This window comes from Elaeis guineensis, unplaced genomic scaffold (genome assembly GCF_000442705.2).
Source record: "Elaeis guineensis isolate ETL-2024a unplaced genomic scaffold, EG11 Super_Scaffold_32645, whole genome shotgun sequence".
NCBI classification, from domain to species: Eukaryota; Viridiplantae; Streptophyta; class Magnoliopsida; order Arecales; family Arecaceae; genus Elaeis; species Elaeis guineensis.
The window spans coordinates 1,244,870-1,316,958 of NW_027332421.1; the positions used below are offsets into that span (position 1 = coordinate 1,244,870).

The window sequence follows — 72,089 nt, forward strand, 5'->3', positions numbered from 1 at the left end:
CAGTGTGAAATAATAGAAAAAGAGTTTTTCATTAGGGTTTCACATCGAACTCAGATCGATCGATTGATTCATATGACTGATGTTGGATTTGACGAGTTCACCTTAACCCTAATTCAGTCGGGACTCATGATAGAGGAACTCAATCATATAGGTAGCTACACCGATAGGTTCTTCTTCAGTTCTGATGGATTGCCACCGTATACTGCTAGGTGTCACTGATGGATTTTGGGAGCAATTAGAATGATCTTGATGATCGATCATTCTAATTGTCTGAATTAGAAGAGTTCTGATCCATCGAAAGAAGTTTCGATGATGTCGATAGTGAGATCACGACATGTCTCATTACCATACAGAATTGAACCTAACTAGGTCACACAAATAAGGGTTAGGGTCTGGATGTCATCAATTGGGCTAATCCAATTGATTTGGATAAGATCCAATTAGATTCAAGGAAATCGTGCTAGCACACGATTGAGCCTAACTTTCTCCTCGTATAATTTTTTCTGTCTTTATTGAGCCAAATATGATTTTACTCATTCAGAGAACCTTGAAAAGGTTTCTCTCAGTCTAAATGAAGCTTGTCTAGCTCAGAAAAGGCTTATCTTAATTCATGAGATGAATTTAAGACAAGCACCTGCTAATTCCTGTCACCTGCCAATTTCATTTTAGGACATCTGTCAAATGTTGACATATGGATCTTAAACTGAAGAGAGCTCATTGAAGGATTTTTGTGAAATGTCCACATGCCAAAACCACATTGAATTGGATACCATAATCAGATTATGGCGTGAGCCCAATTGGATTAAAGTGGGCACCCCAAATGGATAAGGATGAAGAGTCCTGATTAACATGGACTCTTTGGTGCCAACCCTTTCTTGTGTTTATCCAAAGTTGGTGCCAACATACGAGAGAGGGTAGGGATTCTTATCTGATGTGATCAGATGAGATCACTCCATCAATCAAAATTTTTTCAAAATTAATTAAAATTTTTTGATTGGTCGAATGATGTGGCACTGTGCAGCGCAGCAGGGTCTATATAAACCCTGCCTGCGCTTAGCATTTTAAGTTTTTATGAAAAACTATCAAAGCTGCCACCCCCTCCCTTCTTCTCCATATCCTTCCTACTCTCCTATCTCCCCTCTTCACGTCCAAGGAGTTGAACATTCATCTGGTGCAAGGAAAAGGCATGGTGACGCCTGGAACAGAAGGCTGTAGGACATCTTTGATAGGCTGCTGCTCCAACTTCAGAAGGAGTTCTGAAGCACTTCCAAATTAGATAGAGATCTGATTTTTGAAGCATAGATTCACAAGGAGAAGATGTTCTAGGTCCTATCTGAGTGAATATCGATAGAGGCCAGATGCTTGCGTGGCTACATCAGAACCTTGGGCTGTGCAGAGATCATCCACAGGGTAATCAGATTACCCTTGAGGTATGTCTATACTTCTCATACTTTTAGATTTAATTTTAGTTTTTAAATATTAGATAATAAAATTAGATCTAACATACATTAGATCTAAAATAGTGTAGGATAAAAATTTTTAAATTATTCTACCCCAGATTTGATGAAATCTGAAAGATCCTACAAAGAAAAAAAGCGGTTTTTCCTTCAACTAGTATCAGAGTCAGGTTTTTGGCTCTATTTCAGATCTAATTTAGATCTAATTTTTATATTTATTTATTAATATTTAAAAGATTTTAGATATCATATCAGATATGATAAGATCTAAAATTAAAATATTTAAAATTAAATCTAAGAAGATCTAACATGCATGGGATGCATGACTTGACTAGGATTAGTTGAATCCATGAACAGTCTTAAGTTTTATGTTTTAATAAGATTAAAATATAAATTATATCTAATTTATTTTTTAATTTTTTGATGTTATAAGTATTATAATTAGATCAAAAAATAGAAAATAAAATTTTAATTTTTTTATAAAATTGATCTGTTGCGTGTCTAGACTAGTTATAGAATTATTCTAGTAACTTATCTTGAATTGATTTAATTTTGAATAGTTCAATTTAAATCTTATTTTTTAGATATTATATGTGATGTATCAGATCTGAAAGTATGTTAATTAGATCAATTTTTGATACATGAGATGTATGCAAAGCATGTATTAGTTAGATCTTAAATTGTATATGAGATATGTAAATTTAGATCTAACTAGTTTTGTAGTTAAATTTATATTTCTGATTAAGGTGTTCCTCATGGCCGTTCGATCATAAGAATAAAGTAGGGTTTAAAGACCCTCTCTTCCCATTCAATGGGGTGTTCTTATGATGTGTAGGGGTACCACGCATTCATCCTTAATCAAAAATCAAAACTTATTTTTCTGCAAAATTCTAGATCCTGAAACTTTAGAATTTATTTTACATATTTTATTTATGAATCCAAACTTAATTAATAAATTAAGTTTATGAAATCAATTTGGTCTAAAATTGAGAATTTCAGATCTAAGATATTTTCATAAAATTGGGTTCGGGCTTGGGTAGCTCAATTAGGTCTAGCGGTTGATCAAACCGAATCAAGAGTTGGCTAGATGGGATCATGAAAGCTAATAATTGACCAGCCTAATAGGATTAAGTCTGGGTCAAGGTCAAATCATATTTAGATGTGACTTGATCAAGTTAAGACCTAATTTGACTCAGAGGTTAGGGTCTGAATTGTAGGCTAACCCAATTGGTTCTGGTTCGACAATTTGGTGTCTAAGGTAAGTTGGGCAGATGCGATCGATTGATTTTTAATTGGAAGCTACTCGACTCGAATGCGTTCTTGTCGAGTTAATGGCATATCCCTTCCACCGATCTCACTTACCTGGCCATATGCGTCGATCCATTTCTGATTTGAGGTGGCTAACAATTCGAGCTGACCCATGCCACTAGGTTAGTCATAATTGTTATGACTATGTCATGTCAAGTTTAATGAGACCTAAATCAAATCTCCCTAAGAAAATATTAAGTCTAGGTCTTCCATCATTATGGATGTGCGGGCCCTTCCCGGGTTGATTATTCTCGGCTGATTATAGTGGCTCAGTTGTACCAGAAAGATACAACCATGTCCATTAGGCATTGGATGCTACGAATTAGAGGATGGGTTGGGCTCAATATTTCAGATACGGTGAGGAATCCAATCAGGAATCTAGTTCGTGCAAATGGTGGGTCTAACTTAACTAAGGATTGGAGCAATATTTCGGACATGGTGAACTTCATGAATGAGAGAACAAGTTTTGAGTGCATCATGATTAGAGAATCATTGGACAAGAGTTGTCCACTCATCGATTGACCCATCACCAATAACTGTTTGGTGAGGTGATGAGCCAGTTGGTGAGACCGCACCATCCACTAGAAATCACTGATCACAAAGATTTTCATATCTCTACCAAGGGAGTGTAGGGATCTGAAAAAATAGTGAGAGCCTAATTTGTTAAAAAATAAAATCTCTAAATAAATTGGTTAAGTCTGATTACAAAATCTAACTAGAAACTTTTGACTCTCTATAGAAAACATGTCTGCCTCAAACCCTCTGACCAAAATACTAGACACCCACAGATTGATTGGACCCAATCTCAAGGACTGGTTGAGGAACTACAGAATTATTCTAGATTCTGAAAAATTGACTTATGTCTTAGACCAGGACCCACCTGCCATGTCAGCACGTCCGACTGCTGAACAAAGAGCATCTCTAGAAAAGTGGATGGATGATGATAACAAAGTAAGGTACTACATGTTGGGTACAATGTCTGATGACTTACAGCACCAACATGAGAATATTTTGACTACCCGCCAAATATTGGCTCACCTACAAGAGTTGTTTAGTGAACAGAGTCGCGCGGCCAAGTATCAAGTCTGTCAAAGACTTTTTAAAGCTAAAATGCATGATGGGTAGTCAGTCCAAGATCATTGTTTGACAATGATCAAAGATCTTGAGGAGCTTGAGAAGCTCGATATCATCTTAGACAAAGATTTTCAGATTGATGTGATCCTTCAGTCCTTGTCCGATGCATATGGTCAGTTCATCATGAACTTTCATATGCATAAGATGCAGTATACCTTGGTCGAGTTAATGAACATGCTGGTTACGGCTGAGCTTTCTATGAAGGGTTCAAAAGGCTCAGTTCTTACTGTGGAGCAGACTTCTTCCAAGAGAAAGTCTTTTGGAAAGAAAAAGAAGTCTGCGAAGAAGCAGAAGATGGATGGTAAGAAGAAGAAGACAGAACCGAAGAAGAAGGCTGCTGATAAGAGAAAATGTTTCCACTGCCAATCAGACGGCCATTGGAAGTGGAACTGTCCTCAGTACCTAGCCACCCTGAAGAACAAGAAGGATGGTCCTTTTGGAGGTATGCTCATTTTAGAATCTAACCTTACGGTTTCTTCTACATCCAGTTGGATGCTTGACTCTGGTTCTAGTGCTCATTTGTGCACTTCTATGCAGGGTCTTGAGGAGAGCAGGAGGCTGAGGGATGGAGAGATGATCCTATGCATAGAGAACGGAGCAAGAGTTGCTGCTATGGTTATGAAAACCTATCCTCTGTGATTACCGTTAGGATTAGATTTATTTCTTAGAGATTGTTATTATGTGCCTGCAGCAAGCAGGAATTTGATTTCTGTTTCATGTTTAGCATAAAAAGGCTACGTGATTAGCTTTCATAAGGACCATTGTAACATATTTTATGAAAATAATAAAGTTGCAGATGGTTTTCTTATTAACGGTCTCTATTAGCTATATATTGAAGTATCTGTATTTAATATCGAGCAAAATATGAATACCATTAGAATTAAAAGGCCTAGAGATAGTCTAAATAATAGGTATCTGTGGTACCTAAGGCTAGATCATATAGCGGAAGACAAAGTTAATAAATTGGAGAAATTCAGACTATTGAGTCCGTTGACTTTTGAGTCATATCCAGTTTGTGAATCATGCCTTCAAGGCAAAATGACCAAGCTCCCTTTTGTGGGACATGGGGAAAGGGCCACAGATCTACTTGCCCTAGCACGTATGGATGTGTATGGTCCATTTGATGTGCCGGCTAGAGGCAACTACGTCTACTTCATTACCTTTATCGATGATATGTCTAGGTACGGATATGTGTTTCTAATGAAACACAAGTTTGAAGCTTTTGAAAAGTTCAAAAAATTCAGACATGAGGTAGAAAAACAAACAGTAAAGCCCATTAAGGTTCTTCAATCAGATCGAGGAGGTGAATACCTTAGTCGGGAGTTCCTAGACTATCTTAAGGATAATGATATAGTCTCTCAATGGACTCCACCTGGAATGCCTCAACTCAACGAGATTTCAGAATGGAGAAATCGTACCCTATTAGATATGGTCCGTTCCATGATGAGCTTCATGGACCTCCCTGAATTTCTTTAGGGACATTGTCCTATGACAGTAATTTATGTATTGAATAGAGTTTCATATAAAATTATTTCTACCACACCGTATGAGATATGGCATGGTAAGAAGCCAAGTCTGAATCATCTCAGAATTTGGGGTTGTCCGGTTCATGTCAAAAGACAGCAGGCGGACAAGTTAGAGTTCAGGTCTTTTAGAGCTCGATTTAAAGGATATCTTAAAGAGTCATTAGGATACTATTTTTATATTCCAGAAGGCCACAATGTGATTGTGAGTTGAAATACTATTTTTCTTAAAAAATGGTTTATTCAAGATGGTGGCATCGGAAAAATAATTAAGCTCAAGGAAAATATCTCCCAAGAGCAACGAGCTAAAGAATCTGAGGAACCAAAATAATCAGAACTAGTCCTAACACAACCTCTTCCACCTCATAGATCGACTAGGATTTTTCGTCCTCCTAAAAGGTACTTAGATACTATACAAGAGGATGTAGAGGAAATGTTCCTCACGAGAAATGAAATTCATGGTGATGATCCCAAGACCTATGACGAGGCGATATTAGATATCGACTTCGAGAAATGGTTAGAGGCAATGAGATCAAAAATTGACTCGATGCACTCAAATCAAGTCTGGACCTTGGTAGATCCACCTAAAGGTATTGTACCTATTGGGTGTAAATGGATCTTCAAGAGAAAGATAGGTGCACATGGGAATGTGGAGATATTCAAAGCTAGGCTCGTAGCGAAAGGTTATAGTCAGCGCGAAGGCATTGACTATCAGGATACCTTCTTGCCCAAAGCCATGCTAAAATCCATCCATACATTGCTTGCTGTTGCATCGACAGGCTACTACTCCAACTTCAGAAGGAGTTCTGAGGTACTTCCAAATCAGATAGAGATTTAATTTTTGGAGCATAGATTTATGAGGAGAAGATGTTCCAGGTCATGTCTGAGTGGATACAGGTAGAGGCCAGGCGCTTGCATGGCTACATCAGAACCTCGGACTGTGCAGAGATCATCTACAGGGTAATCAGATTACCTTTGAGGTATGTCTATACTTCTCATACTTTTAGATTTAATTTTAGTTTTTAAATATCAGATAATAAAATTAGATCTAACATACATTAGATCTGAAATAGCGTAGGATAAAAATTTTTAAATTATTCTGCCCCAGATTTGATGAAATCTAGACGATCCTACAAAGAAAAAAGACGGTTTTTCCTTCACATAGGACTACTCCTCTCATCTACCGAGGTTGATAGATCACTTCTTGGTGTGATCTGATTCCTACAATGAATATGCTATAGCCAATATACACCTCAGGGTTTCGAATGGCTAGGAGACCGAGTTATGGTGTAGTCAAACTATAACACACTCAAGGTGAATTATCGATGTACCTCAGGTCAAAGAGCTAGACACACAGTTGCAGCATCGAGCTAGTCATCGACGAGAAAGTAGACTTCTTTATGACTGCTCGAGGCGGTCACGCTTAGTACTCTTATTCTTAACGAATACCTATACTCTCACTCTGATGTCTCCACACTGTAGACTCAAGACACATCTATCCTAAGAAAGCAATCGTATACCAACCTTCCGGATCGATCACCATCCTCGTGATGATCCTATGGTCAGGAGCTGTTTATGAGTTAGTTATGTAAATTCATGCCTTAAATTTTCAACTCTTGAAAATATGAATTAACATTCCTACTAACTCAAAGGATGTATCACAGACATAATGTACACAATGTGATAGTAGAATAATCTTTTTATTCATTTATAGTCAAAATTATAAATTTGCTCTTATATTTGTACAGGAATGTGTCAGCCAATCTGGCATCTAAGGCACACATCTAACAAACTCTCACTTGACCTAATGCCAATTGGCTACATATCTAAGTCCCATCTTCTCAAGGTGGGCTTCAATCTTCTGCTGGCCTAATGACTTTATCAGTGGGTCTGCCACATTATCTGTTGAGTCGACTCTCTTACTCTCGACATAACCCTTTTCGAGATAATCACGGATCAGATGGAATCGCTGCTCGATATGCTTGGACTTTTGGTGAGATCTTGGCTCCTTAGCTAGAGCTATGGCACCGTTATTATCACAGTAAAGAGGGATGGCATCCGATGACATCACTCCAAGCTCTGTGGCAAACTTCTTATACCAGAATACCTCCTTCGCAGCTTCCGATACAGCAATATACTCTGCCTCCATGGTGAAATTAGCAATTACCGTCTGCTTGGAATTCTTCCAGCTGACTGCACCACCATTGCAAATGAACAGACTCCCAGATGTTGACTTTCGATCATCTATATCAGACATAAAGTCTGGTCTGTAAATTTTTGAACCTGGAGTTCTCCATTTCCAAAGACTAGAAATATATCCTTAGTCCTTCTCAAGTACTTAAGGATATATTTCACAGAAGTCCAGTACTCTTCGCTTGGATTTGACTGATATCTGCTTATGACACTCACAGCATGGGCTATATCAAGTCGTGTACATAGCATGGCATACATGAGGCTCCCTATTGTCAAAGCATAAGGAATCTTGCTCATGCGTTCAATCTCCTCAGGTATACTAGGGCACATCTTCTTGGAGAGATGAATGCCATGTCTAAAAGGTACTGTTGGTGCAGAATTTCATCGATGTCAGAGAAGCTGGAGTTGAGATGACCGCGACCGTCACTGGGACCTGCAAGGAAAGTCTAAACTGGAGTTGGGGGTGCTCCGACAAGATCCTCCGATGCTCAAGTCAGTACTCTGCTTCAACAGAAATGGAGCACTCAAATGAGATTTTGGCAGAGTTTCGAGATAGAGTTTTTGAGCTTAGAGAAGAACGTATCTGGGGTCCTTTTTTATAGACAGAGAGCGTAACTGATTGATAGCGACATCTGTAACCGTCTGGTAGTGGGTTATTCAGGGCCATGCGAAGTTTGTTACAGAGAGTAGTGGCGTCAGGGGGCCGTTCAGGGCCACGTGGAGTTTGTTATGGAGAGTGGAGTGGTGTCCATTGTCGTGACTTGCCAGAGAGAGGTGGAGCCACGTGAAATCCGTTACAGAGAGTGGAGTAGGGTAGTGGCCATTATCGTGACTTGCCAGAGAGTTCGGACCTGACGGCTGAAGCTCGGTTGGGACGACTAAAGGAGCGAAACGGCTCTCTGTCTCTGCAATCTAAGAGAGGCTCGGATATTTTCAAGGTTGCTAATGAGTCCACTGTTGTCGGGTGCCAAGAGTGTTGATACTGCAGGCGGGAGTCATCTACTGTAGAAGCTCAGACGGAGACTTTCTATTGGGAAAGTCCGATTTCATGAGGAATCCGGTAGAGGGTCAACCGATAGTAGACTTCGGATGATGTTGTAAAGGTTCGTCCACTAGAGGAGTCTGGAGGATCTTGTGGGAGTCCGGTTGGCATTGTTGAAGTCCGACTGACGCTATTGAAGGTTGATAGAAGGGGAGGTACGACAGACACCAGAGACGATCGGTCGTTGTAGAAATCCAGTTGCTGGAGGCCGTCTGTTGTAGAAGTTCGTCCGAAATCCACTATGGAGGTTCAGACGGAGTCTGATTCTTGTAGAAGTTCGGATGGAGATCATTTATTGAAGAAGCTCAGCTGAAGTCCGTCTGTAATAGAAGTTCGAAAGGAATTCATTTACAGTAGAAGCTCGGATGGAATTCACTTACAGTAGGGATCCGGAGTAGACCGCTTGCAGTAGAAGTTCGGAGTAGACCGCTTGCAGTAGAAGTTCGGAGTAGACTGCTTGCGATAGAAGTTCAGAGTAGACTGCTTGTGGTAGAAGCTCGGAGTAGAGACCCGACTGGTGGAGGCTGTCCCGTTGTAGAAGTTTGTCTGTGATCCATCCACTGTAGGAATTCGGCTGGGATCCGGCTCTTATAAGAGCTCAGATGAAATTCGGAGGACGGTCGACCGTCGTAGAAACTTGGATGGAGTTTGATTACTGTAGAAATCCTATTGTCGGAGAAGCTCGGACATTGACAAAGTTCGAAAGAACTTCAGAGTAGAGTCGTCCGTGACCGAAAGAAGTTTGGAAGGGATTCGAAGAATAGTCGATCATTGTAGAAAATCGACTGATAGCGGAGTTCAGAGAGCGTTTGGAGCAGTCTGATAGATGAACGGAGAAGCTCATGATTGGAGAAGTCTGGATGGCATTATGGAAGCTCGGACGGTCGAGGGAGTTCAGAAAGATGCCACATAAGGTCAGAAGCCGGAAAAGCCTTAGAAGGGTCGGCCTTTTACAAACTTTGGTTGGGGGTATTTTATACCCAACACCAGTCCCCCTACTTTCGAGTTCGGATTTCGAATGAAGGAAGTACAAAGAAATTTTCACAGTCGAAGTTGCCTCCCTTAATTTTCGCACTCGGTGGTTTTCAGATATTTTGGCATTTGGCGCGCTAGTGCCGGAGCCTTTTCAAATCGAGGCAATCCAAAAAAGTTTTTTTTCAAAATTTTCACTGGAGCGTTGCTCTAAGTACGGTGCAATAATGGCTCTATCAGCTGTCAGCCACTTTCAGCCGCCTGCCATGGTGAGTAGGACACGTGACGAGTGTAGGTCGGCCAGAGGAGATCTGCAATCATTACTGCGCCAGACCCTGTTGCCTATTTAAACCTGCTCCCCTCCTTCAGAGATTTCACTTTGCCTAAGAGTCCTGTTGGTGCCCTTCTTCTTTCTGAGAGCTCCATCCTTCCTCAGCATCCTTTTCGGCCTTAGGTGTTCTTCGAGTCCTCCCCATCTGTGCATCTCTGCATCCTTCGGACCAGCCTAGGTTAGTTTCAGAACTCTCCTCTTTGTTTTTTCTCTTGTTGTTCTTCTTCTGTTTTTCTTCTATTACATTCCACCTATTCGGTTTTCCATGAACTCCCCATTTCTTATTTTTCCCAATTTTTCCAAATTTTTAGGATTTTTGCTCGATTCAAAATATCCTCCAGCACTTCTTCCTCTAGCAGTTCTAGGAGTTCGTCCGTCCCAGCTCCCCAAAACCTTAGTTTTGTAGATGAACCTCATTCGATCTTTGTACCAGATATCATCTCCAGCTCTCTGACTTCGGAGGAACTCTCACTGATTAGGATTCAGTATGGAGTTCCTCCGGAGTACGAGCTGGAGCTTTCCAGGCCGACTGGCCAGGCTAGCGCTCTTCCCCCTGGCTGCTTCTGTTTATACCAAGAGACTTTTCACGCTGGGCTTCGACTTCCGCTCCCATCTTTTGTCATCGCTCTCTTCCACTTTTTAAACATTTTTTTAGTTTCTGTAGCGCCGAACTCCTTTAGATTTCTGATAGGGTTTCTTTTCCTCTATCGCCTAGTTGAAGTCTAGCCAACTCTTTTTCTGTTTAGGAATTTCTATACTTTCAAGCATCACCCTTCGACAAAAGACTGGTGGTACTTCTCCCCCCAGTTCGATAGAAAAGTGTTGTTGAAAGGCGCCCCCTCTTCTATCCATAACTGGAAGGAGAGGTACTTCTACGTCCGATGCCCGACCTTAGAGCTGGGATTACCCCCTGGGGCTCTTTGAGGGATTCCGTCCATCGGGCTTCTAGTCTGGAAAGGGATGACCTCGAAGCCTCCAATAAGCTTGAGACCTATCCAACCCCCCTTCTCTCTGACCTTCTGAAGGAACAACTCTTATTCAACGTCAGTTTGAGCCCTCTTAACCCTGTCGGTACTATCATTATTATTATATTATTATTTTGCTGCTTCCCCTTTCTCTTATTCTATTTTTGAGCCATGTCGATCTTCTTTTATTGCAGACATAGACACAAGCGTGGCTCGGAGGTTAGCCTAGGGTTTCAAGACCCACAAGAGGTACCGCAACTTCGGGGTCGGCAAAGAGAGCTAGGACAAAAGAGACAAGCTCGGCCGTGCCTGCTCAGGTGGTCGTTGCCGTCGATGCCCCCTCTGACATCGAGCCCGAAGTCCCCCGAGCCTCTTCACGGAGCCCCCCGACCGAGGTTCTCGCTCCAGAGGCTCGTCCCGAAGGGGCATCGGGGGTCGAAAGGAGGAGAAGGAAGAAGAACCTGGCCCGCAAGAGCCACAGCCGCAAGGCTGCCATCGAGGGGGCCAATGGCTCCGAGGAAGATCTGGGAGAAAATCCCTTTAACAATAGAGATTTAATAAAGAGGCTGGTCGAAGGGTGCATTCTGCTCGAGATCGTCCACAGGATCGTCTATGTTGATCCTGAGCAGTGGGTCTGGGACTCTCTGAGATCGTTTCTTGAGGTAGGTCAATTCACTTTTTTCTTCTTCTTGCTTTTTTACTTGTTTACTCCTTAACTTTTATATTGACTCTCCGGCCGCTCTTGCAGATTGGACACCAGCTCATCGCCAACGTTGAGGCGATGAAGAACGCCAAGAGGGAGGCAGCCCAGGCGAAGGAAGGTCGTCTGGCTGAGGTCGCCCGCCTCAAGGAAAAGATCGTCGAGGTCTCAAGTCTCCAGGAGGTGCTGCAGAAGGAGGGACAAATCTCGTCCGATCTGAGGGCCGCCTTGGAGGAGGAAAGAAAGAAGGCAAAGGCCAAAGTCTCTGAACTGAAGGTGCAGGTCTCTGAGCTGAAGGCACAGATCCCGTCCCTAGTCTCGAAGGTAGGGGCTCAAGCAATGGAGGAGTTCAAGACTTCCTCCGAGATGGAAGATCTGCAGGTCTAGTTCGGCTAGGATGCCTTCATCAAGGGCTTCGAGCTCTGTCAAGAGAAAGTGGTCGGAAAGTTTTTGGAACTGGACCTTAGCTTCCTGGATGAGACGTCCAACGATGAAGCTGGACCTTCCGAAGCCGCTATCGGTCCTCCTCCGATTGGGACCTCCTCGACCGCTGCGGCTGCCGCGACTGACCTTCCGGGGGCGTCGAGCTCCTCCACTTCTGTCCCAGAGGTCCAAAACCTCTAATTTTGTATTTTTTCTTTGTGGTGACTTTTCTTCATTCTCTTGTACTTAAAAACTATTTTATCAATAAAATCGTATTCTTCTTTACAGAGAATTTCTTTTTTTTCTTCTATTTTATTTTCTTGCACTGATTTATGCTGTGACACTCTTGTTTCCCAACAACAGTGTCCTGCCGAAGCTCTTCCCCTGCCGCAGGGGTTTCCTTTGAAGTCCATGATCCGAGATCTCAAAAGAAAAGTTCGTCACTTGATGAAGAGATCAAAGAAGCTGGATGACGAATTTCATCGACTGAGGAAGAGCCATTCGAAAGTCACTGCGGAGGCTACTCTCTTTCAGAACCTCCATAAAAAGGGTCTCATGGACTACACCTGGAGGAAGACTGACTTCGTGATGGAGCTTGAGGAACTCCGAAAATGTGCCAGCGATCGATCTTAGACCCAGGCTTCCAAGATCAGTTCTCTTGAAGTCGAGCAGGTGACCGCACGGGAGAAGATTGGCTAGTTGGAAGGGAGCTCATCCTGGCTCGCAACCCAGGCCGATCGCGATCGAGACTGGTCGAAAAGACTCTCCGACCTTCAGAAGCAGCCGCAGGATGCCGAGGTGAACTATAACGCCTACCGAGTCAGCTGGTGTGGATAAATAGACGACTACCGAAGGAAGCTTAAGACGGCGACTGACGAAGTTGCCCGCCTTCAGAGGTAGTTATCTGAGAGAGTCTAGTCTGCCTCTGCACAAGGCTCCGACGAGCTCCGCTCCTTGAGGGGGACCATGGAAGAACTGTCTGTGGCCCTTGGACAAGAGAAGGCCGAACTACAGCGGCTGAAGATTCAACTGGCCTACGAGTAGCAGTCGGTCAAGGATGCTGAGGCGGAGTCCAAAATTCTGAGGAAGACGCTTCGGGAGTCAGAGGGCGAGAGTCGGCGATTCCACCAGATGTATTTGGAGATGCTGTTAAGAAAGAAAGAACAGGAAAAAGAAGTCGAAAACTTAAAGCACTCCTCGATGATGGCTGGAATTAAGAGCTCGAAGTCTGAAGAAGCCGAGCTTCCTTAGAGCTTCTTTACCTTTTATTCTATGTATTCTTTCCTTTTCTTGTCGTTTTTCTTTTTTGGCCTTCAAAGGCTTTGTAATGTACACTTCACTAATGAAATGAAAAGAAATTTTTCTCATTACCTCATCTATTCTTGCTTTGAGTTATTGTTTATCGAGCTTCTTTTGTCTATTATCTTGTTCGATGTCGACGTTGTTTAAAGGTACCTAGTCGTCGCTGTGTTGATTCGCCCTTAGGAATTAGGGATTGTCGATAAGGGTTTTCTTCCTCGTTGAGATGAGGTCTCTTGAGTCTTTGATGTAGTTTGCTTTTTCCTTATCACCAGTGTAGTTCATCGCTTTTTCTTTTTCTCTTCCCTCTTTTTTCTGTGTTCGAGTGAGGGTTTTTCCTCTGCTCTTAACGAAGTCGTGGGAGTGTAGAGGAGCCGTTGAGGAGGCTTTTCTCCTCATCCGATCTTGATCGATCGGATCTTCGTTTGTGTCAGTATGAGGTTCTCCTCCTGTTCCCGACATGATCAATTTCAGCTCATGTTAGGATGAGGTTCTCCTCCTGTTTCTAATAGGGCTGTAGGGGTACGTAAGGGCCATTGCAAGGGCCTCTCCCCTCATCCGATCTTTAGATAACCAGGCCTTCGATTTTGCTCATGTTAGGACGAGGTTCTCTTCCTGTTCCGAACATGGCTGTGGGGGCACATAAGGGCCATTGTAAGGACCTCTCCCCCCATCCGATCTTTAAATAACCAGACCTTCGACTTTGCTCATATTAGGACAAAGTTCTCCTCCTATTCCTAACATGACTGTGGGGGCACATAAAGGCCATTGTAAGGGCCTCTCTCTCCATCCGATCTTTAAATAACCTAGCCTTCGACTTTGCTCATGTTAGGATGAGGTTCTCCTCCTATTCCTAACATAGCTGTGGGGGCACATAAGGGCCGTTGTAAGGGCCTCTCTCCCCATCTGGTCTTTAAATAATTGGGCCTTCAACTTTGCTCATATTAGGATGAGGTTCTTTTTCTGTTCCTAACATGGCTGTGGAGGTACATAAGGGCCATTGTAAGGACCTCTCCCCCCATCCGAACTTTAAATAATCAGTCCTTCAACTTTGCTCATGTTAGGACGAGGTTCTCCTCCTGTTCCTAACATGACTGTGGGGGCACATAAGGGCCGTTGTAAGGGCCTCTCCCCCCATCTGATCTTTAAATAACTGGGCCTTCAACTTTGCTCGTGTTAGGACGAGGTTCTCCTCCTGTTCCTAACATGCTTAGTTTCAATTATCAGAAGGAGCTACTTTCTGTCATTATGAGCTCATGCCAAAAGAAAAGATATACAAATATGAAAGAAATTTTTATTTAAGGCAAAATTATTGGTAATACATTCGTAGATTTTTTGAATCCCATAGCCGCGGAAGGTCTGCTCTCCGTCGGGGTCCTCCAGAGATGGAGTTGATGATCCTAATTGGAGGCCGATCTTCAGGCTGCTCCTCCCTCCTTGGCGGCTCTGATTGCGACAGAGCCTTCGATCGATCTTTCCTACCTTCAGATCGGCGTCGAATGAATTTATCGAACCAACCTCGTCTGATGAGCTCCTCGATCTCATCTCGAAGCTGAATGCACTCCTCCGTGTCGTGGCTGTGGTCATGGTGATAGAGGTAGAACTTGTTAGGGTTGTGCTTTCTGGGGTGTGTGCGCATCCTTTCCGGCCTCGACAGCTGCTCCCTAATCTCCATCAGCACTTGAGTTTTCGATGCGTTGAGAGGGGCATAGCTGTGAAATCTTCCTGGGGGAGAGCCTCGCCAAACTCTGCGGTCGGGCTTCTCTGCCTACAAGCCCGGAGAGGAGTCTGGACACGCTTGTGTCCGGAGGAAGTTCGAGAACGTGGCCGAGCTTCACTTGGCCCTTTTTCAACTGCGGGCTTGTTGGAGTCTCTCGTCTGTCGCTCCTTCATAGCCTCCTCATCCTTCATCCTGAAGGCTTCTTCTGCTCGGGCATATCCTTCAGCCCGAGCCAGCAAATCAGCAAAGTCTCTGGGATACTTCTTTTCCAGAAAAAATAGAAGATCGTTCTTTTGAAGACCACCCTTTAGGACGGCTATTGCGATCGATTGGTCCAAGTTCTGGACCTCCAATGCGGCGATGTTAAAATGGTTGACGTAAGCTCGGATGGATTCTCCCTCCTTTTGCTTGATGTTGATGAGGGACTCTGAACCTCTCCGAGGACGTCGGCTGCTGACGAAATGAGCAACAAACTGGTGGCTCATCTGATCAAAAGAGAAGATAGTACCCGACTTCAGTGTCGAGTATCAATTTCTTGCTGCTCCCTTCAAGGTAGACGGGAAAGCTCGACACAGGATGGCGTCTGGCGCACCATGGAGCAGCATCATTGTCTGGAAGGCCTCCAAGTGGTCAATCGGATCCAAGGTCCTATCGTAGCTCTCGAATTGGGGGAGCTTGAAGTTCGACGGGATTGGTTCCTGCATGATCATTTGAGAGAAAGGAGGGTCAGTGCAGATGTCCTCACCGTAAGCAGTGGGAGCATGGTGGAGCTCTTCGATCCGTCGGTTCATCTTTCAGAATCTTTAATCCAGGAGGTCCTCTCGACTGTGAGTCTCGAGGGTCTTCTGGTGGAACGGAGGTAGGGACTCTCTGGAGGTAGAATCGTGATCGGATGGTGGGCTCTCCGCCTTCTGCTTCCCCTTTCCGGGGAAGACAGGGCGACTTGCCCAAGTGGCCCACCCAGTCACCGGATTCTGAAACTTTGGTGATGCTCTTTCCAGCTGCACTGATGCTTGCGGCTGCTGTTGCATGGCCTACACTGCTTCGGTGAGGTCCCTGACCTGCTGAACCAGCAAGTCAAACTGCTCCATGCCGACTGCCATTGCCAGAGGAGGAGGAGCCTGAGAAACTGAAGACGAGGCCGAAGCTTGCAGAACTCGCTAAGATCTGGCCGCGGAGGTCATGGATCGCCTGATGGATGCCTTTCGGAGAGGCATCAGGTGGAGATCTGGCAGGAGAAGGAGAAGAAGATGTCGAAGAAGATGATCGGAGACAGTCCCGTTGAGCACTTCTTTAAGAATAAGGATACTGTGAAGACACAGCCACCCTTCCTCTAGCGCCAATTCTGTTGGTGCAGAATTCTGCCGACGTCGGAGAAGCTGGAGTTGAGATGACCGCGGCCGCCGCCGGAACCTACAAGAGAAGTCTAAACCGAAGTTAGGGGTGCTCCGGCAAGACCCTCCGACGCTCAAGTCAGTACTTTGCTTCAATAGAAATGGAGCACTCAAATGAGATTTTGGCAGAGTTTTGAGATAGAGTTTTTGAGCTTAGAGAAGAACATATATGGGGTTCCTTTTTATAGACGGAGAGCGTAACCGCCTGGTAGTGGGTTGTTCAGGGCCATGCGGAGTTTGTTACGGAGAGTAGTGGCGTCAGGGGGCTGTTCAAAGCCACGTGGAGTTTGTTATGGAGAGTGGAGTGGTATCCATTGTTGTGACTTGCCAGAGAGAGGTGGAGTCACATGGAATCCGTTACAGAGAGTGGAGTAGGGTAGTGGCCATTGTCGTGACTTGCCAGAGAGTTCGGACCTGACGGCTGAAGCTCGACTGGGATGTTTAAAGGAGCGGAATGGCTCTCTGTCTCTGCAATCTAAGAGAGGCTCGGATGCTTTCGAGATTACTGACGAGTCCACTATTGTCGGGTGCCAAGAGCGTTGATGCTGCAAGCGAGAGTCATCTGCTGAAGAAGCTCCGATGGAAACTTTCTGTTGGAGAAGTTCAATTTCACGAGGAATCCGATAGAGGGTCAACCGATAGTAGACTTCGGATGGCGTTGTGGAGGTTCATCCACTGGAGGAGTCTGGAGGATCTTGTGGGAGTCCGATTGGCGTTGTTGAAGTTTGGCTGATGCTATTGAAGGTTGATAGCTGGAGAGGTATGATAGACACCAGAGGCGATCGATCGTTGTAGAAATCCAGTTGCTGGAGCCCGTTTGTTGTAGAAGTTCGTCCGGAATCCATCCGCTATGGAGGTTCAGACTGAGTCCGATTCTTATAGAAGTCCGGATGGGGATCACTTATTGAAGAAGCTCGGCTGAAGTCCGCCTGTAATAGAAGTTCGGAAGGAATTCATTTACAGTAGAAGCTCGGATGAAATTCGCTTACAATAGGGATCCGGAGTAGACCGCTTGCAATAGAAGTTCGGAGTAGACCGCTTGCAGTAGAAGTTTGGAGTAGACTGCTTGCGGTAGAAGTTTGGAGTAGACTGCTTGCGGTAGAAGCTCAGAGTAGAGACCCGACTGGTGGAGCCTGTCCTGTTGTAGAAGTTCGTCTGTGATCCATCCACTGTAGGAATTCGGCTAGGATCCGACTCTTGTAAGAGCTCGAATGAAATCTGAAGGGCGGTCGACCACTGTAGAAACTTGGATGGAGTCTGGTTACTGTAGAAATCCCATTGTCGGAGAAGCTCGGACATTGACGAAGTCCGAAAGAAGTTCGAAGTAGAGTTGTTCATGGCCGGAAGAAGTCTGGAAGGGATTCGGAGAATAGTCGATCAATGTAGAAAATCGACTGATAGCGAAGTTCAAAGAGCGTTTGGAGCAGTCTGATAGATGAATGGAGAAGCTTATAATTGGAGAAGCTCGGATGGCATTATGGAAGCTCGGACGGTCGAGGGAGTTCAAAAAGACGCCACACAAGGTCGGAAGCTGGAAAAGCCCTGGAAGGGTCGGCCTTTTATAAACTTCAGCTAGGGGTATTTTATACCCAACAGGTACTAAACCTCTTTTGGAGTTTTCCATGCTAAATTTTTTTAGCACCTCCTCTATGTATATCTTCTGTGAAAGTTCTAGCATCCTATTTGGTCTATCTCTATAGACCTTAATACCCAGTATAAAAGATGCTTCTCCTAGATCTTTCGTAGAGAACTCCTTAGACAACCATATTTTGACTGAGATCAACATGAAAATATTATTTTCAATTAGGAGGATGTCATCAACGTACAGTACGAGGAAGACAACTGCACTCCTACTGACCTTCTTGAATACACATGGTTCCTCCTCATTCTTGATGAAACCAAATATTTTGATCATGTCATTGAAACGAGTATTCCAGCTCTGAGATGCTTGCTTAAGTCCATAAATGGATCTTTGCAGCTTGCAGACCTTGTGATCCTCATCACTGGATGTGAAACCAAGCGGCTGTTTCATATAGATATCTTCTTTAAGATATCTATTTAAGAACACCATTTTCACGTCCATCTGCCATATTTCATAATCGAAATAGGCTGCAACAGCAAGCAATGTGCGGATGGATTTTAGCATGGCTATGGACGAGAAGGTATCCTGATAGTCAATGCCTTCACACTGACTATAACCTTTCGCTACGAGCCTAATCTTGAATGTCTCCATATTTCCATCTGCACCTATCTTTCTCTTGAAGATCCATTTATACCTAATAGGTACAATACCTTCAGGTGGATCTACCAAGGTCCAGACTTGATTTGAGTGCATCGAGTCAATTTCTGATCTCATTGTCTCTAACCATTTCTCGAAATCGATATCTGATATCGCCTCATCATAGGTCTTGGGGTCATCACCATGAGCTCCATTTCTCATGAGGAACATTTTCTCTACTTTCTCTTGTATAGTACCTAAGTACCTTTCAGGAGGATGGAAAATCCTAGTCGATCTATGAGATGGAAGAGATTGTGTTAGGATTGGTTCTAATTGATTAGGTTCCTCAGGTTCTTTAGCTCGTTGCTCTTGGGAGACATTCTCCTTGAGCTTAATTATGCTTTCGATGCCACTATCTTGAATAAACTATTTTTTAAGAAAAATAGCATGTCGATTCATAATCACATTGTGGTCTTTCAAAATATAAAAATAGTATCCTAATGACTCTTTAGGATATCCTATGAACCGAGCTCTAAAAGATCTGAACTCTAACTTGTCCGCCTGCTGTCTCTTGATAAACTTTTTATCAAAAATTAGCACAAACTATGATAACTTTTTCACTATAAGGGATAAATCCTACAGTAGGACAACCTTATGTCAGTTTGTGAGATCAACTATTAATTAAATTTAGATTAAAATATCATATATTAGATCTAAATAAAATTAAAATTTAGATTTAATATGTACATAAATCATGTCATAACGAACCTAGGCTCTGATATCACTGTTGGGATGCGTAGGCGATTTCATGCATGTATTTTAATTTTTTTTTAAAAAAATTACAATGAAAGAAAACTAGATTAATCAAATTAATCTAACATACATATGATCTAATCATCAAATCAACCTACTCTAGGATCTATGACATGTTATGTTGCATATAAAATCTGAAATAATCCGAAGACAAAACCAACATGCATGCATATGAGCAGTAGATCACATCTACTTCTAATTTGAGTTTAGAACTCTATACCTGATCATGGATTGACGATCTCCACTACTGAGAGATATGATGGAGAGGATTTTTGCTAGTTGCTCACAGCTGCACATGCATCCGACCTCTACGTGAAATCCACTCGAAGCTCCAATCTGATCGATCTTCTCGGGAGTGCTAGCTCACGCGAAGATCTTCTTCTTGACTAATTTGAATTCTTTCTTCAAATCTCTGAAATATTTTCAGAGATTGATGATAGACTTCTGGAGAAGATGAAGAGGTAAAAGAAAGATGGAGAAGAAAATAATTTTTTTCTAATTTATTTCCTCTTCCCAAACCCTTAGAACCAAAAATCTGAAATTTAGGTTTCTGCGCACACCCTAAGAGAGAGGACCCTCCTTTCTATTTTTCACATTATGAATCATACCCAAACTTCTACCACATGAAGATCTCTCTTTTGGTATCTTACATACATAAAAGAAACCAGAAAAGTCCCTTTTATAAGTATGTAAGGTGGTGGGGTGAAGAGTCCTAATGATCCTAGACTCTTACAGGATTCCACCTCCCTTCATATATTTTACATCCCAAAATATGTTAAAAAAATATGGAACACTCTTTTTCATATTTTTTTATAATAAATCAGTTCTCTAACTAATCTTTCATGAAAAATCTCTTCAAAATATCATACATATAAGGATAAAAAAATTTATTGGCATGGAGAGGTTGATCTAAATGAGAACAGATTCTCCTAATAAAGAATATTTTGAAATCTAATTTTAGAATCTTTCTTATATCAAAACTAAATTAGATTTGGATGTGAGATAGATAAGGAAAATGACTCTTTGGTGTGAAAAAATATCATACAAAATAATTTTGTGTGTAGAGATATATGACGTGCAATCTAGGTTGGCGCAGCGAGAAGAGTCCTATTCCAATAAGGACTCTTAATTTTCTTATTTGAATCCAAACCAAATCACATTTAGTTTAGCCCAAATAAAATATATGAAACTAAATCTAATTAGGTTCATAAATTTTTAATCAAATTTTAATCAAATTAAGAATTGACTGAATCAAAATCCTAATCAAATCAGGGATAATTCTTCCTTAGCTATTAGGTCATCTCATAATCTAATCGGATTAAACCTAATTGAATCTAATTCAATTAGATTTTATTTAATCCTCTTTGCTCAATCAAATTAAACTAATCAGTAATTTAATTACTAATTAATCTTTTATTAATTCACTAATACTTGATGAATTAATTTATTACAATTTTTACATAAGATTAACCATCAATCGAATTGACGATTAAACCCTTAAAGATTCTTAATCGTTGATCAGCCACATGATCAGTCAGAAATTTCTTTTGAGTGTGACCCCATAGGTTCGAACCTAAGCTGGTAGCATAGGAATACTTTCTTGAACCAATCAATGTAACCATCTAACGATGGTGACCCGACGTCCGGATAGGTCAAATGAAGACGAAGCAATATTCAAGAACTTATTGACGTATGGTTACCGTATAATTCATCTCTTTGACCCTAATGCTCAAGGACGATCAAGAATTTAACTGTCAATCCTAGATAAGTCACCATATTGTATTTTAATCTTTTTCAAATCCATCACATAGATTACCCGGACCTAGGTTTTGCTAAATTGAAAAATGATGTATATCTCCTACTAATTCAGAGGGATCAATCCCATCTTGATTCACACACTGACTTGACAAGAACTTGACTACACCCAAAAATCTTCCGTCATTGAATTAGAAACTCAGTTAGTCCGATACTAAAGTACAATGAGTTGTTTGCAAGTCACTGTAGTGACCTCAAATCGGAGGGACACTTATACCCAAACCCTTCGCGAGCTACCTTTGATAGCAGAGTGCTCCGTAGTTAGTCACGTTCAGTGATGATGTACTCCTACATCTCACCTGTATGCTATACTAGTATCTCCATACCATTTGGTTACGAGGACAACCAATGTATATGGCACACAATGACCTGCACTTGATATCGTTATCATCCTAGTAATAGCATATCGTTTGGATGCGAACCAATTTAAGGACTACGCGATAAATCTTCTTTTATCATTCAAAGTAGTCCTAAGGACTTCATCACAATATAGAAGTTCGTTAGAAGATGTATCTTTGTGATGAAAAATATCAAATATTTTTTATTATTTATCAATTCATATACATTTATAATTAGCACAATCATCACACGATTGGCTTTATGACGTATTTTCCAACAAACTCCTTATAATTTCTCTGTTTGTGATACTACTATCTGGGTATTGAATGTCGAAAATCTGATTAATATATGCAAGTCGTTGCAGGGACTGCAGGTAAGTAGAAAATTTCGAGAGGACGAGCGGTTCTTTAACGTTGGAGATGGAAGTCTTGTTCCAGTTTTGATTTTGGAAATTTTGCAGCTTATCTTCGAGTCTAGTAGTGTCATGTTAGATGATTGTTATTATTGTCCCTCCTTTTTTATGAATATAATCTCTGTAAGTCTTTTGGCCAAACTTGGTTTCAAGTTTATAATAAAAGATGATTCTTGTGATATCATTATGAATGATACTGCAATTATGTATGGACAATTAAAATATGACATATACATAATATCACGACATATTGGTGTAATATACATAGCTAGTGAACGCCCTAAATTAGATAATGTAAGTGAATCCTATCTTTGGCATTGTAGGCTTGGTCATGTGAATAAGAGTAGGATTGACAGGTTGATCAAGAAACATATTTTTGAAATAGATGATTGTGAATCAGTGCCTACCTGCGAGTCCTGTCTACTTGGTAAGATGACTAAGTCACCTTTTTAAGAAAAAAAGTGAAAGAGCCAACAATGTCCTAGGTCTAATACATACTGATGTATGCAGACCTATGAACACAAGTGCCAAAGGAGAATACTACTACTTCATTACATTTACAAATGACCTATTGAGGTATGTGTATATCTATCTTATGAAACATAAGTCAGAATCATTTGAAATATTCAAATGATTACGTGCTAAAGTAGAGAAATAGACTGAGAAAAGTATTAAGACCCTTCGATCAGATTGAGAAGATGAATGCCTCACTAGTGATTTTCTGATATATCTAGAAGAGAATGAAATTTTCTCAAATGGACTCCTCCTAACAAACTCTGACTCTTATCCTGCCTAATCTGATGATGTCGATTAACATAAAAGAATAGGATCTTTTTGTGCGCCAATAACCAACCTTCTTTCATCATGAGAAAAAGGAGAGAGAAGGATGTGCGACCAGAGGAAATGTGGGATTTTATTGAGCATGTAAAACAAAAAAAAAAAAATCCTCTGTGGGGCATGAGATTAAGGGTGGGTGTGAGTTCTAGATCTAGGATTTTAGATCTAGTGATTGGAAGAGAAGAAAATAGGAAGAAAGAGTTCTTTTCTATTTTTACTCTACCTTCTAGTAGTATCTCCTCTGATCTATCTTCGACATCGAAAAGATCTGTGGCGAACAAAGAAAAAAATCAAATCAAATCTGTCATCAAAAGCCAACTGTGCGAGCTAGCACTCCCGCGGAGGACTGATCGGTCTGAGGGCTTCGTGTGGACTATCTGTAGAGGCCAGACGTTTGTGCGGCTACGAGTAACCAGCAAGGACTTCTAGATCCACGTTCTCGATCGTAGAGTTTGACTATCCACTCTCAGGTATAGGGTTCGAAATTCTAATAGTGGTAGATTAGATCTATTACAATGTGCTGATTTTTGTTTACATGCTTATTATTTTAAATTCATATTTTTATGCATGTAAATTTATTTTATAGATCCGTTTGTCGGAGTTTTAAGATTAAATCTTGTGCATACATTTGTAAATTAAATAATTTAATCTAATATTCTTTCGATGTAAATTTTTTGAAATGCATGTATGAAATTTCTGCGCATCCAAACAGACATAGCAATTTTTCTCTCTCTATTATCTCTCTTTCCCATGTCTTGGATCTATAATTGATGTCTTCTTGCCAATTTATAAAATACATGCCACATGTGCAATTCAATTTGATTTAACGATGTTGAAGTGATGGTAATGACTCATTTGAAATGATTTTATAAAGCATTGTAACTTTTAAAAAATTAGAGACTCGATTAAGTTTGAGGCCAAAACCTCAAGGACCAAGTTAGTAATAGAGTCATTTTAATTATACTATATTTTTATTATGATATCAATATCAAAATCTAGTAAATTTAAATCCATCAATATTTTAAGATATATAGATTATGTTTATAAAATAATTTTTGGTTCATATATCCCCTTTAGTTTATTTCACTATTGCAATTGATGTGGTTTATTTTCTTATGGTGCATAAGCTAGAAACCAAAATTTTGGTTTTGAAGCTTTTTTTTTTTTTTCATGCAAATTATATTTGATGGTTTGGATTTTCTAATTGAATGATCTTAGATCTATGATGGATTTTAAAATTACTAATTTTTTAAAAAAATAATATAAAATATATATTTCATCTCCGTTTATGAAGTCCGATAATTTTACTTGCATATTGCGGTGGTTTTCACTTCTCCTCGACTTTCTATTCCCCAACGTGGCGCCTCCGGGCTAGCATTTTAAACGCGGGGAGAGTCCAATTTGCGTTACCCGTAAGATGGTGACGCTCTGGCTCCCCACGTGACGTTGGTAGATTCCATGCACCCGCGGGGCCGATTGCTGCAATCCCGACACAGCGGGACACGCTGTCCATCTTTTGGACTGGCAGCCGAGCTGCCAAAAATAGCAAGTAATAAACTATTACAAAAACCTGAATAATATTTAAATAATATATATAAAAAATCTCTTCTCAGCAAGGTCCACAAAAGCCGATAAAACTGCATAAAAAATAACGGAAAAAAAAAAAGCCTCGTTCACCGGTCACCCTTTTTTTTGCTGGATTTTCTATTATAAAATACTGGTTTCATAAACATTTTGCTTACTAATCAAATTAACTTGAGATTCATGATGACATTCTTGAAAGTTTTAAGTGCACGTCATTTTGCATGATGTCAACGCATCTAAAGATGTTACATCGCTCTTGGTTACTGTTATTCTACATCCTTAACAACCAAGTAAGCTAATTAATTTTTTAATGCAAAACCAAGAATATTAAATTTTTGAAATTAATTTTTAATGTAATACCCGCCGTCTTAAACCTATTAAAAGATAAGTTAAGCACAAAGCACTCAGATATCGTATTCTTCTTATATCATTCATTTTGTTCTCGCTAAAACAAAACCACCAACTACTATTCTCCACCTCTTTCTCTCTCTCTCTCTCTCTGCGATCTGCCTCTCTTGGAATTCTCATCACCTGTCAAACACCGTTGTCTTTTCTTTTCGTGTTTTCTGATTCCTGGTAAATAATCTGTCGGGCGCGCGCTCGATGAGACCCACCTGGCCGGGCTTCTAGATGAGCTGCTGTCCGCCGCCCGACCGATGGACAGCTCTCCGACCTACGACGGCCTGCCGCCGGTCGCGTCCTCCTCCTCCTCCTCCTCCTCCGCCGCGCTCTTCGCTAACAACCTCAAGGGCCTCCTCCTCGCCGTCGCCTCCAGCGCCTTCATCGGCGCCAGCTTTATCTTCAAGAAGAAGGGCCTCAAGCGCGCCGGTGCCTCCGGCGCACGCGCCGGTATGTACCACCTCTCCTCAAACCCTAACCCTAATCCTCAATCTCTGTGCTGAGGAAAAGAGCTTCCTTTATGTTTGCTTCTCAAGGCGTAGGTGGGTACGGATATCTTCTGGAGCCGCTCTGGTGGATTGGAATGATCACAAGTAAGTTCTGCTCTCGATGATTCCTCCTGTTTTTTCGTTTTCCGTCTAATTAGCTCACTCTTTTAGCGAATTCTTGTGAGAAAACTCTGAAAGTTGGAAACTTTGCAGTGATTGTCGGAGAAATCTCCAATTTTGTGGCTTATATGTTTGCCCCCGCGGTTCTGGTGACGCCGTTGGGGGCTTTGAGCATCATAGTCAGGTAGGGAATGAAAAAACCTCAGGGGAATACTAAAAGCCCTATGTGACTTGTTCGATTTTGGATTTTTATTTATTCTCTTGAGATGAACTTTGATTGGGGGAACTGGTTGGGCAGTGCTGTTTTGGCTCATTTCTTTCTGAAAGAGAAGCTTCAGAGGATGGGTGTGTTAGGCTGTGTGCTTTGTATTGTGGGATCCACGGTGATTGTGCTTCATGCCCCTGAGGAGAAGACCCCGAGCTCGGTTGAGCAGATTTGGAATTTGGCAACCCAGCCAGGTATAAACTTTTTGATCATTGTCGTTAGGGTGTTCCTTGTCCTGTTGCTGCCTCTTGTCTTTGATGATAAATGGTTGGGAATTATTTTTGTGCTTCGTCCAGCCTTTCTTTTTTATGCAGCATCGGCAGTGGCAGTATCACTCGTTCTGATGTTGCATTGCTCTCCACGGTATGGGCAGACAAACATAATGGTGTACTTGGGCATCTGTTCAGCAATTGGATCTTTGACGGTAATTATTGCCAGCTTTTGGTAATGTTTGAATTATCTTCATGCTCTGCTTGTGTGATTTCTGAAATGTCTGATCTTTGTGCATGTTTGTTTTTGGTTAGGTGATGAGTATTAAAGCCATAGGAATTGCCATTAAACTTACTGTTGAAGGCATCAACCAGGCTGGTTATTTTCAGACATGGGTGTTTGCTATGGTTGCAATCACCTGCATTATTATTCAGTTAATTTATTTGAACAAGGTGAGTGCCTGAATGAAGCTGCAGTTTCGCAGTAGTTCAAATGGGTGCTTATTCTTTTGTTAGCTTATCAGCAAATAATTGCGATATCATAGTTTTTCTTCATTAATGTACTTTGTAAACACTGAGTTGCTTCGAAGTTCGACCATATTCACGCTGAATCAAGATTTTGGTCATTAACAATGCTGTTCAGTGTGACTGACTACAGATTATTCATATAAAATATTAATTGGCAGCACTACAACTCCCTATTTTACCTTGCGGTGTGCATGAATGCTGTGCGAACCTTGAGAACTGTAGTAGGTGTATTATTTATGCTGTTTGTTTAAGCTGGAATTCAAAGGAAATGCATAATTAATTAGCTCATTCTTGATGCACAATGTTAACAAAGCTAATTTCTTAGTCTCAACAGGCATACAAACTCTCTCCCAACCAATTTTCAGGTGATCTTTGTTGTGCCTATCATCTTTATGGGATCTTCCTGTCAATCCCTGACCACTCTTCATCTGACCTTCTTATTGTTATTATTTTTTCTGCTGTAAATGATCATTTCATTCTAATCATTTCACCTTGGCTCATATATTTCCTATGATATACTGAATTATGATTCAATTATTTCTAGTTCATCATCTCTTCAACAGCATAATGTTGCATATGGTGGTCTTATTTGCATTATCTTTTGTACTGGATATTCTTATCCATGTAATGCTGCTGGTCGTAGGTGCCTCTAGTAACTTTAGAGAAAAAAATGTAAGAGATAACAAGATAATTCTGATAAACACTGGAAAGACATCTATAGTTTGTTATAAAACTTCACCACCATTCTCATTTACAATTTAAGCTAACTTAAATACTTATTCAAGTCTACTTCTTTGTTATCAGTCCTGCTTTGGGCTTCGTTCTAGATAAATTCTATCTGTTCATGGTATATTTAGCTTTGTCAAATTACTTGGACAATCAGAGCCCTTCAACCAAATCTGCAAATCATGATTGGCCTTACAGCATTTGTTAGGACTGTGAATGCCAATAGTTTTAGCAAATGTTGTATATGAAAGTTAAGAAAGAATGCCTAGAAGTTTTTCACCACCACATTGAATAGATTGTTGTTGCAATTTCCTGTCAACCTTCTTATTGTCATGCATCATGTGTCTTCAATCCTTTTAATACAACCTTAAGAATATCTCTACGTGCCCACAAAATTAAGCTAGACTTGGTCATAGGCTTTTTACATTGATAACAATATCTGCAGTATCATTGTTGCTTGGAATTATTCATCAAGTTGATTGATCATAATGTAGCCATAATTGTTGACCTTCTTATCATAGATGAAGTTTCCTTTATTTTAACCTCTTGTTAGCGCATGGTCATAATTTATCATGGGAATGTTTGTGGTTCAAAGACAGGGTGTTGGGGATGGAGGAGATAAGTACCACACAGGTCACTTTCATTTCTAGGGATCTTGCCTATCACTAAAGCAAAGTGAACTTTATATAACAAATATGATACCAACTTCATCATGAAAAAGCAGGCTGTAGAATACTTACACTTAAGAGGGTTAAGAATTGTACAGATTAGAATGTTGAGGTGGACCATTATAACTTGAAGTGTAGAATTAGGAAGGCTGTGAGCGGCATTAATGGAGTCAAAGTGAGGTTAAACATCTGAATGCTTTGGGCATGTGCAGCTTTGGCAAAAGATAACCTTAAATGGAAGAGGTCTTAATTATATGTCAAAATGTGTTTATGCATTTGTGTACAGGTTGAAGTGCCTGAAAATATGAGGGGAGGCCAAAGAAGATATAATGTAAGCATGATTTAAAGAATCTTTCTATGTTGTTAACTAACCATGTGAATGCAGAAGTTTAAGGAATGGGTCAATATGTATATGTGCGACCTGGACCGCAGACATGGTGGGATAATTGAATTGAATTAAATAAATATTGAGTTGGAGGGGATATGATGAACTCTCAACATCTAACAACCTTAACTCTGATACTGTGTCAACCAACCATTTGATCCCAAAAGCTTAAGTTGTTAGAGAATAGGTCAGCACTGTATATCAGGCTTAATATGATTCAGTGGTCTTGTAGATAGGCTTTGGGTAGTAAACATGAAAATAATATAATTTTAGACTTTTTATCTCAAGTGTTATTAAATTTGTTGTGACTTACTTCAATCCGAGTCTTCATGATGGCAAATTCAATACTTGGACATTATGTTTCTTGTTGGTGTTTATCCACGAAGGAGATTCAATTTCACTGATCTATCTTTGAGGCCAAATAATTGGCATGCATCTCAAAATGTACTTCAGACTTTTAGAGTTGTTTAACATGTAGTATTCAATATCAGATTGCATTATCAGTGCTTTGTTTGAAATTAGATTGTTAATATGGTTCAGTAGGTTGTGCATAGGTTATTTTGCATGCATGAAGCTTCATGCTCAAGATGACTTTTCTTCCCTGTGCTCTGAATGTGATTTGTTAGGTCAATGAGTTAAAGGTGTGGAATATCTATGGATATCAAATGCTGATTCTAGTGTCACAAAAATAGCAAGGTTAGAGATAAAAAAGGTTAAGGTTTTCTAGGTGCACTTTTTTATGTCTTTTCATTCTGTCCTTACTAAAATCCATATGCATGTTTGTTAAACATAATGGTATACATACCGTATGTAATAATGCAAGTCTTCAATAAAAGGCACCATGTGTGTATAACAGGGAAAGGCGATGTTGGTATTAGAAACATGGACACATTTATGGCTCTTCTTGACCGGTGGCTGTGACAATTCGACAATGAAGTGGAAGAAGCTATATTTGCTTAGTGGAGCTATGGAATCTAATGGTGCGTTTGGTTAGCCCCTTAAAAAGTACTTTTTTTACTTTTTGATTTTTAAAAAGTAAAAATCAAAAAGTAGCATTTGATAGCAATTCAAAAAGTAAAAATCAAAAAATCAAAAATATTTGCTTTACGTGGAAAGCAATTTTTTTTTTGTTTTCTAAAATTAGCTTTTGCTTCTTGTTGACTTACCTCGATTCTCCCCCTCCCCCTCCCTTTGGCTCTCTACCTTCTACATCGCCGCTGCTGCCGCCTCTGGTCGCGCCGATCTCATCTCCCTCCTTGTTGGATCCAGCCTCGATTCGACCTGGGCAGGCGTTGCCGGATGCCCGTCCACATCGCGGCGGTGGGGGGGTGGCGTTGGGGGGGAGACCTTGATGCTGTCCGCCTTTGCGTCGCCTCCGACGATGGCGATCTCGATCGGACCGACTCCCGCGAGTGGACCCCACTCCACTATGCCATTGCCGGTGGATACCTGGATGTTGTCGAGTTCTTGATCGATCGGTCTGCCTACGACGCTCGGCTCGCGCGAACGAGAGACGGACGGAAGATGTTGTTCGACCTCGCCATCGACTGGTGCCATACGGGGGTCTACGACGCACTCGGATTGAGCGACGCACTCCACCGGGTGGCGTGTTGCAGCGACATCGTCGACGTGTGGAGCTGCCTAGCATGGGGGGCGGCGGTGGATGGGAGGGACCAGAATAGGTGGACGGTGCTCCATCGGGTGGACGGCGCTGATTGACGGCAGAGTGCAGTTGGATACGATGGATCAGGAGGGTTTCTTTGGATAAAATATATTCGTGCCGTTGAGAGGGCTTTTTTGGCTTCTTCACTTTCTCCATTTGATAAGAAGAGGGGGATAGTTACCAAACATACTTTTTGCTTTTTTGCTTTTGTTCTGTAGCAAAAATCAAAAAAATAAAAAGTATTTTGTAGAAAGCAAAAATCAAAAATCAAAGTGTAACCAAATGCACTCTAAATGGACTAGTTTAATGGAATTATCTGTAATATTATAACATGAAAGGCTGTGCCTGTTGTTGTGTAGCCATGTGTGGCTACAGACCATCAAGTAGGAAAACAGATTGGGAGATGAAGTGTCTCTTTCTTCTCCTCAGACATATCACATACATGACCTCAAAAAGGGAGGAGCTCTTGGAGATGAAGTGTCTTCTTCTCAAACTTGTGTGGCCTTAAATAGGAAAGAGATCTTGGGGACAGTATCTTCTTCCATCTACAAACATGCATTAATATGAAATCTCAAATGGGAAAGAGATATAGGGGACAAAACATCTTCCTCCTCTCAAACATGTGCATCCTTTTGCCACATTTTAGTTAATTATCTAGTAAGTCATATCTATGAGAGTTTTGAAAAGTTGAGTTTGTTGGGTAGTCCCATTAAATCATTGTATGGGCTTGTTGTGATTTGATGCTTGTCATCAATTTCTTCTCCGAACTTAGCCTGCCATTTGATATCTAGGTTAAAGTTGTGTCCTCTTCATAATTTGTGGCTATTATGTGGGCATGTCCTTTTGAGGTTGAGAGATATGATTATATGTTATTTTGCTAGAGTTTATAACATGATGAGCAATGAGGAGTTCAAGATGTGGAAATGAAATTCAGAAGGTGATTTTTCCATCGTGAAATCATTCTACATGTTGCACACTTATTCCATTCAATAGCTACTATTGCTCATTACCAAAAACTGCCATTGACGTGTATTTTCCTTCAACGCAATGTTTCTTGGTGAAAGATCAAGTAAAATTACATACCACTTATTCTAATAATTCAATTTTTCCTTTTAGCAAACAGTGATACAGTTCAATATCTAATAATCTAATCAGGCAGCATAGGCTGGTTGAATTATTTTTATCTACATTGGATTCTTTTTTGTCCTGGTCCATGTGTATTGCATGACTTGGGTTGTTTACCCTCAAAATCGGTATGTCTTATCTGAACAAGCCACCTGAACGTGAATTAGCTGAACAAGCCACCTGAACGTGAATTAGCTGCATTAGGAGTTGCCAAACCAATTTGACTGCAATTTTATTAAGTTGAGAAAATGTGGTAAATATGCGTGCTAGTATATGTACTTAAGAGCGTGGCCAGGTATAATCTACCACTAGATAGCTAGGGTTATATGTAAGATCATCCATATGTCAACTGTATGTTGCAAGCTTTATCCACCAGTGTGGGTTGACTTTGTTGATCAGGGTAATTTTTTCGATGTTTGAGAATTGAGTACTTGGTTTGTAACTTGATTTTTGTTCTCTGTGAATTGCAGCCAAATCATTAACTATGAACACAAGTTCAAGGTCATAGAGCTGTTAATTATCAAAATTTAAATTACATGTTGGCAGGAAGGGAAGCCTACCTCATCCACTGTCCAACCTCTTGTGATCAGGTAGCAACCCTTGACAGACATTCTAGATTTGGCAAGTCTAAAATGAAGGGAAGTAGGTTTGATACAGGGGTCTGGGTTCATTTGTTATGCACATATCTTACGTATTTAGACCAACTTTTTCAGTTTGGTATTTTGTTTGGCCTTTGGATCTAACTACACTGTATTTTATGCTATTGTATCATCTAATATTTATTAGGTAGAAGTTATTGCTTGGTTCTTCAAGTTAACTATCTTGATGTGCCAAATTTTTGTTGGAATGTTCTTGTTTAGCTTTCCTACTACATATTTAGTCTCAGAGGAATGGCCCATCTAGATAGTTGCTTTCATATCTTCGTACCATTTGATTTAGTTCAAGTATCATAATTATTTTTTCAAAGCTTTCTAAATCTTGGAGAGCTTTATTTGTTGTTTAGCAATCGAGCTCTCCTACTGCACATTTGATGTCAGAGGAATGGCCCATCAGGTTGTTGCTTTCATATCTTCAGAACATTTTATTTAGTCCAAGCACATTATATATGATTACCTTTTTCAAAGCTTTCTCACTTTTGGTCACCTTTGTGTCCTATCCTGCATCCTGTATTTTTGCTTTTTATTTCAATCATTTCTTCATAGAATTATTCATTTAGAAAAGGTCTTTCCTCGTCTCCATTTTCTGTGCACCTATTTGGACCACTCCTTTTAATTAATGCTCTGATGGAGCAAATTTTGTTGGATATTAGATTAGATGGTATTTGCAATGTAGGCTAAGGAAGCCTGGTCTTGGAGAGTGGCTTGTATTTATGTGGAAGGGTTAGGACTGCAGACATTGACCTATGTACATGTGCATGAAATTTGTGTGCATCTGTATTTGCATGATAAGTGGTGTTGCCTATAATAGAACAAATAGGGAACCACTATTCATGAAGCTGATCCTAGAGTATGTGTCAACTCCGCTCTATGCACTTACGCTAAACCATGAAATATTCCATTGAGTTCCACCCCCTTCAGTTGGACACTGTGGACAGTAACCAAAAAGGATGAGCATGACACAAGTATATATAGACCTTTGACATATAATGGGATGTTTAGGGGTTTTACAACCAAATGCCCATAGTTGACATTAGGGCTGAGCACAAGTCGGGTTCGGTCGGGCTGAGAGAAAAATTTTACTTGACCGAACCCAATCGGGTTGAAGAAAATTCAACCCACTGCCGACCGTTTATCATGTATAAATCGTTTGAAACCGAAGTAAACAGTTTGTAGTGGGTTCGAGTGGGTTGTGTCAGTTTGGACTTCAATATTGACCTAATATTGATTTTAAGTTCAATATTGGCCCACGTAAGCTTATTTGTTTTTTTTTTGTCAATTTAATATCAAAAAAGTCTAAACCTTATAAATTATAAATTTTGAGCTTATTTTTGAATCTGTATAAAACAAAATAGAAAAATGAAAGATTTACTCATTTGAAAGTAAGTACATCTGAAAGTTTTTACTTTAGAATTATCTCAAATTGATGTGCTTCTATCAACAATTCAACATTAATATTCCCATGAATCCAAATAGGTGATATGGTGTTTTTTAGATGAAGTATTAAAGTCTGAACGACACTGTCCCAAAATGAAAGTGAGTTTGTAAAATACTACATCAGTTTAGTTCGGTTTCATGTGATTTAAAAGTGAAGGAACCGAACCCGACTTTTTACAAACTCCAACTCGATTCCACCCAATTTATGTCTTTCAACTGACTGAAACCAATGTTTATTGGGTCGGATTAGGTGGGTTTCTTCGGGTTTCGGTTATTTGCTCAGCTCTAGTTGACATCTGAATTTGTTCGGGAAAAATAGATTAGCCTTGAAAATAGTAAATCTAGTCAACCACCTTCATGGATGTTTCGTAGACTTCTGAATGGAGGAGAAAATTTGTGCCATTGTTTATCAGGTAATATTGTTTTTCTTTCCTTTTTTGTTATCTGATATGATCATCTCTTTGTTTAATGAACAAAATAATGATGTCGAAGCGAGTTAATTTAGATAATGTTTGTCATTTTTTATTTTTATTCCCTTTAGATATCAAAAAATTCAAAACACAGTTTTATAAACGTTAATACGTGCCGTCATTCTTTCAGGCGTTGGATACTTTTAACACTGCTGTAGTTTCACCCATCTACTATGCCATGTTCACAACTCTCACAATATTTGCGAGTGCCATTATGTTCAAGGTATAAAAAGTGTAATTCTTATGCACTATGACCTGTTTTTCTGGTTAACAAACATTTTGTTTGCTTTGCGACTATGTAGGATTGGTCTGGACAGAGTGCAAGCAATATCGCATCAGAGATTTGTGGGATAATTACAGTGCTTTCTGGAACAACAGTATTACATTCTACAAGAGAGCCAGATCCACCTTCCTCTGCAGGTACTGTTCTGTTAATTGGCAAACTTTATTAAGCTGGAAGATGGTGTGCTTGAAACCTTGTGTCAGCAGTTGTCCGGGGATTTTAGCTCCTCTCCCATTTCTGAACCATGGAATTCTTGTTTGAGTAGCAGCTGTTTTGCGAGTTTAGCAAATGCAAAGCTATATAGAAAGCACATCTATAGCCTTTAAAACCATTATCTAGACATTGTAACTTGTAAAAGTAAATCAGCTTTGTTTTTTTGGTTAGGGCTATGCCATCAAATTAAAAAGTCGTTTTACATGATGCACATTTTCCTACACAATGAGTATATATTATAAGAACCAACCTATTAAACATGTTTATATGGAATATGTCTATTCTCCAACTCGTATGTAAGAATTTCATTTTTCCATATTCTCTGTTGTGCATATGATTACATTAAGGTGTAGTTTTATATTTAGCAATTAACATGAGACGAACAGAATGATATTTTTGATTGTTTGGACTAGCTTGAATTAATTTATATGTTGTCCTATCATTAAGCCAAATTTTTTTTTCTTTCTTAAGATTTTTTTTTTTTTGTATAATCAAATCCTAATTTGTGATTTCCTACCATAAATAATGAGATATATAAATTATGCGAATGCTACATTGAAATCGGATTCCTGTTATCATTGCTTCTTTCATCAATTGAAAAATAGGGTTTTTCCATCTATGTGGAATTCCAGTTACATTTTCTTTCTGATTTTGTTTGATATTTGAATATTTTGAGCTTTATGATGGTAAAAGCGGTAGTGTTAATTGGATTAGATGCCAAATTTGATCAGGTCAAATTTGAAATTGGGATTTCTAAAATGAAAATCCGAATGAATATATGTTATCTACTACATTTCCAGTGCCTACAAAACAATAACTAATTTTTTGCAGCCTCTGCATCAGGTCATCCCAAAATGGACAGTACAAATATAGCTGGTGTTCTAAAATGCATAATATGCTATATAAATTTAGAAAGCAAATGGTCAATCTTCATCTAGGCATCTTAAAACACTTGCAAACCAAATTTAGTTATTTTGGGTGTTTCTAATCAATATAGATAAAATCAACATGTTGTCTCGTCTTATCTGTTATTTAAACTGTCTATTTAAGATGTCTTGATGGATAGGCAAGGAATTTCCAAAATAATATATTTTTGGTTTGCCAGTGGTTGAGGTCATAGTTTGCGTTCAATGGCTTGGATCTTTATTTTGGAAACCCAGTCTCCATCTTTGACATTACCAAATTGGTCTCTAATTTGGTTGGATTTTACTCATAGCCTGACTAGAAACACATCTAAGTATGTGCAATGTGGTCATGCTTATGTGCAAGTATGTACCGAAAAAATATCAAGCTTGCAGGTAGGCTATGAGGGCTATACTTATGCTGATTCTAAATGGTTTGTATGTTAGCTCTTTTGCAGAAACATCTATAATTTTACATACTTTAAAAGGTCCCTTACTGATCATAATCAAGCTCCTGTGACTGGTCTTTGTGAGCATGCAGATTTGTATACACCACTTTCACCTAAAATATTGTGGCATATCCAAGGCAATGGAGAACTAGGAAAGCACAAGAATGATGATTTGTTATCTGCTGAATTCATCACTGTGGTGCGACAAGACTACTTCACCTAGAATGCCTAGGATGGTAGGTTGCTGCTATATGTTGAACTCGTTGCTGCTGTGCCACAGAGGTTTCCCTTTGAGGCCCTTGCTCATCAGTCTTGTGAAAACCTGCCTCAACCCTCATTGGCTCAAAGTGGTGTGTAGAAAGTTTTGTAGGCTATAAAAGTGCTTAGTGATTGAAGAAGTTAATTGGATTGTTCGTTTCTTGTAGCCTTCTTTGCTTGCATCACTGCCACATGTAGTTGCATGTGCCTTTGTTTCTGTCGGTCTCTTGGCATCGGTACGTCCTAGCCACGTATACCTTTGTCAGTCTGTCACCTGATTGGTAGAGCCTGGGTTGTATTAGTTGGTTTAACCTAGGTATAAGCTAATGCAGAAAATGATCTTGATTGTAATTTTGTTTGGATAATTTAATGTACAAGTTATTGTACAGTTTGGTATTTTTGGAATTAAATAGATGGTAATTGTTAATCATGCGCAAATAAAATGGTGGTAAAAGTAATGGATGGTATAAATCTAGAAAATATATACCACGGTAGGCGTGAATGGAAGAACAAATTAGAACATTGTGGTCAATATGTTATCTCTTACTCATCCCAGCTTCGGCATTTTACCTTCTGTTGTTACCTCGATATCAATGAAAGTAATAAAATGTTGTTGCTCTTTCAGCATTTCATTTTTATGCCGTAGTGAATCTGCCCAGTTAATCAATAGCAATCACTTATTCTCGGCGAGCACCCTATAAGTCTTTTTCAAAAAGCTTGAAGAGTCATAAATTTGTTAAATCTTAAAGCATTTGTCCTTCCAACTTAAGGACATTGCACTGCATACAGCAAAATTCTCATGAGTAACTAACTATTTACAATGATTTTGAGAATTAACGACGTATATAGGCAAAATGATGTTAAAGGTCTCGAAACTTTCCAAATGATCAAAGTGACGAAGATGGTTAAGTGCTTGCTTTTGCTTCCTAGCTTGGATAGAGCTCAGCTTCAACCGTTTAATATTAAAACACAAAAGCTACATGATTCCCGTCTTCATGTGCCTTCAGCAAAAGATCTATGGTAAAAGTTCCAAATTTAAATTTGAATTTTTTCCTTGCAATTAAAACGTTATTGACATATAAGCTGCCTAAGCATCAAGCCAATGTAAACAGCAGAAACACTAGGAAATCAAGAGTAACCCTGCCAATTTCTGCAACAGGCAAGAAACCTTATCTTTAATATGATTGGCCACCCAGTCTCACAATATTGTCTAAGAGAACCATAACTTGTGCATGGCATGCAATTGACCTAATCTGTTTGATTTCGATGACGTCCCATACGTCTCCTTGAGCTTCCCAGGAGCCATGGCTCTACTGCAAGGTACTGCCTGACCAGCAGGTCCCAGTTTGCTCCCTGAGAGCGATGCCGCCAGCATACTCTTCAGCAATGCCTGTAACTGATTCCAGAATATGACTTTTATATCCAGAGTTTTCCACGTCAAGTCTCCATTTCCCAGAATCCCGATAAGAGCCTCACCAGGCATCGGAGAGAAAGCATTACTCCACATCTTCAAGTTTGACAAAGTCCTAAATAGCTAAGCAGGTAAATATGATGACGTGCATATTCACTTGCAAAGCAACTTTTTATTAATATGTGTTGCCGCTCGGCTATGGTAGCGCCGTGTCGGCTGGCTGTCCTAATGGATGGAGGCATCTTCTGTGGTGGTCAGACCTATAAGAAAAATCCGTTTATCTGAGCGTGTGCGGTGAGAGACCCTCTAACGTCTAAGGCAGTTGGAGTCTAGGAAATAGATGAAAGAAAAAAAAAAATGAGGAACGAGAGGAGAGCTCTAGGTTCTCTGTTGGACTTACCTGTCACGCTCCCGATCCGAGATTGTGAATCGAGGGTCATGGCAACCGCCGCATACTTATAGAATACTTTTTCCATAAGCATGCAAGGTATCTCATCATGATATCTTCACAAACAGTTAAATAAATTTTTTTTTTTATTCAATAATCAAACCTTGGTTCAAATCAAAACTAAGTGTTCAAAAGAAAGTAACTGTCTGACAAAGTCAATACTAAAAATAGAACTAAAGGTCTTGAATCAATTCTGAGAAAAATCCTAAATCAATAAGTTAACTCCATCTCTAATCGCTCTCCCAACCGAAAACCCGCATCATGCTAATTTTCCGGATCTGTAAGAAAAACATAAAACTTATCATGAGCTAAATAGCCCAGTAAGCAGTGTATACCTTTAACTGAATAATCAGGCAAATAATACTATGCATCACAAATCAATATGTAATTTCATGAAATCATAATCATACTGTCAATCATATATAAAAGTCAATTCATCATAATTTCCAATTATGCTTTTCTTCTTAAATTCATCAATTTCTTAAATTCTTCTTACCAACCATGACTATGACCACATTATCCCTGTGGCAGGGTCATAATACCGCGTATCTGCTTGCGGTGGGCTGCGAATCATCTGACAGCCAAGTCCTTTGGAACCGCTGGTCTAACTGGCGGTTTTGTCGCTGGTCTCACTGGCAACATAAATCCTTAGGACAGTCAATTACCAACGTATATGTCCCCATTGGCGGGGTCCTCAACACAGTCAGGTTGTCAATTTCATATTGTCTTCCAATTCATATATTATATTCAAGAATAATAAAATTAATTGATATTCGAGTAAAATCAATTATAACATTCTTTGAGATCATATATCATCATAATAATTGCTCAGCAAATAACATCATTCAATAAATAATTTTCTATAATTAACTTTCATCATAAATAATTTTCAGCAATTATTTCAATAAATAATTTCAATCACAAGCATGCATAAATTTATTTAATTCGTAATATACCAGATAAATTCAATAAAAGTAAACATTACTTACCTGAAAAGAAAATCCAAACTAGAAATTCTAAGGGTCTCGAAAATCCTTCTCTGAACCTGATATGTCAAATATCATATTTTAAATCAAAATTTCATCGAATTAAAAATAACTAATTTATTAAAAATCTAATGTCTCCACTAGGATCAATTCGTCGACAACATCCCGATTTTCGAATTAACCCATGGACACCCTAATTTTATTTTTATTTTTATTGCTAATTTTTTTTTTAATAAATTAATTCCATAAATCCTATGATCTAGAGAGAGAAAGAGAGAGAGAGAGAGTAAAGAGAATTTCTCTCTCACCCCCTTTTTTTTTTTTTTCTTTTTCTTCTTTTTTCTTCTTTTTCTTCTTTTTCTTCTTTTCTTTTTCTTCTTTTCTTCTTTTCTTCTTTTCTTCTTTTCTTGGTTCTTCCCGTGCCGGAACAGGGGACCCTTGGTCCTCCGGCCTTGATCGGCCGTTCGGGCCGCGGCTGCCACGGCGGAGGCCGGCGGCCGACGGGGCCATCTCTCCCGGTCACGGAGGAAACAGGGCCGGCGGTCAATTCCGATCGCCGGCGCCGGAGATTTCAAGGAAAAGAGACTCAAAAACAGTCTCTTTCCCGTCGGTAGATCGGCGACATTCGTCGCTAGCAGCCATGCACAGGAGCATGGGAGGAAGGAGAAGAAGGAGAGGAGGAAGAGAGAAACTTACCTCAGCCTCCGGAGACCTCGTCGGCGGCAAACACGGCGAGAACAAGGCAAGGGATCGCGGCTCTTCTTCGAAAAAATCGAAGAGGAAAAGAGTCGATGGATCGATTCTAAAGAGAGGGGGTCTTCTTATAGGACATCCTAGGACTCCGAGGGGTCTTAGGAATTCGATTTTTGCTCGGATTTTGCCGGAGAAGGAGACTCCTATCGGGAGTCTTCTTCCCGGTTTTGAATTCCTCTGTTTTTTTTTTTTTTTTCCGTTTTGGGCTTTGATCTGCTGGGCTGAAACGGGTTTTGGGCTATAACATTCTTCACCCCTAAAAAGAAATTTCGTCCTCGAAATTTTTCATACCTGTAGTCTCGAAGAGCTGGGGATATTTTTGCTTCATTTCTTCCTCTAGCTCCCAAGTAGCTTCTCTTTCTGAATGTCGACTCCACTGTACCTTGACATAAGGAATGTTGCGACGTCTCAGCACCTGTTCTTTACGGTCTACGATCTGTATCGGGTATTCTTCATATGTTAGATCCTTCCTGGCTTGTACTGGTTCAAGTTCCACAATGTGACTTGGATCTGGTAAATATTTCTTTAACATAGAAACATGAAAAACATTATGTACTCCTGCAAGTGAAGGGGGTAAGGCAAGTCGATAAGCCACCTCACCAATTCTTTCCAAAATCTCAAACGGACCCACATATCTAGGATTTAATTTGCCACGAATGCCAAATCTTGAGATTCATTTTGAAGGAGATACTTTGAGAAATACATGGTCTCCGACTTGAAATTCTAATTTCCGTCTCCTGTTGTCTGCATAACTTTTCTGTCTGCTTTGTGCTGCCCGTAGTCGTTCTTTAATTAATTGAATCTTCTCGACTGCTTGTTGAACAAGTTCGGGACCCAAAATTCTTCGCTCACCGACATCATCTCAGTGAATCGGTGATCGACATCTTCTACCATATAAAGCTTCGTAAGGTGCCATACCAATGCTAGCCTGATAACTGTTATTGTAAGCGAACTCAATCAAAGGTAGATGCTCATCCCATGAACTTTTCATATCCAAAATACAGGTTCTCGACATATCTTCTAAGATCTGAATAGTTCTCTCTGACTGACCATCAGTCTGTGGATGAAAAGCTGTACTGAAGTTCAATTTTGTTCCTAATGCCTTGTGTAAGCTCTTCCAAAACTGTGATACAAATCTGGTGTCTCGATCCGATACGATGGTCACTGGAATTCCATGTAACCTTACAATTTCTTTCATATATAACTTTGCTAGTCTTTCCAAAGTAAATCCAACTCTAATTGGAAGAAAGTGTGCAGACTTTGTCAATCGGTCCACAATCACCCAGGCTGCATCATTTTTACTGGGAGTCTTCGGTAGTCCAGTTACAAAATCCATAGTGATATGTTCCCACTTCCAAACTGGAATATCAAGAGGTTGAAGTAGTCCCACAGGTCTCTGATGTTCAGCTTTAACTTGTTGACACACCAAACATTGAGCCACAAATTGAGCGATCTCTCTTTTCATATTATTCCACCAGTACATTTCTTTTAAGTCTCTATACATCTTGGTACCTCCCGGATGAACTGTATAACCGGTCTGATGTGCTTCCTGAAGTATTTCATGCTTAAGTGCTGAATTATTGGGTACGCAAATCCTATTTTCGAACCTTAACGAACCGTCTTTATGTATCTTGAATTCAGATTGAATACCAGCTTCCACTGAATTTCTTATTTTTATTAGTTGTGGATCATCATTCTGGGCAACGGAAATTCTTTCAATGAGTGTTGGCTGAACCCTCATGTTGGCTAACCGTACTGTTGAGTCATATTTTCGGATGTCTAATTCCAATTTTCTTATATCCTTTAACAATTGACTTTGATGTGTAATTAAAACTGTCAAATTTTCCACAGATTTTCTACTAAGGGCATCAGCAACAACATTAGCTTTTCCCGGATGATAATGGATTGTTAAATCATAATCCTTTAATAGTTCTAACCACCTTCTCTATCTCATGTTTAATTCTTTCTGTGTAAAGATGTACTTCAAACTCTTATGATCAGTAAACACTTCACACTGCGCACCGTATAAGTGATGTCTCCAAATTTTTAGAGCAAAAATTACTGCAGCTAATTCCAAATCATGTGTCGGATAATTTTGTTCATATGGTTTCAGTTGTCTTGAGGCATAGGCTACTACCTTACCATGTTGCATCAATACACATCCGAGTCCCTTTTTAGATGCATCACTATATATTGTAAAACCTTCATCTCCTGTTGGTATAGTAAGGATAGGGGCTGACACTAATCGTTGTTTTAATTCTTGGAAACTCTGTTCACAATCTTCAGACCACTCGAATTTAACCCCTTTTTGAGTAAGACGAGTCAAAGGTGCAGCTATGCGAGAAAATCATTCTATAAATCGTCTGTAATATCCTGCCATTCCCAGAAAACTTCGAATCTCAGAAATATTTGTAGGTCTGTTCCACTGCATCACAGCTTCCACTTTTGCTGGATCCACAGAAATTCCATCTTTAGATACGATATGTCCTAAAAAGGCTATTTTGTCCAACCAAAATTCACACTTCTTAAATTTGGCATAAAATTTTTCTTTCCTCAATATTTGTAGCACACATCGTAAATGTTCTTCATGCTCCAATTTACTTCTTGAATATATCAAGATATCGTCAATAAATACGACAACAAATTTATCAAGATAAGATCTGAATATTCTGTTCATTAAATCCATAAAGACTGTTGGAGCATTGGTTAACCCAAAAGGCATCACTAAAAATTCATAATGTCCATAACGAGTTCTAAATGCCGTCTTTGGTATGTCTTTTGTTTTAATTTTTAACTGATGATACCCTGAACGAAGATCAATTTTAGAAAAGACTTGTGCACCTTGCAGCTGATCAAATAAATCATCAATTCGAGGTAGAGGATACTTATTTCTGATAGTATTTTTATTCAACTCTCTATAGTCGATACAAAGTCTCATACTACCATCTTTCTTCTTCACAAATAAGACTAGAGCTCCCCAAGGAGATACACTAGGCCTTATAAAACCTTTATCCAATAAATCCTGTAATTGATCTTTTAACTCCTTTAATTCCATAGGGGCCATTCTGTAAGGAGCTTTAGAAATCGGATTGGTATTAGGTGCCAACTCAATAGTAAATTCAAGTTCTCTATCTGGGGGTAGTCCGACTAAATCATCAATGAATACATCCGAAAATTTATTTACGATAGAAATATCCTGTAACTTCAATTCATCATGTTCTTTATTCTTTATTGATACTAGGTAACCTCTACATCCCTTTCTTATCATCTGTCTAGCTTGTTCAGGTGAAATAATACATGGAGGGGTGGTTCCTGTACTTCCATCAAAACTAAAAGTTAATTCTCCCGGTATGTGAAAATTCACTCTCTTTCCATGACAATCCACAGAGGCATGATATGTAGCCAGCCAATCCATTCCTAGAATGACATCGAAATCATGCATATCCAGGACCACCAAATCTGTCGGTAATTCTCTTTCTCCTATCTTGATACTACATGACTTGCACACACTTTCGGTACTCAAAATACCACCTACTGGTGTCTCGACATATAATTTGGTTTTCATGGGTTCACAACCTATATCATGCTGTCTAATAAAAGTAGTAGATATAAAGGAGTGTGTAGCACCAGAATCAAACAAAACTGAAGCATGAATACCAGATACAGGAATGGTACCTGTCACTACAGCATTGGAGGCCTGAGCATCCTGTTGTGTGAGAGCATAGATTCTTCCTTGAGTTTTCGGCCTTTGACCTCCGTCCTTTGCTTGTGTTGATCTATTTTCGTCCATCTGCGGGCAATCTGCAATCTTGTGTCCTTTCTGGCCACATCTAAAACACGAACCAGTATTCCATGGGCAATTAGAAGTCTCATGCTCTCTTCGGCCACATCTCGAACATTTAGCTGCCTCATTCTCACGATTTTTATCAGTTGCTGGCTTCTTTGCTGGAACCTTATTGTTCTGGTTTCGTCCTTGAGTTCCACTAAACCTATTTCTCTTCTTCTGATTCCGTTCACGCTCCATATGAGCTTCATTAGCTTCTCTCTCAATTATTAGAGCTTTGTTCACAACTGAGGCATAAGTAGTTAGCTCATAGGGTACAACTTGTCTCCTAATTTCTGTCTTCAGTCCCATTTTAAATTTGTGTACTCTGTCTTGCTCAATCTCAACTAGTCTCGGAACAAATTTGGCTAACTCCATGAATTTGGTTTCATATTCTGCAACAGATCTGTTACCCTGTCTCAGGTGAATGAACTCCTGTTCTTTCTGTATTCTGACACTTCGGGAAAAATACTTGTCAAAGAATTCATCTCAAAATCTCTCCCAAGTGAGTGGTATCCCATCGTGCTCATATTTTTGTTCCAGTATACGCCACCAGTTGTATGCCTCGCCTTGTAACAGATATGCTGTATAGTGGATCTTCTCTTCATCTTGGCATTCTTGCACGGCGAAGGCCTTCTCCATTTTTATAATCCAGTTATCTGCTTCTTGTGGCTCGATGGTCCCTTTGAAGGCTGGAGGGGCTAGCTTCTTAAATTCGACGATATTGTTTCTTTGCATCGGATGTTCTCCATGTCCAAGTATTGGTGGAAATTGCTGACGTGGCTGTGCATGCTGTTGTTGAAGTAATTGTTGCTGTGTTTGAACTACTCCGATCAGAGTTTGCATTAGTTGAGTCATGTTCGGCTCCTGTGCTGTCGGAGTATTTCCGGTAGGATCATGGATTCCCTCCTGCTGAGTTGTACCGCTGTTTAATTGGGGAGTATTATCGCCAAGTGGATTTGATGTCCCTCCTACCGTTCCTTGAGTATTCCTCGCTCGTCGTGGAGGCATATTGACCATGTTAGATTTGAGATAATAACTTATCCTTAATAAGGTTATAACTTGTGACAAGTCAAATCATAATTATCATAACTTAACATTTCAATTTCCTAATGTCTACCCATCACTCACTTTATTCTACATGTCTCTATCTATCTACTTATGCTCTGATACCATATTAATTATCACGCCCCCGACCCGAGATTGTGAATCGAGGGTCATGGCAACCGCCGCATACTTATAGAATACTTTTTTCATAAGCATGCAAGGCATCTCATCATGATATCTTCACAAACAGTTAAATATTTTTTTTTTTTATTCAATAATCAAACCTTGGTTCAAATCAAAACTAAGTGTTCAAAAGAAAATAACTATCTGACAAAGTCAATACTAAAAACAGAACTAAAGGTCTTGAATCAATTCTGAGAAAAATCCTAAATCAATGAGTTAACTCCATCTCTAATCGCTCTCCCAACCGAAAACCCACATCATGCTAATTTTCCGGATCTGTAAGAAAAACATAAAACTTATCATGAGCTAAATAGCCCAGTAAGCAGTGTATACCTTTAACTGAATAATCAGGCAAATAATACTATGCATCATAAATCAATATGTAATTTCATGAAATCATAATCATACTGTCAATCATATATAAAAGTCAATTCATCATAATTTCCAATTATGCTTTTCTTCTTAAATTCATCAATTTCTTAAATTCTTCTTACCAACCATGACTATGACCACATTATCCCTGTGGCAGGGTCATAATACCGTGTATCTGCTTGCGGTGGGCTGCGAATCATCTGGCAGCCAAGTCCTTTGGAACCGCTGGTCTAACTGGCAGTTTTGTCGCTGGTCTATCTGGCGACATGTCGCTGGTCTCACTGGCGACATAAATCCTCAGGACAGTCAATTACCAACGTATATGTCCCCATTAGTGGGGTCCTCAACACAGTCAGGTTGTCAATTTCATATTGTCTTCCAATTCATATATTATTTTCAAGAATAATAAAATTAATTGATATTCGAGTAAAATCAATTATAACATTCTTTGAGATCATATATCATCATAATAATTGCTCAGCAAATAACATCATTCAATAAATAATTTTCTATAATTAACTTTCATCATAAATAATTTTCAATAATTATTTCAATAAATAATTTCAATTGCAAGCATGCATAAATTTATTTAATTTATAATATACCAGATAAATTCAGTAAAAGTAAACATTACTTACCTCAAAAGAAAATCCAAACTAAAAATTCTAAGGGTCTCGAAAATCCTTCTCTGAACCTGATATGTCAAATATCATATTTTAAATCAAAATTTTATCGAATTAAAAATAACTAATTTATTAAAAATCTAATGTCTCCACTAGGATCAATTCATCGACAACATCCCGATTTTCGAATTAACCCATGGACACCCTAATTTTATTTTTATTTTTATTGCTATTTTTTTTTTTAATAAATTAATTCCATAAATCCTATGATCTAGAGAGAGAGAGAGAGAGAGAGCAAAGAGAATTTCTCTCTCAGCCCCCTTTTTTTTCTTTTTCTTCTTTTTTCTTCTTTTTCTTCTTTTTCTTCTTTTCCTTTTCTTCTTTTTCTTCTTTTCTTCTTTTCTTGGTTCTTCCTGTGCCGGAACAGGGGACCCTTGGTCCTCCGGCCTTGATCGGCCGTTCGGGCCGCGGCTGCCACGGCGGAGGCCGGCGGCCGACGGGGCCATCTCTCCCGGTTACGGAGGAAACAGGGCCGGCGGTCAATTCCGATCGCCGGCGCTGGAGATTTCAAGGAAAAGAGACTCAAAAACAGAGTCTCTTTCCCGTCGGTAGATCGGCGACATTCGTCGCCGGCAGCCATGCACAGGAGCATGGGAGGAAGGAGAAGAAGGAGAGGAGGAAGAGAGAAACTTACCTCAGCCTCCGGAGACCTCGTCGGTGGCAAACACGGTGAGAACAAGGCAAGGGATCGCGGCTCTTCTTCAGGAAAATCGGAGAGGAAAAGAGGGGAAAAGAGTCGATGGATCGATTCTAAAGAGAGGGGGTCTTCTTATAGGAAATCCTAGGACTCCGAGGGGTCTTAGGAATTCGATTTTTGCTCGGATTTCATCGGAGAAGGAGACTCCTATCGGGAGTCTTCTTCCCGGTTTTGAATTCCTCTGTTTTTTTTTTTTTCGTTTTGGGCTTTGATCTGCTGGGCTGAAATGGGTTTTGGGCTATAACATTACCTCTCTCGGCTTTATCTAAGGTCCTCTTTTTTATCTTTTTATATAGAGTTAGAGTCGTAGATTGCTGTACCGGAGTCGTGTAGGTCGCAAGGGCCTACTAGGCCACGATTTGATGGGCTACTGGAGGCCATGTAAGTTTGTAGCGCCACGATCTGATAGGTTGTTGTGTTACCTACTATCCCATGCTTAGGGTTATTAGTCGTGGGTTCTGATTATTAGATGTATGTCCTAGAAATCAATCATATCGATACATGTATTTATTTTAAAATATAATTTTATATTTAATTTTTTTATTATTAATAAAATTAGATTTTTAATTTTATTCATGTTGTGTACGTATCCATGAATCATCCAAGGAATCAATAAGATGATGACATATTTTCAAGAATTAAAAATTTGAGGCACGTGTCATTGGTGATTAATTTCTAAATGCTCCCAATCAATAGATCATTTATGGAGATGGTGATAGATCCGATTAGATTGATGCACATATTGCTTTTCTTTTAAGGATAGACGAGTCTTGAGTTTACAGTATGAAAATATTGAAGCAGGAGTGTACATGGTTGTCAGTGAACAAGAGTCCCTAGTGTGATCAATACAAGAAGTCATTTGGATAGTATGACTAGTCCTTTGATCTATGGTATTTCGACTATTTATAATGGGATTGCTATAGTTTGACTATACATACACTTGGTCCTAGCCATATGGATTCTTACAGTGCACGTTGACTGCAGTAGGTTCATTATAGGAATAGAGTGTGCACCTATATAGAATTTATCACCCTTGGTAGATAAGTAAATTGGTCTTATGTGATTTTTGAGACTGAGTTCAGAAGATCTTAGCCAGGACAGTGTAAATAGTGAAAAAAAATTTCTATCATTTTCACATTAGAAACTCGAGTTGAATAAATTAAATATGTGATAGATAATAAGGTTTGATGAGTAATTCTATAACCTCTGTCTAATCAAAACTCATGATAGAAGGATTGTATCATGCATTAATTGCACCTATAGGTTCATTCCATTCCGTTCTGCTGGAATGCCACTGCATGCTGCTAGGCATCACGAATAGATTGTGGGACTTACGAGAATTATCTTGATGATCGATAATTCTTATTGAGATGAGTTAGAATGGTTTTAATATATTGAAAAGAATTTTAATACATTGAAAAGAGTTTTAATGATATTGAGAATGGAGATCATAATATATCTCATTATCAGACAGAATAGAACCTATAGGATCACACACATAAAAGGTTGTATTTGATTAGATAGTTGAATTTAATTTAATAGAACTCGGTTTAAATCTGAGTCAAAAGTTTGACATGTCAAAGGTTGAAAGTCAAAGATTGACATATCAAAGAGTTGACACAATTAAACCCAAAATCAATGGGACTCCTAACAAATTTTGAACCATCAAAGGTTGATCTGTCAAAGTTTGATCTGTCAATATGATTGATATTCAAAAGGACTCCTCAAAACTGAGGTGTTGGCATCCAAGAGTTGTGGCGCCACATGTTTTCTTATGCCATACGAAGGCATGCACCCAAATTGTTGAATGCCCTAGGCTAACGCCCAAGTTTTCTGCACTACATCTCCTCACATTATTTGGATCACGTCCAAAAGTCCTTCTTGCCTAAGTCTTGGACTGATCAAAGGATTTGACATATCAAAGATCTGATGCATTAGGACTCTAACGTGAACAACTTCATGATAATTATAAAAGGAACAGATCTCAATGGAGTGATCATGCCTACCCATCTATCATGCCTATCTAGGATGCCCCTTATATCTCTGGTCAAAAGATACATTATGCCGAAGTTGTTGGATGCCCCAATCTCATGCTCCACCTCCTTGCCTTCACATGGAAATTGTTTTATGCCCAAGGGTGGGCATACGCCAAAAAGAAAAGAGAGAGAGGGACTGCTGGATTTCCTTGAGAAGAAAATCAAGAAAGGCTGAGGAAAAATCCTAGATTTGTTCCTATGTGAAGCACGATCTTACGAAGAGGAGAAAGACTGAAATTCTTGAGAAAAATTTTCAGTAATAAAAAAAAAAATCCACTATCAGAAGAAGGATCTCTGTAAGAAGCTAGCATCTCGATCAGATTAGACATCTTTGATCAGATCAAAGCTTCATATGGATACCTGCAAAGGCCAGATGTTTATGCGGCTTCAAAAGAACTGTGAAGATATCCACGATCATTGGATTGTGGTGAAGATCTATCCGCGCAAAAGTGATGATTTGATCTCACTTTATTATATTAATCTAAATCTTAAAAATTATGAGGGATCTGGATTGTTTCAAGATAAGATCTCATATTTTAATTAAAAATATAATTTCATGATTCCTTCTACTACACATAACAATTTCTTTTTTAACAGTGGTATCAGAGTCACATTTATATATTTTAAGATAGGTTAATAGATTTTGATATTCTAGATCATTCTTTTTTATTTTTTATGATCTTTATTGTGATGATTGATCACAAGCAAATAGGATCATAAACTGAATAATTTATAGATCATTTAACAATTTTCAAATTAATGTTAAATGATTAATATTCAAATCTAGTATTTATTATCTTTTATGTATGAGATATATGTAGTTCATGTATGAGATACATGTGGTGATGATCATAGGATTGCGATCCTTTTACTTATCTCTGTGATGTATCATATGCGAATCCTATAATTTTAAATTATTTAATTTTTGAGTGCCTATGAGCATGAATAGATTTATGTAATTTGGAGACCTATGAGTCTTGTTAGATTTGATCTAATGGGTTGTAATTAATTATATTTTATGGCTTGCATCATGTATGGTTGCATGTCAATGGTTGGTTGGATGCAAGCCTACAACACACAATTAGTACGGATCGAGTCGAGCAATTGGTTAAGGTTGGATCAAGATGTTGATCATGATCAGATCAAAGACTTGCTCGAAATCAAATTAAGGAGTTGAAGATGATTAAACCGATTGACATGCTTACTTGTGCTTTTGACCCATAGACTCCGATTCTGGCTTAGTGGCTCAAGGCCAAATTCCTTTCTTAGATCCATGATCATCACTAGTTCTTATTTATATTTAATAGATTTTATTTATATTAAATATAAATAATTAAAAAATTGAGATATAAATTTAATCTCCTGATAAATATTAAGTCGAGAGGTCTTCCATCATTGTAGATGTATGGGCGTCTTACTAGTGTTGACTGGCTCAACTAGTTATAATGGTTAGTTGCATTGGAAAGGTGCAATCACTCTATTAACGTGAGATACTGTGGAGGTAAAGATGGAGTTAGACTTAATAACTATTAGACAAGGGATCCAGTGATGGCTTTGCCTACACATTTGAATAGTGGGTTTGACTTAACTAAAGAATGAGGTCAATAACTATGAGATGAGGTTACATGACTTAGAGATTAAAGATCATTGCAACTTGCTTGAAAAGCATTGGATAAGAGTTATCCACTCATTGATTTACATGTTGCCAATAAATATTAGGTGAGGTGGTACGTTAAATTGGTGGAACCACAGTATCCACTTAAAATTCTAATTATGAAGGGTTTATGTTTCTTTATTCGAGGAGTATAAAGGACTCAAGAAAATAGTGAGAGGTATATTTATTTTTAAAAGAGACACCAAAATAAATTTTTTAAAGCAAATATAAAAGTCTAATTTGAATCTTTACACTCTGTAGAACAAAATGTCAACTTCTAACTACCTAGCTTGCATTCTTGAAACTAACCGACTAATCGAAACTAATTATAAAGACTAGCTCGGAAACCTAAAAATAGTTTTATATTTTAAAAAGTTATGTTCTTGATTAGGATATCCCCACATTACCAAACCATCCAACGGCTGACCAAAGAAAAGCATCGAAAAAATGGAAGGATGATGACAATAAGGCTAGGTGTTATATTATAGCATCAATGTCTAATGAACTTCAATGCTAGCATGAGGATATGAAGATTGCTAGGGCCATGCTAACTCACCTCAAGGAGTTGTATGGTGAGTAGAGCCGATCAGCATGTTATGAAGTATTCAAAAGACTTTTCAAAGCTTAGATGTGCAAAGGGTAGTTTATCAATGATTATTGTTTGACAATGATCCAAGATTTAGAGGAGATTGAGAAGCTTGGTATGATGATGCATAAGGAATTGCAAGCTGATTTGATCTTACAATCCCTTCTTAATTCATGTGGATAGTTTATGGTAAACTATCATATAAATTAGATTGATTGCACCAAGGCTGAATTGTTAAACATGTTGGTAACTACAAGAGGGGCCTTGAAGGATTCAAGTGTTGGGAGGATTGTTGGGTTCTGGCTACACAGTGAAAAATAATTTTTAAAAATTTTAAAACAAGTAAATCAATAGCCTTATCAAATAAAACTATCAAGTCGAACCCAAAACCCTAGAATCACTTTGCTGATCACGATCAAAGCAAATTCAAGCATGCAAAGAGATAGAAAATTATACTTTAATCGATACAAAAAAGTGGCAAGTTAGTATTCTCGACAAGACCTCAAGGTAGAAGTCTTCTAATGGTGATCCACATGGAAGTTGGCCAAAGTCCTTCCCAACCGGTGCACTGTCGCAGCCTTATCTTCTCAAGAATATTATCGGCTTCAAACTTGCATCACGACCGCACCAAAGTCTAGTTGCTTTCGATCTTACCACCAGAATGACACCAAGAAGACACTCTTCCAATGTCACACAATGTAAGATTTGATTTTTGGCTTCAACACATGAAAAACTAAATCCGAGGGCACTCAAGCAACACTTGTTGAAAATCTCACCACCCTAGTAGCAACTTTTGCCACTCAAAATTCTCTTTTTTTTTTCTCAATTTTTTTTAAATTTTTTTTATATTTATCACATATCGTCTCTTAGTCTCAGCCAAAAATTACCATAAGAAACCATCTGGGGTGTCCCCTATAAATAGGGGACCAAGGGACGTCACATGAGACCATGGGGTGCCAACCTTTGGTGCTCCAAATTCCCATGTGCCAAATAAATTTAGCGAGCAAATTTTTGATAATTTAGATACTTATAGCAGAAGGACTCTCAATCTTCTACATGCCATAAAAATTTGAATTAAATTTGGTATTAAATCATAGGAGAACTGATTGGGAATTTAAGGTAATGCGTAATAGTTAAGAGCCTCATTAAGAAGGACTCTCCACTTCTCATGCCAATTTAAGGTGGGCGGCATTTATCTTTTGCCATGACTTTTGGTGGACGTGGAGGACTCCTTCTCCACTTAAAACTCTTTCAAGTTGGATAAAGATCTAATCCAAATTGATCCAATCCTATTAGGTCAAAGTGAACCGGTCTAGGTTAGCTCAAACAATTTGATCTAAACCAATTTGGGAACTTGGGTTAATATAATATGCTAGCATATCAAATTAACCTATAGAATTTATATTAAACTCTAACTAGATTAGACCAAGATCAAATCCCAAAGTGTGTGACCCATTGAGTTTCAAATCTAGCTAGCAGTGGATCCGGACTTTTGACGTAATCCTAATTCGATAAGATTAGGTCACCCAAAGAGTCACAATCAATTTGGACTCTTCTAAATTGATTTTAGAATCAAATTCTTTCAATTTTGTCAAGCCCATAAGTCAAGATTGACATCTTGCAATGTATCATAACTATCCGAAAGATTTAAAATTTTGATGAAAAATTACTAAAACATCCTTTAGTGGCAAGTTCTCGTATAATTCAATCTTTCAGTCAAACATCCCAGATGAGCTGTGAGCATGGAAATATGTCAAACCCAATTACTTATCTTTATGTATCTCGATCTAAAGGTGATGATTCAGTTGATGATATATTAAAATTTTTTTTCTAATTATCATCCTGCTTTGGCCAAAGACTTCCAGAATCATCGTCCTATGAGATCACATAGGATGTTCGCTCCCCTTATTAGGAGTGACTGATCTCTTATTGATCACTCATAATCTTCATACACACTTCACCATATCCAGAATACCCCACATAAGGATCAAAGAATCAAGCTAGGTAGTGAACCTAAATATAGATCCATGTACACAAAGTACTATGTGAAGGAACCAGATCTAGCATTTCAGGATTAGATCTTGAAACTTTTTCAAGATCAGGCAGTGGAAGACTAAAATAAATTAAAATTTATCTTATAAAATTAGAGAATTCCTAGATCTAAGATTATATTACATGATTATTATATGGTATTAAATCAAAAATTAAAATATAAAAAGCAAGAACTACATGTTGATCATATCAACATGTTTCTATACTACATCTAATGTATGTGAAATATAATAGATCAGATCTATTACCTTGTAAGTTAGATGTTCTAACTTTGCTGATCCGGATTTGAGGATGATGTTGTGAGCCGCACATGCATCTGGCCTCTAGGAGTCATCCACACAAGCCCACGAATCACGATCAGAAGTTCTGGTCTAGGAAATTAGCACAGTATGCTAGTACTGCGTTGATCCTTCTTTGATGGTCGATCAGATGCCTCTTTCTTCTTAATTTGAACTCTTCCAAAAATGAGAAGTAGAAGAAGGAGCTTTAGATAAGACACTCTTAGAAAACTTATAGATGGAGGAAGGGAAGGGATGAACCCAGCAACTCTAGAAGAAGACCCTCTTCTTCTTCTCCTTGCTCTCACCTAGACACCTAATTTTGTGTCTATTAGATCTCCACGCCCCAAGACTCTTTCTTCTTGATTTTGGGTTACCCCAAAGATCTTTTAATGCTCTATGTTTCACAAAAAATTATAAAAAAATTTACTTTAAATAGAGAGATATGAAGAGTCTTTGTCTAGGTCAAATACCTAGTCAAGGATTATCCAAACAAGGCAAGACAAGGGGTGCCCAACTCTTGAGCGTCCCCTCCTTTTTCTGCCGTGGATCACCAGCAAAGGATGCATATTATATGCCATAAAAGTTATAAAAATTTTAAAAAAATCTGGATAAAATCTGTGCCATAAGGAAAGAGTTTTGGTTTCTTAAAACTCTATCTCATAGAATTTGAAATCCAAACTAATTCCTACTTTGACTTGATCCACAACCATATTCCATGTAAGAGAGAAAGAGAGAAAAGTTTTGGGCATACGTGAAGACCTGGGAGAAAGGGTTTTGTCGCACAAAATAAGAGAGTGGGCATGGGATAAGAGAGAGTGGGTGTGGGGGGCTAAGGTGGCGCAAGGTGGAATCCTAGTCTTACTAGGATTCAATCTATGACTTGTTCAAATTTGGTTTCTCAAACCAAATCAAACCAAAACCAATCAACCCAATTAAAATAGGACTTAACCCAATTAAGAATATAATTTAATCAGATTAAATTAGATTTAAATTAGATTTAATTTTTTAATCAAATTAAAAATTAGGTTGACCCAAGTCCTATTTGAACTAGGACTAGTTTTTTTCTTGCACTTGGCTTATCCAATAAATCAATTGAACTTGATCCAATCAAGCCCAAACCAAATCTAATTAAATCATATTCAATTAGATTTAATCTCAGCCCATTGGCTTAATCAAATTAAGTCAATTAGTAATCGAATTGCTAATTGATCCTCCTACAATACTTGCACTAGGTTACATGTCAATCATATTAATCGTTTAACCCTAGAATGATTCTTAATCATTGATCAACCATCCGATCAGATCATAAACTCTAATGTGTGTGACCTCATAGGTCTAAACCTAAGTCGGTAGCATAGAAATAAATTTCTGTATCAATCGAAGTGACCATCTAGCTGTTGGAGCACGTTTTCGGCTCCTCCCACGGACCTTGGGTGTAGCGTAACTAGCAACGAACAAATCTGGAGACTTCTGGACTCGATCAAAGGCCCTTGACGAAATCAGCCTGGTTGCTGTCTTCTTCGTCAGCCTTTCGTTCCAGATGAATAATGCCTCTAAGATCACCTCTAAAAAATCCAAGATCTGGTATCCAACTAGATCAGGCCTGGACCGAGGTCTTCCAATTTATAGATCTCAAATTGGGGCATTCTAGATAGGAAAGAAGGTAGATAGAACCAGACCTTGCAGATCTATCCTGCTGCAGCCTTTCCTGTAGATCTATTGATGGAGATCTCACCCGCACCTCAAACGACCTCAGATCAACTCCAGATCTGAGAGAAACTTGTACCAACCTCTTTGCAAGAGATTTTAAGTCCTGGACCTTATGTTTGGGTGGCTGCAAGAGAGGAAGAGATAAAAGTGTTGGCGGCACAAAGGGGGAGGGGCTCAAAACTCTAGCGCCTCCCCTTGCTTTTCCTGCCTTCTATGGACCTAGCGGCAAGAAACCCTAGGGTTTCTTGCTCCTGGGGCATGGAGAATAGCTGGAGAGAGAGGGATAAGAGAGAGAGAGATTTGGGAGAAAGGATTTTCGTATTTCTTGGCTTAATCAAACCTATACAGTACATGTATATATAAACACAGGGTCAAGTGACCCAAACCCAAAACTCCCTTGACCAATTCTATGGGAGATTAGGTTAACCCAAGCCCATGCACACCCATGACTTGACCTAATCTCACCTATCCTAGGCCCAGACCTGGCCCATAAAGAGTTGGTCCCTTGAGACTTACATAACCTAGACCTCAAGAACCCGAAAGGCCCACAGCCTTTCAACCTAGGGCCCAACTAGCCCTAGAGCCTCCATGAAGCCCTCATGAATGATGGACCTTGGCCTTAGCCTTGGTCCCCTGGGCCTTGGGCACACCACCTGGATCACAACAATCTCCACCTTGGTGTCCCAAGGCCTCAACTAGCTCCACTCTGTCCATCAACCAAATCAGCTCAACACATCTCTGTAAGCTGTCCCGTGGAAGTACCTTCATAAGTGCATCAGCTGGATTCTCCTTGGTGTGTACCTTTACCAGCTCCACCTCACCATCCTCCACAAGCTCTCTGATCCGATGATACCGAATATCGATGTGCTTTGTCCTTGCATGATAGACTGAGTTCTATGCTAATGAAGTGCACTCTGGTTGTCACAGTGCACTCTAATGGCCTCCTGAGTAAGGCCCATCTCCGTCAACAAACCCTTCAGCCAAATTGCCTCCTTAGCTACTTTTGTCAGCCCGATGTACTCCGCCTCTGTAGTGGATAGGGCCGTGATAGGCTGCAGACTCGATCTCTAAGAAATAGGACCTCCATACAGGCTAAAGATGAAGCCTGTCGTAGACCTCCGGGTATCCACATCTCCACCGAAGTCTGCATCTACATAACCGCCAATCAGCCCCTGAGCCTCTCTGGACATGTCAGAGTGTCCCACTGCACCTTCTCGCTATCCGTAGCAGATACCAACTCCAACTGATCCAGTCAGGTATCTGAATATCCACTTCAGAGCTCTCCAGTGCTCCCTGCCAGACTGCGCCATGAACCTGCTAACCTGACTCACTGCATGAGCGATGTCTGGCCTACAACAAACCATCGCATACATCAAGCTCCCAACTCCTGAAGCATAAAGAACCGTCTCCATCTCCTGAGCCTCCACCTCAGTCTGTGGCGCTATGGTCTTCGAGAGTCTGAAGTGACCGGCAAGTGCCAGCTCCGCCGGCTTTTCTCTCTTCATCCCGAACCTCTCTAAGACCTTCTGTATGTAGCCCCCCTGAGATAGATGCAGCACCCTCCAGGCTCGGTCTCTGAAAATCTCCATGCCTAGGATCTTCCTTGCAGGGCCCAAATCCTTCATCTCAAACTCCCGAGATAAGGATGCCTTCAGATCCTGCACAACCTTCCTACGCTTGCATGCTATAAGCATGTCATCCACATACAAGAGTAGGAACACCCTAGAACCATCCTCAAGAGATTGAACATAAACACAGGGATCAAACTCGCACCTGAAAAGTCCAATGCTACGCACATAGGAGTCGAACTGCTTGTACCATTGCCTCGGCGACTGCTTCAGCCCGTACAGCGACTTCTGCAACAAACAAACCTTTCCCTCTGATCCTGGATCCCTAAAATCGAGTGGCTGCTCCATGTAAATCCTCTCCTCCAAATGCCCATGGAGGAACGCCGTCTTGACATCCATCTGCTCCAGCTCTAAATCCTGAGCTGCTACAATGCTCAGAAACACTCTGATGGAAGTATGTCTGATGACGGGAGAGAAGACCTCGCTGAAGTCTTTGCCTTCCTTCTGGGAGTATCCCTTGGCCACTAACCTCACCTTGAATCTGATACCTCCCTGCTCTGAAGGCCCTTCCTTGCGACTGTAGACCCATTTGCAGCCAATGGGCCTCTTCCCTTGTGGCAACTGCACCAATCGCCACGTCTGGTTCTGGTGGAGAGACTGCATCTCCTCGAACATCGCTTGGACCCACCGCTCTCTGTCCTGGCTCTCAATAGCCTCCTGATATGTATATGGGTCTCCATTCACTGTCACCAGGGCATATGATAGCATCTCTTCGAAGCCATATCGGTCCGGTTGCCTGATGGTCCTCTTGGGCTTGTGTAGGGCAACACCGATATCAGTCCTCGATCCAGCTGGCTCCTACTGGACCTCTTCGCCTCGATCATCTGTCTGAGTCCTCTCCACCTGTGGAGACACCTTAGGTAGGTGCTCCACCTGAATGTCATATCCTCCAGTAGTACCTGCAAGAGGCAAAATCAAAGAGGTAAGCTGTCCAGCAGCGCCCTGCTGGACCTCCTCCTGCTCCTGCTGCTCCTCCATGCCTGCTCGCCTCCGTAGGACTGACTCCTCATCAAAAGTCACATCCCGACTAATGACGACCTTCTTTTCCAAGGGATTCCACAGCCTGTATCCCTTAACTCCTTGCAGATAGCCTAGAAACACCATCTTGCGTGATCTGGCGTCTAGCTTGCTCTGCTCACTAGCTCCAATGTGCACATAGGCCATGCACCCAAATACCCATAGATGGCCCAACCCAACTTTCCTCCCAGACCACACCTCCTCTGGAAGCCTGCCGTCCAACCTGGTGTGAGGTGATCGATTGACCAAGTAACCCGCTGCGTCAACTGTGTCAACCTAGAACGCCTTTGGAAGCCCTGCCTGCAGCCTCATGCATCGTGCCTTTTCCAGAAGTGTTTTGTTCATCCTCTCGGCCACCCCATTCTGCTGTGGAGTCCCCTTAACTGAGAAGTATCTCCTGATCCCACACTCCTCATAGTAATCCTGGAACTCTCTGCTGGTGTACTCCCTGCCATTGTCTGACCTCAGACACTTCACGCTCCTCCCCTGCTCCTTCTCCACCTCAGCTCTCCAGATCTTGAACTTGGTTAAGACTTCTGACTTCTCTCTCATGAAGTAAATCCATAGTTTTCTTGAGAAATCATCAATCAGGGTCATGAAGTATCTGGCCCCATTCCTAGCTGAAACTGGGGCTGATCCCCACACATCCGTGTGTACTAACTCTAGAGGGGCTGCACTGCGGGTTGTACTGATGTTGAACTGAACTCTCCTCTGCTTTTTCATCTGGCAAGGCTCATAGATCTCCCCTGTAGCACCATCCTCCAGATCAGAGATGAGTCCTCTCCTGCTCAACTCCCTCAACCCCTTGTCACCCATGTGGCCTAGGCGGTAGTGCCACATCCTGTAAGCCCCCTGCTGGTCCTGTGCTGCAGCTGCTGCATCAGACTCTCCGGGCACCACAGATCCCTCCATACGATAGAGATTATTGTCCAACCTTCTGCCTCTCATCACTACCATAGCTCTATTGGAGATGTTCAATACTCCGCTTCTAGCCTTACTACTGAAGCTGTATCCACTGTGCTCCAAGTAGCCTAGTGACACCAGATTCTTTTCCAGCTCCGGAACATGCTTTACATTTGTCAATGTCCTCACAATCCCATCAAACATCCTCACCCTGACTGTCCCTATCCCAGCCACCTTGCAAGGATGATTGTCGCCTAGAGTCACTGATCCCTCATCTGTCTTGGTGTATGTCGCAAACCAAGACCTGTGTGGTGTGTAGTGATGTGAGCACGCAGAGTCTAGTATCCAATCCTCTGTGTAATGCCTGTGACCATCTGATACCATAAGTAGATCATCCTCCACCTGCTGCCCAGTAATTGCACTCACTGATTCTGAGCCACTTCTTTCTCCCTTCTTGCTCTTCCATAGTGGACATTCTCGCTTGAAGTGCCCGAACTCGTTGCACTTGAAGCATTTCATCTCTTTCTTTCCCTTTTTGGACTTGGACTACCCCCTGGACTTGCTTCTGCCTCTGCCTCTACCTGTCCTCTCCCCTACTGCCAAACCCTCTTGGGGAGCCCGATCTCTGGTCAACTTTTTCCTTTGCTCATTAGACCTCAGCACCGAGACCATGTCCTCATATTCCAGAGTCTCCTTGCCGTAGAGCAGTGTAGTCACCAAAGAGTCATATGATCCTGGCAGCGAACACAAAAGCAACAGGGACTTATCCTCCTCATCCAGCTTCACCCCGATATTCATCAACTCCGTGCACAACTGGTCGAACCTCTGAATGTGGCCAATCACATCAGATCCCTCCTGCATCTGAAGACTGTACAACCTCTTCTTCAGTATTAGCTTGTTGCACATATTCTTCCCCATATATATGATGTACAACTTCGACCAAAGGCCCTTCGAGGTCTTTTCTTCCAGCACCGAATACTGTTGCCCAGCTATGCAACCCAAGAGGGGGGGTGAATTGGGTTTCTAAAAATTTTAAGCTTAACTAATGACTTATGAAAAATATTTGTCAATTGCTAAAAGAATGAGAAGAATAACCTTAGTTCAAGATTAATTGCCTAAAAGCAAGAATGCAAGGAAATAATGAAGAGTTAGAGAGAAGCAATTATGCACACCACAAACAAAAGGATTTATAGTGGTTCGGTGCCAACCTTGCACCTACATCCACTACCCAAGCTCCTACTTGGGAATTCCAATCCACCATACTTGTATTCAACCCGAATACAAACGTCAGAAACTCCGACACTAGCTATCCCAAGCTAGTCCACTTGTTTCTCGGGTACAAACCAACCCAATACACTCCGATTTCAGGTTCGGATCAACCTTCTCTTATTTTGAAATCCCTCCAAAACAAAAAACAATCACTCAAAATGAGTAATACAATTTATAGCACAAATAAGTACAAGAAAAGCTCCTTTAATGAGCGAATATAACTTTAAATACACTTTACTCAAGAGAAGAAGCCCCTTTTTGGATTTCCTCAAAGTGGATGGAGAATTGATTGAGCGCTTGAGGAGTTGGTGAGCTTGGATTGATGGCTTCTTGAAAGCTTTAAATGAGCTCTTGATTAGGGCTGAAAAGTTGGCTTGAGAAACCCTTTCTCTTTTGAATGCTCTTGAATGCTCTCTTGAATGCTCTTCTTTTTCTTTTTAATCTCTTGCTTTCTCTCTTTCTTCTTGTTGTTTGTTTCCCATCTTTGAATCCTTTTATAGCTTTAAGAAATAGAGAAAAATATTCTAGACTGAAAAAGAGCCGTTAGACCACATTAAATGAGCATTTAAAGCACTTAAAACAGGTTAAAAACTAGCCGTTGTGGAAAAATCCCGTCGCAGGGGTCGACTCATGAGTCGACTCATGCCTTAGGGGTCGACTCATGAGTCGACCTCTGTTGAAGCAACCAGAAAATAGGTTTCTGTAACTTTTGGCCTAAAACCGCAGGAGTCGACTCATGGGTCGACTCATGCCTTGAGAGTCGACTCATGAGTCGACTCACAGGCCGTGCCAAGTCAAAAATTCAGCATGCCAAACTGCTCATTGTGCCATGAGTTGACTCATGAGTCGACTCATGGATTTCAAACATGCATAACTTCAAAGATACAAGTCCAAAAATAATGAAATTTTTGCCAATAGATCACAAATCTTTTGTTCTACCAAATGATACTATTAAATCAGGGTTTTGATAAAATTATGATTTTGCCCCTGAAGAGCACAAAGATTTTTTCAAATAAAAAATATTGGTACCCCTTCAATCTGCTTTATAATCATCAAAATCAATCTAGAAGCAACAATCTCCCCCTTTTTGATGATGACAAAACACTTGAACAAAAGAATTTATGTGAATCAGAAATTTCAAAAGGATGCATTATAAGTGCATATGCTTGAAAAGACTATTGATTCTTTTGGCATGTGATACACATGGTCATATGCATAAATAGTTTGCCCATTTGCTTAAAGATTTAAAAATTTGCTCATTGGATTATGTGATTTTGGTGTTAGAGCAGAAAATTTATTTTTGTTATCAGAGCTAGTTGTATTTTGAAAATTTGCTCATTCTCATTTGATTATTTAGTTTTAGTATCAGAGCAAAAATAGTTGAGTATGCCAATGCATGTCTAAGAATTAATTTGTAAAGTATATTAGAGCATGTTAAATTTAAGATGTATCAGAGCAAGTAAGAATTTTAAAGCATATCAGAGCAAATTTAAAGAAGTAATTTTAAAGGTTGCTCATTTGCATTGTACTTAGCAATTTACTCATTATATTTTTAAGTCATGTAATAATTTTACTTTTGATATTGTTTTTTAAATTCTCCCCAATTCATTCATTTTATTTCAAATAATTTATAATTTTGCTTTTGATATGTTTCTTTTTCTTTAATTTCTCATGATTTATATTTTTGCTTTTGATGGATTTCTTTTTCTTTAATTTCTCATGATTTATATTTTTGCTTTTGATGGATTTCTTTTTTTTTTTTAATTTCTCATGATTTATATTTTTGCTTTTGATGGATTTCTTTTTCTTTAATTTCTCATGATTTATATTTTTGCTTTTGATGGATTTCTTTTTCTTTAATTTCTCCTTCTTTTTGACATCATCAAACATTGTTAACTCCCTCTCTTTTTCTGAATACGTTTTCTCTTTAATGTTTCTTCAAACTTCAAGTGCTAATCATTAATATTTGCTCTGATACCAAAGAGAAGATATTTCAACAAGGAGAATATATATAACCAAAAAGATGATCATCATTACAAAAAGTAGATATATAAGTAAAAGATGATTAAAACCATAGTTGTTTCAATACAAATTTCATAACATAAAAGTCAGCTAGCTAATGTCATTACATGGCCCCAAAATACAGATCCTAGAAAGAACAAGAGACTAACACCTAGGATCTAGTAAAGATCATGACTAGATGGATCGGAGTCATCAGAGATAGGATGAGGAGATGATGGATCTCGACCAGAAGTACATCCTCTACCCCGTCTGCCTCTGGCACGAGCAGGTGAGTGAGATGAACTAGGAGGCTGAGAATGTTGAGAGGCCAAGGACTGGACTGAAAGAGTGAGTCTGATGGAATCAAGAACGTTCAGTGCTCTGAAAACAGACTGAAGTAGAGCAGTGAACTGAGTAGATGCATGCTCACTCGAGCCTCGGATCTCTCTCCTCAATAACTCATATCCACCCTCCAATGCACCTCTGAGCCTGCCAGCCTCTGCAGTAAGGTCTGTGACCTCAATAGTGGACTCCTGTGGCTGAGGATGGGCCAAGGCTAGGACTTGCCCCTACAAGTCAAGAACTCTCCCAGTCAGTCTCCAAACAGTGTCCTCTAGCTGCTGAATCCGAATAGACTGATCTGAGATCAACTGAAACACAGTGGAGATATGGGGAATCAGGGTCTAATCAGATGAATCTAATGAAGTGGACCTTGGTGCAAATGTAGTAGTGCTCCACTGTCGAGATAGTAAGGAAGCCCCACGCTGAGATATCTGCTCGATCTGATCATCAGCCAATCTAAACTCTGATGGAGGTGCGCTGCTCTCTGGCTGATGTACTGGTGTGTGCCTCCTGGTGAACTCTGAAGGGCCAGCCTCTGGGTCTGGAATGAACTGGATATCTGGTGATGCTGCCCTGAAGTCATGGATAGGAGATGATGGACCTTCTTCTTCAGCTCTGTCTTCTACTCTGTCCTCAGCTCTCTCCTCAGAACCCTTGATCCAACCACCATCAGTTTTTGTAAATCCCATGCGGTGCAGAGTATGTTGGTTGATGGTGTCTACATGAGAAAGCTTTGCAGATGCCTCCCCCTCAAAGCTGACTCCAAATCTCCTAAAGACTCGAGTAAGGGCCATACCAAAAGGCAGATGTGCCTTGGATCTGTTCAGTGTCTCTCTCATGACCTCAATCATTAATGCCGGGAGGTTTAGGGGGGTTTGAGTGATCACATGAAACATAATACAAATATCTCTGCTAGAAAGTAGATCATGCTTACCACTCCTAGGGAAGAAGAGCTTTGTCACCAATTGATGTAAGATCCTCATCTCAATAGACAAAATTTTGGCTTCCAATTTATTCAAACTCCCCGTGTAGGTTCCCCCTAGAATTATACTGATCCCCTCTTCCTTTACTGGGAGTTCCATGTAAGAATAACCCTCATAGGGCAAGTGAAGTATCTCTCCCAAAATGATAGGATCCAGACAAATATCAACTCCCTTAACTGTCGAAGTCACTGTTCCATTCCCATAATGCAGATTCTGATAAAATTCTCTAACTAGGTCTACAAAAGTGACTTCCTTAAGAGAGCAGTAGAAACCCCAACCCTGGTTTTTAATCTTTGTTCCAAAGGTGAAACCCTCTTTTTCAAAGAATCTAAAATCTACATTCTTTCCGGTTTCAACCTTCCTATCAGATAGAGGGATCTTACTGGGGCTAAGGGAAGACTGAGAGGGACCTTGAGCTGACACAGAAGTCGGAGTGGGAGCAGTGGAGGACTGAGCAGCTTGCCTTTTTCTGCGGACATTTTCTTCTAGCTCACGGACCGACTTTCTTCTCTGAGGGAGCTTCATCTTTGGAGCCATTCTCACCACAGCAGCAGGCAGAGAGACTTGGAGGATCAAGTGGATGAGTGGAAGAAGGGCTACAAAAGAATGGAGAGGGATTTTGGCGGAGAGAAGAGGCGGTTTTGAGAAGAACGGTGGAGGCTAGGGCATGCTCCAACCGCTTCAATCAAAGGGAAAAGATGCGAAAATCTCCTTTCCCAGGCGGTGATTTGTGGTGGAGAGGAGAAGGGAGAACAATCTTGAGCTAGATCCTTGGTTTTGGAGAGAATGAGGATGAGGATGGCGGTTCTTGGAGGGAGGAAGACGAAGAGATGAGTCGGCTCATGAACAGGCTTCCAATTAAAAAGAAGGAGCCCATGGGAAGTTGGCAGTAATTACAAGTTTGCCAAGGGGTCGACCCTAGGGGGTTGACTCATGAAACTCAAAAAATCAGAAAAAATATGAATAAATTCCGAAAAAAAATTTAAAATTTTGGAAGAAAGAATTTTGCTCAATGACAAGTTGTGAGAATGATAATCATGAGCATTTAGGATCAAGAGAGATGATGGAAATTGAGCTCAAAGAATTTTTGACATCAAATCTTTGGAATTTAGAGAAATATTTAGGCATATGGATCAAGAATTCCTAGATTTCTCCTAATTTCACAGAATCTGTCCTCACTAAGGGCCTTTGTAAAGATATCAGCTAATTGATTTTCAGTACAAACATATTCAAGAATTATATTTTTGTTTTGAACATGTTCTCTTATAAAATGATGTCTTATTTCAATATGTTTGGACCTTAAGTGTTGAATTGGATTTTTAGATAGATTTATGGCACTTGTGTTGTCACATCTTATTGGTGTTTCATTAAGATTAATTTCAAAGTCTTCGAGTTGTTGCTTAATCTACAAGATTTGAGTACAACAACTTCCGACTGCAATGTATTCGGCCTCAGTCGTAGACAGTGCTACCGAATTTTGTTTCTTGCTAAACCAGGAGATTAGGTTAACTCCAAGAAATTGGCAAGTTCCACTTGTGCTTTTTCTATCTAATTTGCATCCAGCAAAATCAGCATCTGAAAATCCTAATAAATCAATTTGTGAGTCCTTAGAGTACCATAACCCTAGAGTTTGAGTACCATTCAAGTATCTAAGGATTCTTTTAACAGCATTCAAATGAGATTCTTTAGGATTAGATTGATATCTAGCACACAAACAAACACTAAACATGATATCAGGCCTACTTGCAGTTAAATATAATAAAGAGCCAATCATACCTCTATAGTATTTTAAGTCTACACATTTACCTTCATCATCCTTGTCAAGCTTACATGAGGGGCTCATGGGTGTGCCAATTGGTTTGGAGTTCTCCATTCCAAATCTTTTGAGTAGTTCCTTGGTGTACTTGCTTTGGGTGATGGAGATTCCCTCTTTTGTTTGTTTGATTTGGAGTCCGAGGAAGAAGGTAAGTTCTTCCATCATGCTCATCTCGAACTCCCCCTGCATGAGCTTAGCAAAGTCTTGACAAAGAGATTCATTAGTAGACCCAAAAATTATGTCATCAATATAAATTTGTATTACTAACATATCATTTTGATTTCTTTTAATAAAGAGGGTTGTATCTACATTACCTCTTGAAAAACCATTATTTAGTAAAAATTTGCTTAGCCTATCATACCAAGCTCTAGGTGCTTGTTTTAATCCATATAAAGCTTTATTTAATTTAAAAATATGATTAGGAAAAGCATGATTTTCAAATCCCAGGGGTTGTTCTACATAGACTTCTTCAGCAATATATCCATTTAAAAATATACTTTTGACATCCATTTGAAATAATTTGAATTTCATAAAGCAAGCATATGCAAGTAGAAGTCTAATGGCTTCTAATCTAGCAACAGGTGCAAAGGTCTCATCAAAATCAATTCCTTCTTCTTGATTATATTCTTTAGCAACCAATCTTGCTTTATTTTTAATTACATTACCATGTTCATCTAATTTGTTCCTAAAGACCCATTTTGTGCCAATTATTGAATAATTTTTAGGTCTTGATACTAAAGTCCAAATATTATTTCTTTCAAATTGATTAAGTTCCTCTTGCATTGCATTAATCCAATTATGATCATTTTTAGCTTCTTCAATAGTTTTTGGTTCAAGATGAGATACAAAAGCACAATGATTAAATACATCTCTAAGTGAAGAACGAGTTTTTACCCCATACATAGGATCACCAATAATCAATTCCTTAGGGTGATTGTGAACATACCTCCATTCCTTGGGTAGGTCATTTGTACCTTGAGGTTGTTCTTGAATTTCTTCACCTCTCTCATCTTGTTTGTCTTCTTGTTCCTCGTCCTCTTGAGTTGTTGAATCTTTCAGAGTGATCTCCTTCATTCCTTCTATTAGAGGATCTGCATCATCAACACCCTCATTCTTCCTTGAAGGAAGATCGTTAGATTCATCAAAAACAACATGTATGGACTCCTCAACTACTAAAGTTCTTTTGTTAAAAACTCTAAAAGCTTTACTAGTGGAGGAGTAATCCAGAAAGATTGCTTCATCTGATTTTGCATCAAATTTACCAAGTCTTTCTTTACCATTATTTAACACAAAACATCGGCACCCAAAAATATGAAAATATGCAATATTTGGTTTTCTTTCTTTCCAAAGTTCATAGGGGGTTTTCTTTAAAATTTGTCTAATCAAAGCACGATTTAAAATGTAACATGCTGTGTTAATTACTTCCGTCCAAAAATATCTTGGAAGGTTGCTTTCACAAAGCATGGTACGGGCCATTTCTTCTAAGGTTCTGTTTTTCCTTTCAACTACCCCATTTTGTTGGGGTGTCCTAGGAGCAGAGAAGTTATGGCCAATTCCATTTTCATCGCAAAAGTTTTCAAAGTCTTGATTTTCAAATTCAGTTTCATGATCACTTCGAATATTTTGAATTGAAAATCCCTTTTCATTAGTGACTTTTCGGTAAAATTTAGTGAAAATATGAAAAATTTCATCTTTGTGTGCTAAAAAGAAAACCCAAGTAAAACGAGAGTACTCATCTATAATTACAAAACCATATCATTTTTCTCCTAGGCTAGTGGTTCTAGTTGGTCCAAATAAGTCCATATGCAAAAGCTCTAAAGGTCTAGAAGTTAAAACAATATTTTTGGATTTAAATGAAACTCTTGTTTGTTTACCTAGTTGGCATGCATCACAAATTCTATCTTTTTCAAAATTCAGTTTAGGCAAGCCAAGAACTAATTCTTTCTTAATTAATTTTGAAAGAGAATGCATGCTAATGTGTGCAAGTCTACGATGCCAAAGCCAACTAGTCTCATTAACTTTAGCATTCAAGGAAACTAGGCATTGCATGTTTAGTTTGGTTAAATCATTTAAATCTACCATATAAATATTGCCATGTCTATGTCCAATAAATTTAATGCCATCGTTAATAGGACTAGTTACTATGCAGACAGATGATTCAAAAACAACTTTATACCCTTTATCACAAAATTGACTAATGCTAAGTAAATTATGCTTTAAACCATTAACTAGCAAAACATTTTCAATGTATTTGGAGGGAGTGATATCAATGTTACCTATACCGATGATCTTTCCTTTGCCATTATCTCCAAAGGTGACCATCCCTCCATCCTTAGCATCAAGCGTGATGAATTGTGATTCATCACCAGTCATGTGTCTCGAGCATCCACTGTCAAGATACCATTTCCTGTTTTCTCCTTGGGATGCTAGACACACCTACAAGCAAAAGTCAAGTTTTTGTTTTAGGTACCCAAGCTTTCTTGGGTCCTTTTTGGTTAGTCAAAATGGTTCTTTTTGGAACCCATATTTTTTTTATAATTGAGTTTGCAGATTTGTCAAAGAAGCAAGTGTATGATTTATGTCCTACTCTACCACATTTGAAACAAGTAATATTGGTAGACTTGTTACTTAAAGAATTTACATAAATATTTTTCAGATATTTTTGTTTTTTCAAGGGGTTATAGCCAAGTCCAGCCTTATCATATACGGCTTTTTGATTATCAAGAATCATATTAAGTTTGTTTGAACTTAAGGTGAACTTATCTACTATTGGTTTCAGCTTGGCAATTTCATTCTTTAAGCTTTGATTTTCTTGAAGCAAGGTGGATTTTTCAATTGAAAAGTTTTCAGCTTGTTTCAATAAGGATTGATTTTTCAATTTTAGCTCTTTGTTTTTCATCCCTAGTTTCTTTAATTCATCAACTAAATCATAGAATGCTTCATGCAATTCTTCAAATGTAAAGTCACTAGAGGTTTCGAAAATTACCTCATTTTCGTGTGCCATAAGGCACAGGTTGGCTTGTTCGGTTGAGGTTTCCTCATCAGAGCTTGAGTCATCACTCGCACTCCATGTGGCCATCATGGCCTTCTTCTTGAACTTCTTGGGACCTTTCTTCAGTTGTGGACATTCGGATTTGAAGTGTCCCGGCTTCTTGCACTCGTAGCAGATAAGGGGTTGGTCTTTCTCTTTTTTTTTGCTTTGTTCCCCTTTTGTGAATGGCCTCTTCCTCATCCCCTGTTTCCTTTTTCTCAAAAATTACTTGAATCTTCGGGTGATGAGATCCATCTCTTCATCCTGTTCTTCATCTTCAGTGTCATCCGTTTCTTCATCAAGAGAAGCTGTGGATTTGAGGGCAATGGTTCTTTTCTTTTTGACTTCTTCCTCTTGGTGTTGCTTCATGCTTAGCTCATAAGTCATCAAAGATCCAAGAAGCTCTTCTAGAGGTAGAGTGTTCAAGTCCTTGGCTTCTTGGATGGCAGTCACTTTGGCTTCCCAAGTTCTTGGCAAGGACCTGAGAATCTTTCTTACAAGCTCACTGTTAGTATAGGACTTACCAAGACTCTTCAAACCATTAATGATATCAGTAAAATGAGTAAACATAACAGCTATGGACTCATCATGCTCCATTTTAAATAATTCATATTTATGCACAAGCATGTTTATTTTAGACTCTTTTACTTGATTGGTTCCCTCATGGGTTACTTCTAACCTATCCCATATTTCTTTAGCAGATGAACAAGTAGAAATGTGATTAAATTCGTTTACATCAAGAGCACAATAAAGTATATTCATTGCTTTAGCATTTAATTGGCCCATCTTCTTATCAACCTCATCCCATTCTTTCTCGGGTTTGGTTGATTCCTCACCATCTATAATTTTAGTGGGTGTGTGAGGACCATTCACTATGATACTCCACATATCATAGTCGAGTGCTTGAATGAATATTTTCATCCGAGCTTTCCAATAGGTGTAATTAGACCCATTGAAAAGTGGAGGTCGGTTGGTGGATTGCCCCTCGGCAAGAGAAGTACCGACGTGGGTTGCCATAGATCTTTGGCTCTTTGATTGTTTAGATCAAAGATGGGCTAGAGCACCGGGCTCTGATACCACTTGTTGCCCAGCTATGCAACCCAAGAGGGGGGGTGAATTGGGTTTCTAAAAATTTTAAGCTTAACTAATGACTTATGAAAAATATTTGTCAATTGCTAAAAGAATAAGGAGAATAACCTTAGTTCAAGATTAATTGCCTAAAAGCAAGAATGCAAGGAAATAATGAAGAGTTAGAGAGAAGCAATTATGCACACCACAAACAAAAGGATTTATAGTAGTTCGGTGCCAACCTTGCACCTACATCCACTCCCCAAGCTCCTACTTAGAAATTCCAATCCATTATACTTGTATTCAACCCGAATACAAATATCGGAAACTCTGACACTAGCTATCCCAAGCTAGTCTACTTATTTTTCGGGTACAAACCAACCCAATATACTCTGATTTCAGGTTCGGATCAACCTTCCCTTATTTTGGAACCCCTCCAAAATAAAAACAATCACTCAAAATGAGTAATATAATTTATAGCATAAATAAGTACAAGAAAAGCTTCTTTAATGAGCGAATATAACTTTAAATACACTTTACTCAAGAGAAGAAGCCCCTTTTTGGATTTTCTCAAAGTGGATGGAGAATTGATTGAGCGCTTGAGGAGTTGGTGAGCTTGGATTGATGGCTTCTTGAAAGCTTTAAATGAGCTCTTGATTAGGGCTGAAAAGTTGGCTTGAGAAACCCTTTCTCTTTTGAATGCTCTTGAATGCTCTCTTGAATGCTCTTCTTTTTCTTTTTAATCTCTTGCTTTCTCTCTTTCTTCTTGTTGTTTGTTTCCCACCTTTGAATCTTTTTATAGCTTTAAGAAATAGAGAAAAATATTCTAGGCTGAAAAAGAGCCGTTAGATCACATTAAATGAGCATTTAAAGTACTTAAAATGGGTTAAAAACTAGCCGTTGCGAAAAAATCCCATCGCAGGGGTCGACTCATGAGTCGACTCATGCCTCAGGGGTCGACTCATGAGTCGACCTCTGTTGAAGCAACCAGAAAATAGGTTTCTGTAACTTTTGGCCTAAAACCGCAGGAGTCGACTCATGGGTCGACTCATGCCTTGAGAGTCGACTCATGAGTCGACTCACAGGCCGTGCCAAGCCAAAAATTCAGTGTGCCAAACTGCTCATTGTGCCATGAGCTGACTCATGAGTCGACTCATGGATTTCAAACATGCATAACTTCAAAGATACAAGTCCAAAAATAATGAAATTTTCGCCAATAGATCACAAATCTTTTGTTCTACCAAATGATACTATTAAATCAAGATTTTGATAAAATTATGATTTTGCCCCTGAAGAGCACAAAGACTTTTTCAAATAAAAAATATTGGTACCCCTTCAATCTGCTTTGTAATCATCAAAATCAATCTAGGAGCAACAAATACAACGCCGCATCCGCCAAACATCCTTTGATCACCGAGCATGCTTTCTTCTCCAATGATGCCCATTGTCTATCCGTCATTCCCTCAGGCTTCTCATCCAAAGCCTGATCCAAATCTGCTTGCACCAGAAGATCCTCCATCCGAATTTTCCACATGAAAAAATTCTCCTTGCCATCAAACTTCTTGAAATCAACCTTCATATTGCTGCCCATGACTAGATCCAAGCCAAACAAGCAATATAAAATCAAGAAGTATAGAATATACCTTGATGGTACCTTACTGAAAATTTTTATCACTAGGGATCTTTAACTTCTCGTGCTTGAAATCGCTTCCTCACCACTGTGGCTCTGATACCAACTATTGGAGCACGATCCCGGATCCTCCCATAGACTTTGGGTGCAGCAAAACCAGCAACGAATAAATCTGGAGACTTCTGGACTCGATCAAAGACCCTTGACGAAATCAGCCTGGTTGCTGTCTTCTTCGTCAGCCTTTCGTTCCAGATGAAGAACGCCTCTAAGATCACCTCTAAAAAATTCAAGATCTGGTACCCAACCAGATCAGGCCTGGACCGAGGTCTTTCAATTCATAGATCTTGAATCGGGATATTCTAGATAGAGAAGAAGGTAGATAGAACCAGACCTTGCAGATCTGTCCTGCTACAGCCTTTCCTGTAGATCTGTTGATGGAGATCTCACCCGTGCCTCAAACGACCTCAGATCAACTCTAGATCTGAGAGAAACTTGTACCAACCTCTTTGCAAGAGATTTTAAGTCCTGGACCTTATGTTTGGGTGGCTGCAAGAGAGGAAGAGATAAAAGTGTTGGCGGCACAAAGGGGGAGGGGCTCAAAACTCTAGCGCCTCCCCTTGCTTTTCCTGCCTTCTATGGACCTAGCGGCAAGAAACCCTAGGGTTTCTTGCTCCTGGGGCATGGAGAATAGCTGGAGAGAGAGGGATAAGAGAGAGAGAGATTTGGGAGAAAGGATTTTCGTATTTCTTGGCTTAATCAAACCTATACAGTACATGTATATATAAACACAGGGTCAAGTGACCCAAACCCAAAACTCCCTTGACCAATTCTATGGGAGATTAGGTTAACCCAAGCCCATGCACACCCATGACTTGACCTAATCTCACCTATCCTAGGCCCAGACCTGGCCCATAAAGAGTTGGTCCCTTGAGACTTACATAACCTAGACCTCAAGAACCCGAAAGGCCCACAGCCTTTCAACCTAGGGCCCAACTAGCCCTAGAGCCTCCATGAAGCCCTCATGAATGATGGACCTTGGCCTTAGCCTTGGTCCCCTGGGCCTTGGGCACACCACCTGGATCACAACACTAGCAATGGTACCCGACGGTCGGATAGGTCGAATGTGTAGAACAACATCCTTAGAACCCATGTGGATATAGTTTTCATATAATTCATCCCCTTGACCAAAATGCTCATAGGACACCTTAGAGTTCAACTGTCAATTCTGATTAGGTTGTCCACATTATATTTCAAAATATCAAATCAATCTGATGGACTATCCTGGTCAAGATTTTGCTAAATTGAAATACAGCGACTCATTTTTCTCCAACTCTTGGAGTGGTCAATCCCATCTTGATCACACTCTGACTTCGCAAGTACTTGACTGTGCCCAAAAGCCTTCCGTCACTAAATTAAAAATTCAGTTAGTCCAATACCAAAGCACAGTGAGTTATTTGCAAGTCACTAAGGTGATCTTAGGTCTAAGGGACACTTATACCTATATCCCATCAGAGACATTCTCGACAGCAGAATGCTCTAGAGTTGGTCATGTTCAATGATGATGTACCCTTACATCTCATCTGTATGCCATATCAGTGTCTCCATACTCTTTGGTTAAGAGGACAACCAACCCATATGGCCTACAGCGACCTATGCTCGATAGAAGCTGTCGTCCTTATTAACAGCCCATCATTTGGTCATGAACAGTTTTAAGGACTAATCGATAAATCCTCTCTTTATCGAACCTAAATAGTCCTAAGGACTTCATCACAACAACGGAGTTCATTAGAAGATGAAAATTTATGATGAAAATGCCAAAAATATATTTTATTTATTAACAAATCAATTACAATATAAGGTTGCTCAACCATCAACAGGTTGACGACTGGCTTTTGGAACATATTTTTCAACAACTCTCACTTGTCCTAAAGCTACTCGGCACAGTATCTAATACCC

The 72,089-nt window shown here is 39.7% G+C and overlaps 1 protein-coding gene across 7 annotated transcripts; it reads left to right on the forward strand.

Annotated features, from left to right (window-relative positions):
* The first annotated feature begins 24,909 nt into the window (after positions 1-24,909).
* Positions 24,910-36,150, forward strand: LOC105036136 (probable magnesium transporter NIPA6). Of its 7 annotated transcripts, XR_012137713.1 has the most exons (10): positions 24,911-25,328; positions 25,415-25,471; positions 25,580-25,670; positions 25,785-25,945; positions 26,048-26,175; positions 26,276-26,413; positions 29,124-29,247; positions 33,749-33,841; positions 33,921-34,038; positions 35,558-35,589. XR_012137713.1 is itself a non-coding variant. In XM_073250432.1 (9 exons), the coding sequence occupies exons 1-9, from the start codon at positions 25,136-25,138 to the stop codon at positions 35,686-35,688; spliced, it is 1,092 nt and encodes a 363-aa protein (XP_073106533.1). In that variant the 5' UTR covers positions 24,912-25,135; the 3' UTR covers positions 35,689-36,150. The 7 variants fall into 7 exon arrangements, 6 of the variants coding, with proteins under 6 accessions (XP_073106536.1, XP_073106537.1, XP_073106533.1 ...); XM_073250432.1 differs by lacking the exon at positions 29,124-29,247 and having other exon boundaries at positions 24,912-25,328; positions 26,066-26,175; positions 35,558-36,150; XM_073250433.1 differs by lacking the exons at positions 29,124-29,247; positions 35,558-35,589 and adding an exon at positions 35,475-35,551 and having other exon boundaries at positions 24,912-25,328.
* The last annotated feature ends 35,939 nt before the right edge of the window (positions 36,151-72,089 follow it).

Coding starts and splice junctions, on each gene's coding strand:
- LOC105036136 (XM_010911877.4), top strand. CDS start 25,136: ATGGACAGCTCTCCGACCTACGACGGCCTGCCGCCGGTCGCGTCCTCC. Junction 25,329..25,414: donor TGCCTCCGGCGCACGCGCCG/GTATGTACCACC, acceptor TTGCTTCTCAAG/GCGTAGGTGGGTACGGATAT. Junction 25,472..25,579: donor GTGGATTGGAATGATCACAA/GTAAGTTCTGCT, acceptor GAAACTTTGCAG/TGATTGTCGGAGAAATCTCC.